A 71,407-nucleotide genomic window follows, 5' to 3' on the forward strand; every position below is an offset into this window, starting at 1 on the left:
GGAGGAAGGCAGGGGAAATGGGGATGAAAAGAAAACTATTGTAAGGGGTTGTTTAATTTTAAATACATCTTTATCAAGTAGAACGAGTTTTTGCATACCATAAAACTAACAAGTGATGATGGTATTACAAACGCAATTGGCCATAAATGTTTGGTGACATTTATTTCTTTTAAAACTATCTTCAAAGTAATAAATTCAATAGGTTTTTGAATACGTTTTATTTAAGCTTTAGGTTTAAAAATAAAATATCTTGAACCCTTTTTGCTGCTGATAAGTTTAAACTGACGTTATTTTTCGACTAAAACGGTATAGATTATTTATTTATATTGAGTTTTCACTAAAATAAATAAGCTGAATAAGCTTATATATTTAAACATTTTAAGTACATTGTACATTTAAAATTTATATTATTTTGAGACGAAGCGATTTCGTTTTCAGTCGCATTTCGCCAGGGTTACAATATGCCTCCATAAAGGTCACCTAAATGTCTTTAATCTAGAAAGTCTTTTAACGAAATACTGTATTTAGCGCTTTTCACCGAAACAATTGAATTGGCTTCTAGTTGTTCATTATTTACCGATTATTTCAGAGCGTGTTAAAATGTCTTCTTACTTCTAGAACGCATTTAATTTTATGATTATTGATGGTTTTCAAAAGAAACAGACTCCGATGTTTTGTTAACTATACATCGCTATCATGGATTTGTAGACGTTCGTAATTATTATTTAGTAAATTCTTTAAACTAATAAGACAATGAAGTGTTCTGTTATCATTTGAATAAACTATTAATATACTTGACTATACGATTATTGTCTAAACACTATAAAAGTGTACGAAATTTAGAAATGTTAGTGTCTTCGGAACGGAAAAACCCTGAAAGTTTTACATTTCTCCAATTTAATCTCAATCATCACACGTGTTGAAATGAAAACAATCACATACTTATGAAAATATGTTGTAGAACGGTTATTGACATGTTAAAATGACAATAGAACTTAAGAAGGCGCAACGCTAACTAACGTACAACTTCCTCACAACCGAGTAGCCCCCAAAATCATAATTTCATATGTAATTAGATCCGATCTGTAAATCTGTTTTGATATGTGCTTTGGTTTAAAAAATACTTCAAATCTTTTGGTTTAGTACCTAGATAGTTGGAAATGAAACTGTCCAAACATTATATGACTATAGTATGCATGCAAACTTACATGTCATCATTTCATTGGCTTCTAATTCATTTTATAAAAAAAGATTGAGATCATAGTTAAGCTTATATTTTAATTAGGAGCTGTTATATTACTCACGCAATAGTAATAAACTTAAAATACTTATTTATAAGTCACTTTATTTTTGTAAATATTTTCTGCCTTTTCGAATAGGTACATGTGAGTGTCTGCTTTGTCTGTTTGATTGTTGTTTGTGTTTTTCTGACGTTTATCAATGTACATTAAGTTACCTACGGGCATAAATTAAATTTTGATTTTGTTCATATTTAATCGTTTAGTTGTAATACTTTAATTGCTAAAATAATTTATTTTCCGAGAATCGGAACAAGAGCTTCAATCTAAATGATATCAACAAATACGTGCAGTTCTTAAAAAATGCCGTATCTTTAAAATTTATGTTTTTTGATGGTGGTTGGTTGGTGTTTTTTTATAATCAAAGCGCCTAGGTCTAGGCCTCAGATTTCTGTATCTGTTTTATGATCATTTGTCAATCTAATAATCAATAGGTGATCACCTTCTTGCCTGACACGCCGTCTAAGTTTTCGGTCTGAGGCCGGTTTACTCTTTTCCTTCAACGTAGGTGCTCAGCCATGCACCGAACCTACGACCTCAGGAATGAAGCCACTACTCCAACACTGATTAACAATTTGAACTAAAATAAACGACATTATGATCCTGACTGGTCGAATTACAGTATATTTTATTGTATTTATTCCTATATGTATTTATAAATTAAAGTTCTTTTAGAAAACATTTAAATTTATTAGTACGTATAATACGTACTAATTTTATTTATATTAATTTAGCGGCCCATTTATTTTTATCCTAACAGGCCTACTCATCTACTCTCCTATGAATATGGATTTGAAAGTTTTAAAACATCCAACAAATTTTAGGGGAAAAATATAGTAATATATCTATAATAGTTTGTGTATGCTGTGTGACGTAACTACAAACATATATCGATCACCAAGAACCCTTGCCACCCTCGATAGTTGAATCCAACTATTATACCTACTTGTGATTCTGCTACCCCATTGCACCAAACTAGTATCTACGACGTACCCGCGCTCTATTATTTCCCAAACTCCCCTTCACTTCTCTTGTTATCCTAGTATCCTCGTAGCTTTGTGTTACGTCACCGGACGTTTTTATACGTCATCATTGTAGGCTTAGTGCATGCATTAAAATTAACGCTAAAATAGTCTAAATTACAGTGCATGATAAGAATTACGATTAAATTTATGCTTTCTATTAATAACTATTTTTTTATTATATAATAATATATAATCGAAAAAAGTTATATTTCGAAAAAATCAATAGACTTTAAATAGTATAAATTACTACATATTACATTTAAATTTTTAAATAATATTTTTTCATATTGGAAAATAGACAATTCAAACAGGCTACATAGCAATGTAGCCTTCTGCTACGAAATTGTCTACGAGATTGCTGTTATGGCCGGCAGGCTATTGCGCGTAGCACAGTAGCTCTACAGTGGCTCTAAAGTTGTCAAGTTATACTTATGATATGATGAGTGAACTAAAATGTTATATTTTATTTGTTTTGCCCTTGTCAAATTTTCTTGCTCCAAATTGTACTTTTATTCTTATTATTTGTAAATAAGATTTCTTTATATGTATTCATCAATATCGATTAATAATTCTACATATTTTTTCTTAACCAAACTATATTTTTAACTCATGTAGTTGGGGATATATTATGAAATAAAAATAAATTTATTAAAATAATCGTAAATCTGTGAAACTTTTTTCATCACTTTTATTATTTCTAATTAGTCAATTTCAGTAAACTTTATTTTGTATTAAGTATTAAAAAAAATAATAATCATTAAGAATTAAAAATATTATACTATCTATTATAATATCAATAATATACTAAATATATATACTGGCATAAGTTTAAGCAAAGTATAATCCCCTATATTTCATATTACCCTTGTTCTATCAACCTCGAGTTGAACCCAGGAGACAACGTCATTCAGTCTCATCCAATCAGAATTTAGAGAATGACGTCACAATACTGCGCTCCCCTTTACACTTACTGATATCACACAATGCTGGATCAATATTGATGGCTCCACAATCTGGTGAAATCCATACTCACCCTATTACGTCACCAGTATTGATTTTTTTATAACTCCACATTCTCGCGTTTTTGCCGCCCGGGTAGTTAAGTATGCCGAGAAAATTTTCTGCACTTATTTCAAAGGCATTACTGGGGAAAATCTTGGAAATTTCTGAAAGGAAATGCGAATAAAAGTTTAGGACTTTGCGTGCCGAGTTCTAAAAGTTTCTTGAAAGGGATTTAGACGGAATCGAAATTATATGTTGCTTGTGTTTTTCTTTAACAATAACTATTGCAGTTTAAAAAAATTAGCAGACGAGTAGAGGAAGGAGTACCTTGTTAAGTAGGAGCGTTGTTATGTCAATTGAGTGTTTCATTTGGACGCCCGCCCACGGGGGAATCTGTTTCACTCTAAATCCGTTGATTATCTTCAGCCAACTCTCAACGACGTATAGTCGCCTAGTACATCTCTTGTTGTTTATCCGTAAAGATCCGTCTTTATCCGGGTTGTGTTATCCCAATGGAGTTTATTTTGTTATTTACCTTTATAGGGTTAGCTCAGTGTTATGGAAATAATAATAATTATTTCGAGAATCACAAATACTGCGATGATCTGTCACCATATTATGGATATATTGACTTGGACCAAATTTCTGGTATTTGGTATGGTGTCGAAAAAATACCACACGTAAAAGGGGAATATAGGGTCGAACACACAAATGAATGTTTCTACATTGACATAAAGGAGTTATATATTCAGGTAAGAAATTCATATGTTATTGTTATAGAGTAATATTAAATGCTTGATTTACTTTCAAATTTCGTAATTATTTGAAACTAAAATAACGAATTCATTTTAAAAAAAGTATAGTATTGATTAAAAATGACACATGTTGAAAACATTTTCCTATGATATTTAAATTCGTTCGTAAACGTTTTAAATAGGTTTCCAAACATTTTTTATTCAAAATAATGAAGTATTAACTGCAGTCACACAGTAATAAATATAAAACTAAATCTTCTAAAAACAAAATTAAAATTTTCTGGCTAATGTCTAAAATTACATTCCCAAACCACCTCTTTAGTTTTTGGTAAACAAACAGAAGTACAAAACTAGTACTATTACGTTACTATATATATCGTTAATTGGTACATAGAAAACTAATAGCGATTGCGATCTTTTCGTTAAAATCTCTTCCGAAATAAACAATAGCAGATAATAAGAATAAAATTTTCAAATTACGTTAAAGGTATAAATATATGCACGTAAAGTTTTAGAGGATGTGGGGTCGAGGTGCCAATTAGTAGTTAAATCCTGTGGCCATTGCACGGATGACGCTTTGATCCGTGTGACTGGGGCACCTTCAATTAACCACTTGCTGTCTTGTGCCTCACTTAATTGCACATCCATTTCGGTTAATTAAAGTTAATATGCGTTTAATTATATTAACGTTAGTAACGCTCGTGTCCGCTGTGCATAGGCGATTCTGTCCTAACCTGCATCCTGTACATGATTTCGACGAAGAAGCTGTTCTCGGTTTGTGGTATATTCACGAGTATATTTATCACGATTTAAATGAAACTAAGACAGATTATAATCCGTATTGTCCTATTGTACAAATACGAAAGTTTGAAGATTATGTCCATGGTGGACTGATTACTAAAGATCTTGTGAGTACTTAGTGTAGTTTTTTAGCTTTTCTAAAACCGTGGAATGTTTGTTAATTCATTGTTTTTTTATATCGTATTGGTAGTCTCTGGCGAACGCTAGCTAAACATTATTTGAGTAGTTTGTGAGAGTGACTTGTATGTTAGAGACGTAAGTAGTATTGTAACACTAATCAAAACAAAGTTACATTTATCACCCTCTGTAAATATTAAAGGAATGATTAACCTGTTATTTTCAAATGATATATTCTTGTTTACATACCTAATTTTCCGTACAGTTAATTGGATTGAAACGGTATGTTATATAGTCTTTTTCAATAATTTGACTAACCAACACAAATATATTTTTTCAGTTCGATAAGATTTTCTAAGATAAGCGCGTTTAACCAACCAAACTTACAAACTCTTAAGCTTATTTTGTAAAGTAACTTCGTACTTCCACAAACTAATACGGCATATCATACATAAATAGTTCATGTATACTAAAAGAACGCAGTGCGTATCATGATTAATTTTTAATTTTGTCGTCTTAATCTCAATATATAAAATAACGTCGTGTGTCGACTGATGTTAGTTATCTCTTTGGAGGATTCTTCTCCGCTCCGAAAACCAGAATCAGTAATAAAATATCGGATAAGCTATCGAATAACAAGAAATAAATAAATAAATTTTACAAATACAAAAAGCATGTGCTCTCGACAAAACTACACATCATTTTACAGCGAATTGATTAAAAAAGGTCAGTTTAAGAAACTCCGATCTTTTCTAAATTAATTTTAACTAAAGTTAATACGATATTATTAGGCGGCACGAAGTTAGCCGGGTCAGTGAGTCTTATTTAAAATAAACTTATCTGCTGTGCCGTATAAAACATTTTATTTATTCATGCAACGCTGACCTTTAGATGATTGCAGTAGCTTATCACAATTCAAATGTCAGAGTCAAAAGGTTAACGTTTTCGTTTCAGCCCACGCCGCCCACGCCCTACCCGCCCTTGACGAACTCGCCCTACGTAAATAAGGCTTATGGACTCCCTGAACAATACAGGATCAGGCATTTTGTACTTGAGTGGCATGAAGGCCTATGGCAAGATGATTATCACATCAAAGTCAACACTTCACACAAAGGATTCTGGCCCACTGACGTGCCAAACGGATGTATGTATTATATTGTTTATATTATCTTTTTTTTTATATTGTCTTATTAAAATCAATAACATCATATAAATACAGTACAAGGTAAAATACATATGTCTATTGTTAAATACATGACAATTACGGTGCAAAATTTGTACAAAAGATAGTAAAAATATTTCACTTCCAACTACATTCCTTTATTTCCTATTTAAATTAATTATTATTCGCTAAACAATGCGGATTAGGTACCCAATAGGCGCTTAGTAAGATTTTTAGCAAGATGTTTCTAAAATGGGCCAGTCTACTACTGGATATACCAAGTTCTGAATCTATTGTATGCGGACCTTCGATATTTTTGTGGGTTACGATATTTATCAGTATTATATACTCCTTTAATATATTATATACTACTATACTATTCGAAAAAAAAATCATATATACGTTTCGGGATTAAAATATTTACATTTCATTATATATACATATTTATATATAATTATTGCATTTTAATTATTTCATAAATTGATTCGTATTTGTATTATAAGTATTACAATATGAAATAAAAAGCTTAGTTAGTTTTTTTCTTCGTCATGGTTTCTTTGATAGATAAGTGGATGATCAGCCGGTGGTGTCAAACATACGTCGATATTTAAGTCAAAGGCTGATTTCTCGACGATACCGACCTTCTCGATGTTTATACGAAGAAATATCGCTCCATATATATTCGGGGATTGAACTAACGGCCTCAGGGTTGAATGTCTCACCTTGAAGCTCTACAATCAGATTTAGGGCCTGTTCACAATGTATGGATAAAGTACCAAACACATAAATTATACGAAGGATAAAAGTTAAAAATAAGATTCTTCGTGTTTCATGATGAATAGCGATATCTGATAGTCGTAAAACGCAAAAATACTGTTTATCCTACCAATAAGTAATAAATAGCTTATTTAGAATTTATCCGGACATTGTGTAACAGACCCTTATTAAAATTTGTATTTTATTTGGCATAGAGCTGTCAATAAATAAATAAATATATTAAGGATCTATGGAAAATGTCTTGATCATTTTTATATATATTTACAGCTGTGGAGACCATGTACAGATTCTTCGGGGGAGTGATACAAGTACTGAAAGTGTCACACAATCATCTCGTCCTTAACTTTTGCATGAGACTGCCACACTCTCAAATGTACAGTGTTGTTCTTGCCAGAAACGAAAACCAATTAACGCCTGAAGATCTTGCCAGTATACATAATATATTTTCTATGAAAAATCTTTCCACCTCTTCATTAAAACGAGTCTGTGAAAATTCAGCTTCCAACCTGAATTTCTCATTTTATTCTATGATTGCATGTATTTTTATATTTTTGAGATCGCAATAAGATGTATTTATAAAGAATATATATAATAATAAAGATTATTTTTCATGAATTGGAATTTATTTTACACCTAAATTAAACAATGTTGTGTAAGTAATTTAGTTATAATTTTCATTTGCGAAAAAAGATTTTTTCATGTTTATATAAAACACACTTAATATATTTATATACTTATACTTAGGCATACGCCTTATATTTTAAGTGTGGCAATGTTGCATCATTTAATATGACTCCTGTACAAACAATACAAGTAGTGTATAAGTCCTGTGGATAACATCAACACATATTATACAATGTTGGAAAAAATATTCAAAGTCATTCAGGAACAATAAAGCTTTCTATAACATTCTTTAGAACCAGTTAATTCCAGATCTTACTTCAAACAAACTCACAAACATAAACCTCTTTTCTATTATTTAGGCGTTATAAAACTGATATTTTTGGATATATTTAATGTTCGACTAATATTTAACATATATATATTACGCAGATATATATTAATAAGACATGAAAATTAACCATATGATCTGGTAATTTGACAGGACTCTAATGCTGAACGTATTTCTTGTAGCATTAACACAGCCTAGTGGCCTCCAATTGACGATCTAGATATAAGTCAGGCTATTCTATAAACAGAATAGGCAAATACATCATTTGTTGACGTATATTTTACCCATTACACCTCGGCCTACAATCTTTAATGGCAATATTAATTTAATTATTATAAAATCTATTTTGTTTTATTGACGCAGATCTTATTAGATATTAGAGTAATACAGAGTGAAAGAATAGCAAGACTGATGTCCCCAAAACCCAAATAAACCCTCACAACAAATAAATAAAGCAAAACAAGGTCCCTGATAAGCAAAAGTCAGGGGTGGGTTCGCAGCTCCATAAACAAAAAAAAACCCTCACAACAATGACATGACGTGTCTCAAGATTCTACAAGTATGTTGATTATTACAATCAATCCACTGAATCATGATTACGCCATTTCGTATATACCTGCATCAATTTGCTAATTAAGTAATGCGCACAGGACGCCTTGCTCCATATTCCTTGTGACTTCCCACGTGGTACCATGTTCAAAGTGCTGGTTCTATACTTGAGTTTAACCTTTTGTGTCACTATAGTTCATGGAGTCTGTGGTGACAGCATTCGGTGGTCGCACAGAGTAAACATAGATGATATTTATGGAGTCTGGTATGGAGTTGGTTATGCCCAGCACAATCCAGATATGACTAATCGGCCCGATGAAATTGGTTGTGTTAGTTTGTACATTTCAGATGCTGAAAACGAAGTAATCAGTGAGAACTTCTTCGATGCTACAGTAAGTATTTATGTAAATGAAATATTACCGATAATTATATTGTCGGAGCAGTGTTTGTTTGATATTTACATGGACGACCCTGTGGACGTATATTCGAATCACACCTGGTCGCAATACATATCATATTTGATCTAAGACGCTACTGAATTTTTATACATTATCGTTGGCCACAGTGATTTCCTTCATATGGTACATTTGCTAAGTCAGCAAATGACTGAAAAGCGCAAAAGACAACTGGCTTGGCAAACATAATTAAAATGTTGTGTTAACATTTTTTTTAGCTTCCAATCAGAAACTATACAGATCAAAACTGGAGATCAACTAAAAGCAATCCCTGGTCGGGAAATGCATTGGCTGGTTCCTGGTTGGATATTAGACTAAGGAGGCGAGATAAAAGAGATCTATTCGGACAAAAAAGAGTACGTGTGCTATGGGATGAGGATGGTCACACTATGGAGCAAATCTATCTTTATTATCCTGAGGAACCGGGATTTTGGACGGCCGAAACAATGTCAACGTGGGAAAGAGAAATGAAGGCCAAAGGTGTAGGTTAGAATTTTCATACAATACAAGCATGATTGATCCTCAAATGTCAACATACTCTTGCGTTTATTAGTAAAAAGCCAACATGCAATTTTGGCACTTCAAGGTAGCTTGCCCGCCTAGCGACCCGACTACTAAATGTTTTGACTCAAAACGTTTAAGTTTTAAAAGAATGTCTTGAATTTCGAATATCATACTTCACCGCAATTATATAAAACTTTAATCGTAATATACTAGATGTTTACTAGAATTATTCCCGTCGAACCTGTAAAGTTTACCAAAATATTTATTTTAATCAACTTTATTTACTGCTTAATATTTATATCTATAATTTCTTGCTTAAATAATATTCTATTACAATCGTTTGCAGAAATTTGGTATCCCGACGACCCACCTCGACATCCAGACGTGATAAAGCTTTTGAAAGTGACTCCCGATACCCTCATCCTGAACCACTGTTCCGAAATTGGGGATGGTGGTATCTTCTCCTTAATACTGCGGCGATCCCCGTCAAGGGTCGAGAGATGGGAGTGGTATGAGTATAAGCGACAATTCTACACTTTTGACCTACCAAACGTCTATCGCTATAATGCCATATGTGCTGGTTGTAAAAGCACTAATTCCATAATATTATTCTCAGTTTGTTTACTTTTAAGACAATTGTAAGGTTGACCAATATAATATTAAAGCAAATTGATTTTTATTTTTGTGTTCCCATTATAATGACAGAATACATTTACTACAATCATACAACTATATCAAAAAAAATTCAATGAAATTATTGACACTAATAATTTTAACTATATATTATGTATATCAAAACTAAATTCAAGTTTTACAGAATGAATGAATGAAGCCTTTATTAACAAACAAGTTCCTACACCTAATAACTAATCTTATGAATTTACATATATTTAGATTAATGTTGTAATAAATCTACTCAATCTTCCTCGGTGTTTGCTTGACTTTCGATGGCCTATGGGCCTACTCTAGACTTCCAAATATTATTACTTACAATAAAATAACGCGTATTGTGGTGCATAGTCGATTCTTAGCGATAAGTGTATGTGAAGAATGTATGTGATTATTAAATACGGCATTTCGAAATTAAGCGATTCTGATTGACTTTCTGACATTTAGCTAGATCGTGCTATGTTTTGACTCTAACATTTAGTGGTCAACATAATGCAGCCGTATAAGTAGATGCAGGTTCGGTTTACGGTAAAACAATGATGTTTTGTGGACTATTATACATATTACATATAATATTAGATTAATGTATGGTTTGTGGACTCAGTTTCCGCACTAAGACTCTCACAAGGTTATGCGTATCCTTAATTCTATTAATTTAATAATAATTAAATTATGAAATGGATTAAAATATGTATTAATATTTTATCAAACAGTCCCGACGCGGTTCCCAAAAAACAAACTAAGTGGTTTTAAAGTAAATTAAATTAATTGCAAATGCATTAATATAGTAAATGTTGAGTTTTAAACACTAAAATATATTAAGTCCTTCAAGAAAGAGTTTACTAATTTTTAAAATCCCGGCAACACACTCGCGAACCCTGTGGCATTGAGAGTGTCCACGGGCGGCGCTATCACTTAACATAAAATTTCCCTTCCGCTCACCCCTGTTCTATAAAAATGTCAATATTTAATTAATATTTTTCTCTTGTTTAATGAATGTTCTAATAATCAGCTTCTATGAATTAAGTTCCCCTAATCCACTTAATTAATTCTATTGAAAAGGACCTACTCGTGACCTTTGAACTTCCAGACCGAAGATTGTGGCAAACAGGAACCCAGTGGAATTATGGCTTGCATTAATTCGACTAATTACGATCTTTGACCCACCTCGTTATCAATATAGTTCCCAGGCAAATTGGCTGGAAGTAGGAAACGTAAAAAGTATGAGTAAGTGAGTTCAATCTTTAAGATTACAAAGAACGTTTACAGAAAGCAGGTACTGAGTAGCAGCATATTGTATTTTCGTGTATCGTAATTAATATTTCATATAAATAAATATATTGCATCATACTAATTATAAACAGATTAATATCGTTTAATAATATATGTTTACTAGGCATTTTTTTAATTAAAAAATAAAACAATTGAGGTAAAAAATTTGAGCTTCATGAATAAATAATGTCCTAATTCAAACAATATTTGATAAGGTGTGTATGAAACACTAAGTAACTAGTACGGTTTATCGGTGCTCGGGGCTAATTTAAATAATATAAGATTTTTGTTTTACTCTATATTAACCACTCGGGTACAACAATATAATGTAAGCGAAATAATGTAATGTTATTTGCTATGTAACAGTCGAAGACAGTGTCTACGTTTGGCTATATACATACTCTCGGGGCGTGACACAACTTTATAGGAAATCGCTACTTATAAAACTAAGAAAGCCTGAGTGCGCAAAACTACATTTTGGCCTTGGCTCGTACAGTAAGAAAACTATTCTATTTATTTATTATTTATTTATTTATTAACACTTCGTTGCATTACATAAAAGCAAAAAAAATATTAAACATAATTTAATGAAAAGCAACTGGCGGTCTTATCGCTTTGGAGCGATATCTTCCAGAACATATTTATGTAATTACATAATTACAAAAAATAAATTACATATAATCAAATATGTTTTATGCATTAAATTACTAGACGTTAAGGTTCAAAGTCCCATGTCGTGTCATGTGTAAATTCAAACTTTAGTCATAGGGGATATGAGTACTCATAAACCTTCGTTGATTAAAATAGGTGTCAAAGGGGAAGCGGATCCAAATTGCTAGTTACCAAGCTTTGGGTCACAGCCAATTATACACGATTATACTTAATTAGTTTACATCCCACTCTCGTAGTAGTAGGAGCAGACATCATCACGACACACACGCGTCTTTAATTTCTCCAAAAATGTACTACATCTTACTTTTCGTTACCTCTGTATATGGAGCGAGTTTTTACAGTGAAAGTACACGGTATCCAAGCACATCTAGTTATTACAATCAGGATCAGTTTCCGTATAAGACTAATTATGGTAGCGACATAGCTCCCTTCTCTGCTGTAACGAAATATCCCTTTAATACCGGATATTCGACGAGTTATAACTCTCCTGGAACCGGAAATGTTTTTTTACCGAGCTATACGACACCTAGATATGGAAGCGACTATGGTAAAAGCTACGGCCAGTATGGTTATATGGAAAAGAATTATGGACCTATAACGTCTTTTGAAAGGCCATTTTTAGGCCAGTATAATAATGATTACTGTCAAAATAGATCGCCACAGAATGGTATATGGATTGATAGTCTGACGGGAATGTGGTACGGTGTGGAATTCATACATCATTTAGCCGGAGATGCCAGGGTTGACTACGGAAGGACCTGCATTGTTATTCACATTTCTGAACCAAATGATATGGTAATATATTTACTTTTTCTATGTATAAGTTTAGATAGAGCAGTGTTGACCTAGTTGCATCAGCGTGCGACTGTCATGCCTGAGGTCGTAGGTACGATCCCCGGCTGTGTACCATTGGGATTTCTATGAGTGAGAAAAACATTTGGTCGAACCGCGAAGAAAAGCATCGTGAGGAAACCAGCTTCCCTTAGGCCCAAAAAGTCGACACTTATCTTAATAGGCATTTGTCAATCTGATGATTGACAAATGATCATGGATCAGACACAGAAATAAGAGGCCCAGATTCAAGTCTTTAGCGCCAATAATATGTACATATAAGCTTAATATTAAATTCGCTAACTCTCAACTCTTATAGTATTGTCTTTTATTAACATAACTTTTACACATTTAAAGAAAACACTTTGTTAACGGATTGAAGTTATATACTAATTGGACAATTTCGCCTTCTATATCTATCAACAGTTTTTCTGCTTATTTATTTTGTAGATTTTGTTTTGTCAATGTTTCTTTTATGAAACGACTAACAAAACATTACCTTTATTTAATCATTTAAATCTCACCTCAGTGACGATATTTCTAAAGTGTAGGCAATTCCTAGAGGTCTAGGGTTAAATAAGATAACATCAATCCAATGAGTCATTGCGCGCGCGCCGCTCTTCGAATGTCAGTTGCTTTCGATCACTTACTCTGCGATATTTGCCGACGCGGTATCAAATTTGAAAGTTTCAATCGTTTGTTAAACAAAAGTAATATTCAGTATGTGTTTGAGCTAAAATTAGATGTGAGACAATGGAGGTACAAGGTCGGATTATATTAAGATTACCTTGGATAGTGCTTCTGTTTTGCGTTGCTTATGGAGAGTTTAATGTTACGTCAAATTCGACGGATCAAGTGGTCTGTTATAAAGAGCATGAATATGACGATTTGGACGTGAGGCTTGTTTTGGGGAAGTGGAAGGTGGTGGAACTGTACCTTCACCAAAGCGGGGAAGGTGTCTCTATATACACCAGTTGTCCTACTGCGGTAATATGGGAGGTTGATGACTTTCCCAAATCAACGTTTGGGGTAGGTTTTTTTGTTGTACACAAAAAAGATCAATCAATTGCATGTTTAATAGAATTTGTTGTTTAATACTCTTCTTTGACCCATGGTTCTATTACATAAATAAGTTAAACAAATATTAACGAAAAATGAATTAAAAATATCAATTGTTATATTTCATAAAACATAACTCAAACTGTTTTTTGTAATGATATAAATAGTGCCTAATGGTGTTAACAACAACAGAAATTTATCAAAATTTTAAAAATTGTGCGATTTAATTCTATAAATAATTTACGTTTAGGGATAAGGGAACTCCCGCGCAAGCGGAAACCGATTACAATTCGCGCTATCCGGCATGTATGGAATACCTAACCCTCTTTATCGCTTCCTATAAAAAGGTTATAACAAAGTTCCCTCATGCAAATAGGGCATTGGCACATTACGCATCTGTATTTAACATGTCCCTAGACAAGTGGGCTATCTGTGCATGCCACACGTCAAATATTTAGTTGTAAGAGCAAAAAAAAAAAACAAAAAAAAAGAGCAAGTTTTACTTGTTTACACAAAGTTCATCAGTGATGTTAAACGATGCCGCCCATGTGTATTCACGGGCCAGATGGTTGACGTTTCGAATTAATTAAATTAATAAATACTTTAACCTTGTATACATGGATGGGATTTTTATTAAGAACATATGATGTCGATCTAACGTTGATATTGAAACTGGCCAATTGTACATTGACACAATTAGAGTTTGGCTCACACGTAGACTAAGCATAGCCTAAAATAACTCATTTGAAAGGTCAATATGTATGACCTACTTAATCTTTTAGACCTCTGGAATGACATACTAATTTTCGATCTTAATTTTCAGCTGTCATTACTTTGTTACGTAATAATGCACACATTTATAATATATACTTATAAGCAATATTAATATTTAAACAGCACAGCTTATAACATAATGTAAGAATAGTATTAAGCCTTACAGATTTCACAAATTATATTTTTTTTAATGTAGACAATTCAATGACAATAAGTTTATGTCATAAAGAACTAAAATTATACAATTATTTTGCCTAATGACTGTACGCTGAACGATAAATGCTAACGTGTTTTTTTTTTTTTTTTATAGAACAGGGGGGCAAAAATTGTAAATTATTTTTCTTTTATTTTTATTTTCTACTCGTATTTTACGTTTAACATTTTAGCATTATATTATCACCTTAATTGCTGACATTATTAATTGTTCAGCTATATTTATTACCAACGATGTATATGTGTCGATCAAAACTAATGTATCGAAAACAAACATACAAATTGTAAAATGGCATATGACGCACCCGCTCGTCTTTGTCCGCCTTATTTCCGGTCTTTAGATATCTCGTTACCCTTTTAGACTAATCGAAGCTTTCATTTTTCGAAATAATTTTCATTCATCGATTCATTTCCAAAAAAATTAAAACCCACAATAAACAGTTGTAATGGTAACGATAGTTACATGTTTATTAATTTAGTACAAAAGTATGCCCAGGGACTTCAATTGAACCAATAAACTCTGCAACTACACAATCGTAGATTGCGAAATAATTGTGAATGCTTCTTCGTTGCCTCAGTTACGCATTGAATCATATAAACGATGCATTTAGTAAAACACATTACAATTGAAATTTGATATAATCACAAAAATGTTTTAATTTATCCCGCATATTATTTAGCCTCGCTATTCGACCGTTGTCAATAGTGTTCATTGCCTAATACATAATGTAGTTGTATATAATATATTATTATCATGAAAACATACGGCTGATCGAAGCTTATATATCCCCAACAAAAAATTGACTACAGACATGGAGAGAATTTTACAAAAAATTTCCTTTTGTCTGTATACCCAATGATAAATTAATATACAACTAGGAACTAAGTTCAAGGTTTTTCCGTCTACCCGAGCGCCAAAGCATTAGAAGCCCTAGAGTACAGAAACAATGAAAACGTGACAAAATTAATAGATATTGTACTTTTTTAACCATTGATATCGTAGCAGATATGCAATGCATTACTTTTTCACAGTTTATACTTATTTTTGTTTTAATAAAAGATAATTTTAAAGCTAGACTTTAGAATTACTATTCATTTTTAAATTTATGTCTATAATAAAAAACTGTCAACTGTCTTTTACTTAAACCTGTTACAGTTATTAACAGTTATTTTTATTATATGTGCTTTATTATTAAAATTTCACATAAAATATATAACAGCTGACAATGAGTATATAAATTATTGATAGTGGAGGTCTATAGTAGACAGAAGGCAACAATAGCTCGCTGACTAGGACACAAAACGTCGATTTATAAAAACAATGTACTAACGTTTTTATTCGATATTCATTTTTTACGGATTTTTTTTTAATAGAAGCGGGGGCAAACGGGCAGGAGGCTCACCTGATGTTAAGTGATACCGCCACCCATGGACACTCTCAATGCCAGAGGGCTCGCGAGTGCGTTGCCGACCTGTTAAGAATTGGTACGCTCTTTTCTTGAAGGACCCTAATTTTCTTAAATTACTCTTGATTTGCCTTTTACAGCCGTCTACTGAAAGACAGGAGTTACACCACGTGCAGGCCATCAGAGCACAGTTTAGACATGAGTACCGGCATCTTCGGCTTTTGTGGGATGAGGCTGGACAGACCCTTGAATATGCCCTTTACTTCCGAAATGACTCAGCCGGCTATTGGCAGACGTTTGATGTACAGAACGGTAAATATATTATCTAAAACAATACGTAGCAATTGGTGATAAACACCAAAAAAAGAACTCCAAAATTCCAAGAACCTAAATAGTGCTTCATGTTTGTTTATCTGTTTCGTCATAATTTAGTCTAATCGACAATATGATCAGCCTTCTGTCTGTCTTCGATTTTGGATTTGATACATACTGTTTTCATGTACAAGTAAGTGTTAAATGCGCACATAGACAGAATGTTCGTCGGTGCACAGCCGAGGTTCGAACCTTTAGGGATGGGACCACACTCACACTATATCCGTTTCTTTAAAACACTGAGGGCTACCATATAATTAATTATCTCTTCTACTATAAGCATAAGTAAATTAAGATTTTGGAGATATCACATTTATTTTAACCGAAACTTTCTAAAAACCGAAGGAAAATATGACGTACGATTTCTATTAATACACTTGCGTATATGCTTTCAAAATCTGTTTCTAGGTACCCTCGCTGCTCGACCATCATACCATCAGTTCACTGGCACAGTGCAGGTGTTAAAAGCTGTCAACGACCACCTGGTCTTAAACTTCTGTCAGGAAGCCAACGCTAATTCACCTGCGCAGCTGTATTCCGTTCTTTTCTCGAGAGAGCCAGGTCAAATGGCACGGTGGGAAGTAGATGCCGTGCACTCCATGCTCCAGACTAAGAAGCTATCGGTTTCGTCCAGAAGAATGGTCTGTGGTAATGGTACAGCTAGACAAATGTATAGCTTCATGTTATCGATATTGTCGTGTTTATTTGCTTTTGTAACTATGTGATTGAGACTGAAATAAGTCAATTTTTATAGAAGATTAAAACTATACTAATTATCTTTTATTTAATAATTATATATTTTATGCAAATTCATGTCTTTATACAGGTGTTTTTTAACTTTAATCTCATCTTATTTATAGGAAATAGTTAAAAAAGTAAAATTAAGCTAAAGGCAACCTTTTTTTTATGCTGACAGCACTGCTACGTAATAGTCCGATAGTATTATTGATGCTCATATGAAATGTAAAAGTATATAATCTTTGTGAACAAATGAGGCGTAGCATATAATTATATTAGTTCCAATAATCACACCATTTTCCGCACAAAATTTGATGCCAAATTGCATGTATTTCTATATTTACTTTTTATTGATTGCCTTAATATTTTCCGTCCGACATTTTTTATAGTTTTATGTTACCAAAGATATGTAGCGACTAATATAATACTGCAATAAATGTTATAATTTAATGTCGTTAATGTGTTTATTTAAATGATCTAATATATTGGGTGTTTACGTGGACCTACGCACCACAGGTGGGAAATTTGATTGTCAAGGGGGCAAATCGAAAATGGTATGATATTTTTTATTATTTTTTAATTTTCTAGTGATTTCTACCTTTTAAGTTTCTTCAGCAATTCAATTGTATTTTTTCCCTCTCGCATCGCGGGGCATTGCACAATAGAGGTAACACTGGTGTAAAGTATTTTTAAATGATAATATCCCTTATACATTTTTAATGAAACAAATGCCCGAGCAAAGCATACATAAGTTTTGGAAATTATAGAAAAAACCTTTTTATATTCCATTTATATAATTTTTGAATCATTGATGTATATCGAATAGATACTCTACTTTGTAAAACTTATATAAACAAACTAGCGGATCCGACAGACGTTGTCCTGTCTACACGTCTTTAATTTCAAAATTTCAATTTTTAATAAGCCATTTTGATGAAAATTATTATTATTCAAATGTTATGACAATATCTAACGATCCAGCACATGGTCACACACGATATAACACAATGATAACAAAACTTTTTTTAAATTTCGGGACAGACTAAAATTAAAATTCGAATATTATTTAAAATTTGACACTGCGATGGTAGCGCCGTCTGTCGGATCCAATGTAAAACATTCCAAAATCAACAACAACTAATAAATTGAAAATTAATTAAAAAAACATTATCCAGCGGACAAAATTGTGAATCTAAACCATTCCCAGATCCCCTTGAACACACACAAAAAAATTCGTCTAAATCGGTCCAGTCATTTAGGAGGAGTTCAGTCATATACACACGCACATAAGAAATATATATATTAAGATAAGGCTGGAATATAAACAAATCAATGTCAACATAAGATATGTTTGTACTGAAGCCAAAAAACTTAAATCGACTAATAAATTAGACGCAAACTCGTGTTTAGGGCGTAAACGAGATTAGGGGCTTTTTATAGTTCTATTGAAAATGAACCAGTACTTTTCTGGCTTCTTTAGTTGTACCTACAATCCAATTATAGAGTTGAAATTCCTTCCAAGTACTCGGAAATTCATTTGTTAAGCAAAACCTACGTTAAATGTATTTTTAAATTCTATTAGTAAACTGAAGCAATGTTAATAATTTAGTATTTCTATTAAAGGAACCGCCTCCAGGATTTATATTAAAGTACCTATTATGTTTAAGTTAAAGTTTAAATTATGTGTAAAGTACCAGGTATGTTTGTGGATTACGAAATTTTAAACCGAATTTCGTTAACGATAAATACAACCATAAAAATATGGATATTCCTTAGATTATAAAAAACAATATATATATTTTTTTATTTATTTAATTGTTATTATAAATGTTGTTTAATATTTCATATAAGTACAGTCTAAACATTTTCTAAAAATTCACTTAATGTATACTTATACAATACATGTAGTAGGATTTTTGATATGATAAACATCCTACATGCTTTGATAAATGATAAGCAATATGGATAACTTATTTGCATTTTTCTGGCAATAATTTAACAATTTCGTGTGCATCGGAATATATAATATTATCATCAGTGTCAAATGCCAAGCCGAAAATATGTTTGACTCGCGCTATCATGTCCAATGTGTGATCTTTTTTATTGGGTACATAAATTCCATTTTTACTGCAAAAATAAGCTACACCTTTATTATTCACCTCTATCGCACGGAAAACTTTAGGACCCTTATAAAATATCCGATCCTCTGTGCCATTTTTGATTAAAAATAATCCGGTTTCATTTGTTATAAATATATCATCGTTTCCATCAATGACGAATTGATAGATTTTCTCGTGTATATGCTTTTGATGCACCGCTTTCTTTTCATTCAGTTTATACAGGTGTTGCAATGGATAAGTTATGAAATATAAAGAATGTTTAAAAAACATGTCCCATACATTGTGCTCCTTCAACATCTCGTGTATAGTGGCGTTCTTTTCTTTCAAATGCTCTTTGTAGATTCCGTCGCTGCCGCCATAATAGATGACTCCATCTTTATTATCAAGTGCGATTGCGAATCCGTTTTTTACTGAACTCACAACTTTGGGAATCATTTGGTCTTTTTCAATATATGCAATTTCAAAAGCATCTTCTTCGTCACTTCCGACATTGTGGCTAAAGAATAATTTATTGTGATGCTTGTCAAAAGCCAGTTGGTATGGCCGATTTAGACCCATACTTAAAACATGTTTTCTGTGTGGTTTATCGTGCACTGTGACTTCTTCACATTTTTTCTTGTCTTCGTTAGAATACACCGTACAAAAACATATAAATATTATATATAGAAAACGCATTATCATTTTGAATGGAGCACTAACTGCAAATGTATGTCATGGAATGAACGGTATTGACTTGTTAGTAACAACAGTATCATTAAACTAGAACGTGGATGATCAGTTAATCGGGATCGATTGAGTCTGTTAGAGTATTAAATTATATTTACGTACGTAGGTAATGCAGACCACATTGAAATTTGATAGGAACGTCGGCCTTGGCATAAATGATTTGTTTGTATCAACTGTTTGTTTACATTAGTTACTTACGAATATTTTTAATTGCAGTTAGATAATAATTAGCTGGACTCTGTGAATGTTTTTTTTCATCTATTTTTCTTTATTTATAACTATAGTTTCCGATTGTATGCAAAATTAGTGTCATCGAGACAACCCTAACACCCAAACGATTTTCTCACCACACATTGCTAGAGAGGTTACTAGGAGTACATAGTAATAGCAGAGTTATTACATTTGAAGGGGACAACGATATCTAACTGTACTCGCTGTTTGGAGGGTGAGGGGTTGATTCCCCCAACCACTTCTACTCCACCCTTGTTTGCATAGAGATTTACGTTTAAAAATAATAAGAATAAACTGGTTTTAATACTTTTAATAGTCTTACAGAATTTCTACATTAATAATATTACTTAAAAAAAACTTAATTTTTATTAAATTTAATATAGTCGAATGCGGCACTTGGCACTCGGGGGTCGGAAAATTCGAATTTTCTCCACTGATTTCACATCTCAAGCATTTTATAGTACCCTTGTAACAAGACGTCCATTTTTCGTAGCGGCGTAGCGTTTACAGGCGTGACGTAGTTCGTAGCAAGGTACTGAAAATTTCCTTTGAAATGGTTCATTTAAGCAGAATTTTTCATAAAACCCCGACGCTGAAAGCATTTTCAGTAATTTTCAATGGTATCAAAGTTGGCGTGGAAACATCAGGAAACGTCACAGGAGGTCGTTTCGACTAGGGCGCTATGACATTGAAGGAGGCTTTACAAATCTCTGTGAGGAAATCGGCATTAAGACATTGGATATTAAGAAATATTTAACAGTCATTCATCAAAGTCATTTTTAGATTGTGTTATAAATTGTGTAAACGAGATTTGATTGTAAAAATATAAAACTTTAATTATTTGATCATATTCTAATTTATTTTATATCATTCAAAACGTTTATACTACTAAAAAAATATTACAAATTGTGATGTCAAACAATCTTTTGAATCAATGTTGAAAAATATAATATTTTAAAACCATAAGAGATAACTAGGCGGAATAGTGTAGATTTATATTTCTTTATTTATTAAAACAAAGTTCATAAATGAATACACAAACATTTAACTTTTCATTTGCGCGTTTTCTAACTTTAAATTAAAACGCATACTATGTATTACTGAGCGCGGATGGTCCACAGACGAGTGGCATATACGTTATTGGTATACTTTCAAAGTTTGTAAAAGTGAGATAGGTAGGGGATGAATTTCAAGTATACCTATCTCACTCTTCATGCAGGGGAGGATCATGACTCCAAATATTTATAACTCCTTGGTATACCGTGGAATGTTGGAAAATATTTTGCTCGTATCAATCGCCAGGGGAAAATTTTGTACGAAAATCTTTTAACAAAAAAAACTAAATGCATACATTTAGGATCTGTATTATACTTCACAGACTCCTGTTAAAGAAACTGTGACGGTACCTCTCACATAGGTTATATCGTCTTTGCACTCGCAACCATCCTAAAAATAAAAATAAATTAACTAAGTAATTCTTATATTATTTATATCACTAAAATCTTAAATCGAAGCTATATTATAAAGAAATTTTTGCGCCTGCTAAAATTATATTGCAATCGACTCGCTGGCGTTCTGCTAACATTTTCCGCCAATATGCAAATTCAATTAGTGGAACAAGTAATGACAATTTACGATTAATTCCCAGAGTTCTTTGTTTAATGTTTCTTAATGGAAATATTTCCGAAAGGGCAATGATACAAATGGTACAAAAACTAAGATATTTAACCTGCTTTTGAACACTAAAATTATTAAAAATAAACAAATCTGTTAAACTTACGAAAATGTCTTCTGTGGAAGTACATGGACTGTTTTGCTCATAGAAAAGTACTTTTTGCAAATTATGCCTTATGATTTCATTTGTTGATCGTCTCTCGACGTTATTAATTGACTTTGTAACTATACCTGTGTTATTAGGTTTTACTATGACACAATTATTATTTACTGTAGGCCCAAAGATTGCCTTATCTATGAAGTTACAATATTTGTTGTCACAACTGTCATCTTCATTCTCAGTATTGACAAGTTCATCGTTCTTATTATCTGTTTTGTTTTCATCTAAATAGTTTTGATACAGCTCTTCATTCACTGTCCCGTTTCGCTGTCTATTTTTAATCTTCCATATTTTTACATAAATATTTGTTAAGAACTGAAATTTCAGTACATATTCTAACATTTCGGCTACGCTCGCTGACCCACTTTTTCTACTTTTATTATGCAACAGACAAATTTTCTGCGATGTAATTCCATATTTGTGGGGACCTGAAATTATATTCAATTATATTACTCAGACCAAAATTGACAGAGGAAACCGACACTTAGGGGAAGATTAGATCTACATTTTTTTCTTAAAATATCTACAAAAGTTTTTTGATCTTTACCTTAAAGAGATATTCCAATATTTCGCTATGATATTATACAAATTGTTATACATATAATTAAGTATTCCTTTAAACGCCAAACGCTATTGAAATGACATTACAATTCCAAATTCAAACCTACCATTTCCGGTGCAAGCATTGCTTATGAGAGGAGTATGTTCGGTCATTTGACTTGCTGGAGCGCTCTGCGTTCTACAGAAATTACTATTCCATGTAGAATCTGTGTACGGTATGGAATCTGATATGGAGTCATCTATCCATTTTGAAGAATCCCGCAATGAGAAGAACGCCAGGGTAATGATGCCCTGTAATATTTATCAATGCTCTACTTTAAAATTTTGAAATCAAAAAACATCGTTAAAACCAATTTAGTTTTTTGAATTTAGAATGTTTGTCTATGTATGTCTATGTATATTAGATGTATTATTTTTTGCTTTTATTATTCATACTTATTATAATAAACTTTATATTTACGTAATTTCCTAAATAATGTAGTAACAGATTCATTACAAAGTAACCTAAATATAAATAACTATATTACTAAGTAATGTAAATTAAATAAAACACCTAGTACACTACACTTTTCAAATTATAATAGTAACGATATCTTCATATACACACTGCTCATCTGTACTTTCTTGCAAATAGGACGTTTGTGAAAGACAGTCTAAAAATATATCATACTTCAAAAGTTTTTCTCGGGATTCGAACCTAAACCGCTTAAGATTATAAAAAACGATTACCATTATAAAACAGGCAACAGCACAGAGTGTTGCACAGAACGGAAAACCATATTTTTCAGCCAAAGCTCCACCTACAGCTGGTCCCAGGACTTCGCCAAGGGAATAGCAGCAGGACCAGACTCCAGCCACGGCGCTGTAAGTTGCGATCGCTTCTGGGCAGCCACCTTCGTAACTAGATAATTCAATCGTGGGTTAACTTCGTAGTAATCCAATTTCCCAAAACTATATATATTATTTTTAATTTAATTACAACAATTAACTGTATTAAAAAGTGACGAGCATGATGTAATAGTTGCAGGTGCTAACAAATGTTTCGTACAAAATGGCGATTCAAAAGAATGCCGGAGAATTTATTTCCAGTTATTATCCAGTTGAGAACTTAGTATATTTAAAAATACTTTTTAGTGTTTGAACCTATACAATGTGACCTACATGAGTAATATTTTGATTTGATATAATAAAATATAGTAGATAGTTTTATGGACTTTTAGTACACCATACAACAACATTTTTAAAATTGGAGGAAAGAATCAGTGGTCACGACCTACAACCTTCTGAATCTATTTCATGATCATTTTTTAATCTAATAAGCAAGTAGGTGATCAGCCTCCTGTACGTGAGACTTTCGACTAAGATATGTCCGTTTCCTCACCATGTTTTCCTTTAGGGTTCGATCGAATGTTAAATGCGCACATAGAAATAAAGTCTATTGGCACACAGCCGGGGATCGAACCTACGACCTCAGGGATAAAAGTCGCACGCTCAAGCCACTAACAACTTTTACTTATATACATATATAATGCATAAATAAAATTCCGATAATAATGAATGTTGTACTGATGATATAAGCGTATTATATATATTATGTATATATTTAACTTTTACAATAATTATTTTATCTGATTTAGGGCCTGTTCCACAATGTATGGATAAAGTACCAAATAGCTGCAACACATAAATTATTCGAAAGATAAAAGTTCCGAATAAGATACTTCGCATTTCATGACAAATAGCGTTATCTGACAGTCGTGAAACGCAAAAATTATATGGAACTTATCCGGACATTGTGAAACAGACCCTTAATTTAATAATGAAGCCCACGATTATCCAGCGCATTAAGAGGTTGGGAATATTATACAAGACTTTTTGACATTACGGTGCAGCGGTTTAATGAACGCTTGCGGTTAATAAAATGAGTCTTATTTCACACTTACATTGAACTAGTTAATACTCCTTGAAACGTTGGTAATAATGTCAAGGCCACTGACATTCCCAAAATAGACAATGCCACTAGATCTAGCCATAGATCTCTGAAAATAATAGATTTTTAGTAACTCTCGTAAAATAATAAAAAAAAAATTATTACTTAAATTCCATCAACTTAATTTATCATACACACTAGATTTTATTGTTGTTTTTAACCTGTTTTGTTTTTTTATTTTTGTTGTGTGTATGTTTTGGAATAAGGTAATAAATTATAAATAATAATATAATAATCAAAGTTATTAGTTTCTATTTAGTTCCATAAGTAAACTAGCGGTGTTCCTATTATTTCGTAACACAGAGTATATCATCTCCGCAATTTGTTAGTTAATGTAAATTGAAATTTCAGGGTCAATAAACTCTGAATTATTATTTATTAGCCCGCGAAATTTAAATTACAATTATGTGTTTAGAAAGAATTCGTTTTTATTGCTTTTACTAAAACAAAGATTTAATAGACACAATTATAAACTAATTGCTTTAAAGTGCTTTAGATTTTTAAAAATATAGCGAGTAATTAAATGAACCGAGGAGCGTGTTTTCTGATAATTTTAATTGGTACTTGATACAGATAGACCCCTTTGAGATTTTGTACCGCCCGAAACCACGGCATCAGAGCTACAAAGATTAAGAGAGCTGGCATTCAAAAATGTTGGTATCTGTGTCGCGATTGGTAACAGAGTATGGGTGCTGGTAGTTTTAGGTTACTTACTGTGGTAGACCAGGTATGTAGGGACAAGGGCCAAGTAAAAGTAATCCTATAGATGATAAAAAGAGGCCCCATACCATCATGCACCAGTGGTTATGTACGCTAGAAATACAAACATTTAAATTTTAACGCAATAGATTTTTGAAGTTATACCTCTTTTGGCGTGATGGAGAAAAATGATGAGAGTGAATTTTTACGATGCGCGCGCACACCAACACCTAAATTCGACATCGTAAAGTTAGGTTTAGGTGGCATGGAAATCGATAACTATGTTCAAGTTATATATTCTAGTATTTTTATATTTAGAACACGTGTTTCGTAACATTACCTACAATTAAACAGTGGGAATAAATAAATATTATCTTTTATTTAATTTCATATACGATGGTGATTTGATGAAATATTTACAAATAATTGATTTATTTAAATAAAATCTTTTTGATTAATTTTAATATTTATCGTTAATCACTACTGCATTTTAGTTATTTTTTTCCATACGCCAAAGAAATATAACTTCTAACACATGTACACGCATTCGTTTATTATTTTCTTTTTTATTATAGAATATTAAATTCTTCTGCCCACACGTCTGACTTTCGATGGGATGTCATTAGAGACTCAACAGTATTTTGAGACTAGCAATTAAAAATGTTGATTAATTCAGCACCCTTTTTTGCTTAAATTTTACACAATACACTGAACATTTTATTAAAATTTATTGACAAGAATCTTTAACGGGTGAGTTAAAACATTTGTAATCACATGTAATTATAATGTTTTTGTTCACGAATGTATTTTAAATATTTCATAGTCTAATCAAAATTACCAAAAATATTATTACTGAATGTAAATAAATTGTTAGTGTCATAGTCCCCCAATTGACTAAGTAGGCGCAGGTAAATTGTGCCCTGGCGCTGCAGATAAACTCTTCTACTTTTCACCACGATGTAGACGTAGACACCCTAGGCAATTCATGCCATGTGATCAAAAGATCATACTGGATATAATTTACATCTGTGACACGGGTTCTAATATAACATTCAACCCAGCCATATGTAAATATGTATATATAAGTATGTGTTACTCACCGATCAGCAACCCAACCCCAGATAGGACTGAATATCCCATACAAACTCGATAGCAGTAGAAAAATTAGTCCAATTTGCTTAGTAGATAATGAAAACTGTCGCAAATGAGGCTCCAATGTAGGGTCAAGGAATGCCCAAGTATTCGACATAATTACTATCACTAGTCCAGTTATTATAATCGATGGGATTTTGAATAGTTTCCATATTGATGCGGGTTTTGAACCAGTTACATGTTCTGAAAGTGTACATAGAGTAATTAGTTTTATGTAAGCATTATGAGCCTGTGCAATTAAGATGTCAATGTTTTACGAAATGTGAAGTATTCTAGTCTGTGACTAAATTAATTACTATATGAATAAAATAAAAAAATATGAAAATATCATTTACGTTGTTATTGTTAAGCCTCATATATACCTTAAAACACTCATATTTACCAAAAGACACTTCTAATTATATATATAATTTTTTTTTTCTTTTGTAGCTCTTATCATCTTGTTAATTATCCAACTTAATATGTACTTATAAAAAACTGATTCTTATATAAATGTACAAGTTCTCAAAACAAGGGCGAAGAACAGAAGAGAAGAACTGGCAATAATCCGCCATTATTTTAAATCGCCAACATAATTTTGAAATGTTTGATTTGGTTTATATATTGTAGGAACTTACCTTCATAGTCGGGCAGTAGAAACATGTTAATTGGCACAGTCAGTACCATCACGATTCCAAGACTATAAAATGGTAATCCAAAACCGCCGATCTATCTGAAACATCTCTTAATCTGAATATTTTTTATCTATACTTGTGTAAAAAAGTTAACTACTTCCGTCGAAATTTATAATGCCGTGTACCAAGTACATTATGTATATTATATACCGACCCCTTTTTTACACATTCATATAAATGTTTGAATTTTCAACAGTTGCTATTACAATAAGCAAAATCATTGGAAAACCTGGATCTACACATAATTGCCAATAAAAAAAAAACAAATAAACAGATGAAAGTCACCAAGTAAAACAATAAATGGTAACACCATGTAAAGCTAAACAAAAGAATGAAATTGTCTGAGATTTTCACAGAAATTGCAAAAAATGCATACACAAGTAATTCATACCGAATACAGCAATCCTCCAATCGCTGGACCGACGGACATTCCGAGGCCCACAAAAGTCTCCAAAATTCCCAAAACTGAGCCAATCGTGTCCGGAAATACATTTACGACGTAAACATAGCTGGCTGTTGAATAGGCACTCGCCCCTAAAGCCTCCAAGCCCCGAACTACGAAGCATAGTACGAGGAATGTTGTCGTATCTTCTATGAGAGCTAGAGTGCTGTGAATGTATTTGTTTAATGAATTTTATTAGGCTTACTTTTCATTTGAGCAACAAAAAGTATGCCTAGTTTGCTTACGCCTGCAACTTAAGATTTGTATTAATAAAAAGTAGCTGGATGACAGGTATTTATTTTTATAAATTGTGTTTTTTGGATATAATGTAAGTACGAATTACATACTAAGAAAATGATGGAATATGAATATAATTATCGAATATCTTTATTCGATAATAATTATATTCATATTTAAGTGTTTATTTGACTGACATCTTTAAACGAGCAATTCTATGTTTAATTTGATAAAACACGAATAAAATGATATTTTATAGAAATGATTTCTAGCCAGATCGATTTATCGCCCCCGAAACCTCCCGTATACATCTCGGAATCGGCTCCAACGTTTCATGAAAATCGTTGGAGCTGATTCTGAGATTCAAATTATATATATATATATACAAGATGGTCGTTTAAAGATATAAGATAATAGTAAGACATATATGTTATAAATTTGATCTATCTCAAATTAAGACAGTTTGTCCCTTGAGACTTACTATGTTGCCTTGAACGTGCAGGGTTACTATAATAAAGTGTGGTTTGATTCAATATATACAGGGATTCATGTGAAAAATTGTTCACTAATTAAAAGAACCTTACCCAAACAAAACATTACACGCACCAGCAATAAACAAACCAGCGGTGAACATAAATTTTACACCAATTGTTGGCAACTGAAAGAATATGAAACACAATTATAGCATAATATATACAAGTAGATATATAATTTGGTATTGTGTTACAGCTTTCACATTTGAACATGTTATGAAATATTTTGATAATAAATGTAGCATTATATTACTGAAATACTTTTTGGAATAATAATAAAATGTGTTAAAAATACAAAATTTTGCAAAATTCTGCTTTATTGTAATAGTAAAGATATTCTAGAAAAGGCTTCTATATATTATTCTTGTATGGAGAAACAAATCCTAAAAAATAGTTTTCATTCCGGGAAAGGGGTATCAAAATGGGCTGGCAATTCTTGGTATGTAGCTACTAAAAAGGTAGGCATTTAAAAAAATATTAAGGCGAAACATAGTTCGCGATATCTTATGTTATTTTAAGCATCTAATAAAACCTAATCTAACCCCTTACATATAAAAAAGACGTTAATCTTTAGCTGTATTTTCTCGTATTGTAAGGTAATTACTTTCTAATTAATATGAATTATTTTACAGTTCTTATCTAAACGGTGACTACTACTAAAGTGAATGTCAATTCTATATCAATATTAAATTTATGTACACTTTGGTAATGTGTAATAATATAATCTAATTATAGTTTTAGGAAGATTCCATTAAACAATGAACAATGTCAAGCATTTGTTACAAATACTATTAATCACCCAGATTTTTCGAAATATACTCAAAATGGAAAACTTTAACAACCTATGTTATTTGGTGAACTATTTATCCGTTACACACTAAGTTATTAATTAAGATTAATAGATTTTTTATCCATTTGATTATGAGTTTAAATAGGTCGACAGAAAAGTCCCTTTTAATAAGTCCTAATGCCATGAAAGAAGTCGTTTACTAATCTAGCCTCAAATTTCGAACCTGAGTTACTATTGTTTAAAGTTTAAATATAACTATTCAATAGACATAATTTAATTGCTTGCCCTGTATTTGCCTTTAAAACTTTTGCTTTGATTGGTATTTTTACGTAATATATTTAACATTTGTTAGTTGCCCCGACGCGGGGGTCAAAAAATTGATTTCCCAACAATAAAAAAAAGGTTAGTATTTAATTTCCGGTGCGTGAAAATGATTAGGCGTTATTATTCTAAAACTTGCTTAACATTAATTTTTCAACGCAGTGGCGTTAATACGTAAGTACCGGGTGTTGTCGTGTTAATTTAAGATCATAAAACACTTACATATTTCCCGAAAAACGGCGAAGTGAGGAACATGATAACTGCGTAGAAACTGAATACAATTCCGCACATTGTATTCGATAAGCCCTTGACCGTCGCTTCTCTTGGGAAGAACGGTGCCATAATACTCATAGAACAAAAACTCATGAAGTCAACTATTGCTAAAGAGAAAAGTGTAAGCCGTTGAGATCTGGTAAAATTACGAATCGCACCTGGCCTTACTTTTGTTTGGGTGCGCACTAATCTGCAACAAATTGTATCGTGATAAATAAGGTGATGTTATAGTAAAAACACTTTGTTGAATTTTAAGTAAAGTAGTACGTAAGTATATACAATAATTGTTATAGGGATGGTAAATGTTTTACACCAATTTGTTCCGGAATTGTCAAAATTAAACTAGGTTTAATTCAAAGTAGGTTTGTAGCAAATTATATATCACATTATATAAATAATTACAAAATATCCTTCAAGTATTACAGAGTTAAAGGCATTAATATCATGCGGTTTATGGATACAATGACAAGGTTGCTTTGTTTATTCTACACATTGTACAGTAGAACCTCTATAACTTGAACATCTAGAATGACGCCAAAAACTTCAACTTATTGAGGATTTTGACTTAGGCAAATTCTAATTCGACTTATAGAGCTCTAAATTTCTTACTAATTTTGTACTAATATTGTAATATTTAACACATAAAAATTAACTTTGAACTATAGACGTAGGTATGGGGCCAAGACGGCTCACTGAATATTTTGACTAATACAGGGTTTTTAAATTTGGAGGATTTCGACTTATCGAGGTTATACTATATTTATGAATAGAATCTCTTTTGTACATATCCAACTTAGTTGCTTTTAAAAATGCCTTCTACATTAAAAAAACATTAGTATATATATATTATATTAAATCTAACAAGTTTTCGTTAGTTATAATTTGTCAACAGGGGAGTTGAAAAATTTTACCTTAGTAAATAAAGATAAATATTTTTTACACAGTTTAAAAAATCACATGATATTAATGCTTTGGTTACGTTCGAACTATTTTAAATAAACACCTGAATATGACAAATATTTACCAACCTTTCTCTTAAAATCCGTATCTTCGACGCAGAGTCGTCAGGTGGTTCACCAGACCACGAGTGAACTCGTCTTAACCTACTCGTATCAGGCAGGGAACACCTTCCACCCCACGTGGCAGCCAGATCCTCAGCTTGAGTGGATGTTTTCATCAGCTTCTCATCAAAAACTATACTATCATTTGAACCCATATCACCTATCGTAAACTTTGGTCTGGAGACACCGCAATCGTCAGAATCCTCGTCCATTATAAACACTAGAAATAACGCGTACTTGCACTCAACCACGAGTTGCGACTAGCTCGTATCAATATTGATATCTTATCGTGTGTAAATAAAAACTTCCGAAGGGTCTGGCGCAAATGACCTGCATCGAAGATTTTGTTGCACTGTACTTAAACGACCACGTATATACTGCGATATTAACGGCGAGGTGGAAAAAATGTGGGTAGATTTATACTGATAATTGAAGTACCTACGTACGCTTATAATCGGTACAGTTATCAAATACTGTCATATTCTTAGGGCCTGTTTCACAATGTATGGATAAAGTGCCAAATAGCTATGCAACACATAAATTATTCGAAAGATAAAAGATCCAAATAAGATACTTTGAATTTCATGACGTATAGCGCTATCTGACAGTCGTGAAACGCAAAAATACTATTTATCATACCAATATATTTTTTGTATGATAAATATTTGAATTATTCCAAATAGCTTATTTGGAACTTATCCGGACATTGTGAAACAGGCCCTTAATATATCAGGAATTAATCTGTCTGGATAGTAAAAATATCGTTGTGGTAATTGTAGGAGATAGCTTACCAAAAATGGTGTTTGCTTTGCATAGTAATGATCTGTTTCTAGTACATATTAATTTGGATAGTTTATAAATAAATCTTTCTAATAATTTGCAGTGTAGTTTGTTCGTTTTTTTTTTTAAATTTCGGTTTATTTAACTAGTAATGTTATCGTCTGCCTGATAATTGTGCAATTATCAACTGAGGTGATATGTATTATAGTTAAAAATTAGCAAAGAAACAGCTATTGGCTATCATTTATACATAAACATGTATAAATGTATAAAAAAACTTCTTAATTATATAAAAATTCGATCTTTAACCAAGTAATAGGGATTTCATTTAAGATATCACGTTATTTTAGTAAAAGGTTCAAATAAAAACAAACATACATACTTTCCTTTATTTAAACAATATTATATATTTTAATACACAACTAGCATTTACTTAACAGTAAAAAAATATAGATTATGTCAGACTGAGGCAAAAAAATATCTGCGCAAAAATTATTTAAAGTAAACCCAAGTTAAGTAAGGATACATATTTAAATGTAATATATACAGCATGTAGCAAAAACCCAAAACAGTTAGCTGAGAAATTTAGCTTAAAATTGGAATTTGTTAAAATAACTCAAAACAATATGAATTCTATCACTAACAGCTGATAGGTCATCTTGAGTTCATTAACTTTTAGGGTCAATGACCCCATGTTAAAAAACATAAACCGGATGTTTATGTAAACTAGATATATATAGTCGTGTACAATGTATATGACACATATTTATGTCAGATATATAACAAAGGAAACTTGAATGTTTTTACACATACACCTCTTTTTTATTAATTTCAGATAGATTATTTTGTTATGTTTTTGTATATAAATTATCGATTTACAATTTGTTCTATTTTATTATAAATCCTAGTTCACATCCATACTGACTGAGTTTCTGTTACATATACTGTATTACATCATTTAGTACTGAATCATAATTTTAATTGTTCCAATTCTTTTAATAGAGCAGCTTCGTTTTCTATTTTAGCCAACTGATTCAGTTCCAGTGGTTTTCCAGCTGCCTTTTGCTGTTTCAGTTTGTCAATGTCACTTAATTTCTGAAAAAAAAAATAGATTCTCGTTAACATAAACAAGGTTTAAGGTTTTCTATCAATGTCTTTGACCCGCTGACCAAACATATTACACCTTATTACCATATCACATTTAAATCGTGCCAAGGTTGCTGTAAATTGTTACACTTTAAAAAACTTTTTTTTTATTTTGACAAAGGAGTCCATTCTATTGTTTAGCATAAGCAGTAATGCATATACGTATTTAGTACTACGAAAAATCAGGAATTCACATAAATAAAAAATTTAATAAGAAATACCATCGGTGCTGTCGTGCTAGTTTTAAAATATGTAGAAGGGGCAATGTTTAAGGGGCTGTTCAAGTATTACACAAGCAGATTTACGGCAATTAATCCCCCCATTTCCCCCACCGTGTGTCAGCAACAGTAAGCAAAGCTCTCAAAAATAATAGTACATAAACATATTATATGCAGTAATCCTCGAAAATGCATTTCTTAATACTTGTAAAAAAAATTAAATAATTACTGTTGACGTACTGACCATATTAGAAAATTAAAAACCCCTGCCTGCTTAGTCTTAATACTTGAACAGCCCCTAAGATTAAATCCTTCTTAAATACAGATAATCAATATTATTTAATTATTGAACTATCTAAAGTTGTTATTAACATATGTGCTATTATTCAAATCTTAAGACTTATGGTCCTTCGAAACGGATACCTTATTTAAATTCTTGATTTTCTTGTCCTTTTCTGGGTCCCCAGTAGAAATGAAGGCTTGCCGAGGCGCGGAAACAGCAGGTGCCGTATCTCCTTGTTCACCCTTTTCTTCGGCTTTACGAGCTTTGCGGGCTTCGCGTTTTTCCTTTTGTTTTATAGCCTGTTTAGATGGCGCCGCTGTGAAATATAAATAAACTATTACTGAAATACACTCAAAATGTCGGGTATTGTAATATTTGTATCTGCTTAAAAAATATTCTATTATATGGGATGAGGAAAATTTTCATTTATAAAATACTGGCTGACTTTTGATTTAAAGTTTAAACTAACAACTAACTAAACCTTAGTTATTTGTTACTTAGAATAGTAACTTATCATTAAATGTTAAAGTTCGTAAATTATATATCATTATATAATTAATTAAACAGCACTGAAGAGAATCGCTTCAATTTAAATCTACAGCAGTTTAGTCCAACATATTATATTTAAAATATTATTAACAATAATAATATATGTGTATACCTTCAGTATTTTGTCCAGGCTTATGCGGTTTTTCGTGTTCATGTAATGTAAATGTAGATGGTTTGTTTCTCGCTCCGGGAGGCCGATATGCTCCGACAGCTTTAGGAGTGGTATCTTCTATACTCTTGGGTATAGTTTTTGAGAGATCACTCTTTTGATATGTACCGGGACGCCAACATATTGACAGCAGATTCTCTTTGTCCACACAGTTGCGTTTGTGCATAAGAACACCAGTGTAGTGCCAGATTTTATACCTGTAAAATTACAACTGTGTTTGGCATATTCCCTTCAATGGAGAACGTTATATCCTTAACGATGCCAATATATAATTCACAAAATGCAACAAGCTCCGGTGGTTGGGACATGAGCACCGAAATCGAAAATGACAAAACCCAGGTCCTTACTGAACTCAATCTGGTGGCAAGAGTGCACCCGGTAGACCTATGCTACGTTGGTGCAACAGGCGCATGAGGTAAATTTTTACGGAACGTCACGAAGACGTGCAGCGGTTTTGTCGAAGAAAAGGGAGAGAGCGATTGAGACCGATTGAGAGAGAGAGTGATAAAGGGAGATCGAGAAAAAATACACGCATTGGTTGATGTATTCTGTCGCAAAACGTCTTGTTCACGTATACAGTGTCATTATATATACATATATTGTATATATGTATATATAATGACACTGACTATATATATGACAATATACATGGAGTGATCATATACTGGTACACGATCATCTATTGGGGTTTTCACCATAGGAATAATTAATTTACAAAGAAGTTTTACTTCTGACATGTGTACTCTACGCACACACTTTTCTTATCAACTTACCCATTCCCAACTGTAAGTCTTGGATATGTGGTAGCAGTTATGAAGGTCTCTCCACGGGGATCCCATTGCAAATACGTTGTATCAGGCGCACTGCATTCACCCAATTTTTTGCACCCACGGAGGTCCCAGACAGATATATGGCCTGTGGCTATATTACCAAAGCCACCTAAAAGAACTAGTGCTGTGGTGTTAAGGATACTTTTTTAAGTCTGGCAATAATACATTTGTTTTGAGATTGTTAATTGAGACTAGAGTCTAGTCACTAGACTTTTCAACCAATTGCTATTACTACTAAAAAGTAGTTTTATTTTTATTCTAATTTGAAACGAACCAAAAGACAAAAACGAAACGAATAAATAAGATACGATAAATAAAATATCTCTTATTTTTTTTTCTTTGATTATTGTTATTTTGTGGTTATGTGTGTCTATGTTTATAATGTAATGTCTATGTGTCTATATATCTTGATATATATATATTTCTTGTGTGCGTGTGTATGTGACTGAACTCCTAAACGACTGGACCGATTTAGACGAAATTTTTTTGTGTGTGTTCAAGGGGATCTGGGAATGGTTTAGATTCACAATTTTGTCCGCTGGACAATGTTTTTTTAATTAATTTTCAATTTATTAGTTGTTGATTTTGGAATGTTTTACATTGGATCCGACAGACGGCGCTACCATCGCAGTGTCAAATTTTAAATAATAATCGAATTTTAATTTTAGTCTGTCCCGAAATTTAAAAAAAGTTTTGTTATCATTGTGTTATATCGTGTGTGACCATGTGCTGGATCGTTAGATATTGTCATAACATTTGAATAATAATTTTCATCAAAATGGCTTATTAAAAATTGAAATTTTGAAATTAAAGACGTGTAGACAGGACAACGTCTGTCGGATCCGCTAGTTTTATTGTAAAAAGGATATTATTTCCCTCAGGCGGGAAGTAGATAGCATTCCATGCGCCTGTACCGAACTCATACAATGGCTCGCACTTGGCGTTGAAGAGCGTCGCCTTAGCGGGCGCGTGGCCGTAGACCGCGACCCACTCATTCCAATTACCGGGGTTCCATGATATTGCGTGAATTGGGCCTTCCTTACCTGAAATATTTTTTTAAATGGCTAAGTGTGTGCTGAAGGATAACTGCCCTCATGTGATATGTGAAAGTATTTTTTTATTTGCTATAAAAAAATATTATCACATTTAGGGCCTGTGTCACAATGTCCGGATAAGTTCCAAATAAGCTATTTGTTACTTATTTGTAGGATAAACAGTATTTTTGCATTTCACGACTGTCAGATAGCGCTATTCGTCGTGAAATGCCAAGTATCTTATTCGGAACTTTTATCTTTCGAATAATTTATGTGTTGCATAGCTATTTGGCACTTTATCCATACATTGTGAAACAGGCCCTTAATAACGCATAATGCAATCCCCGCCCTCGTAATCATATCGACTTAGCCCTCCTCTTCCCCCAAGTTCGTTACGTAATAATTGAACGCAATTGCCACGCTTAAATCTTTGCTAGATTAGACAATAATTCTAAAAAATTTATTTCTGAAAGATTTCTTTGTAATAAATTAGCGGTTAAATAATAACAAGAGAAAACAACAAGGCTATAAATATATAATCATTACGAATACTTGTGATTAATTAAAATAATTTGTAATTTTTTTACTTACACATTTTTTTATAAGGATATCTGTCGGATAAAAATACTCACTGAATGTCATATTCCCACCATTGCCTTTGATATCTCCATATGACAATGCTTGTTTCCCATAGTACGAACCACCAGTTTTGTCCACCTATAATTAAGATTAATAAGTGACGGTTAAAATTTTTTGAAAAAACATTTTGTTGAAAAAACCTCTGCTATTCGAGAGTGATGAAGAGTTTATTGCCAGTTTTGGTCAGTAATTGCAGAATCGAGCATACCTTTTTTAACTGACGTATATGTATTATAAAAAAAATCTTTAAAAAATACTCATATCATATTTTGCTGCACAAACACACTTGCCAAGTTCTATTAAAATAAGCTTGAAGTTATTTCAAAAAGTTGAATGTTACTTATTAATCTTTCCTCACTCTTCACTGAGCCAACCTTATACCATAGAATCTAAGGAAATACTAATAAATTCTAGCCTAATTCACCATTAAGAATATTTAGCATTTAATAGCAACCAATACTAAATGTCTCTATTAAGGGGATGACACTATTGTGATCTGTTTAGCATTTTTTTGTTTTTAGTAGCAGCTAAGTCGTTGTCACTAATTAAGGCTTATTGTAAGTATAAGATGAAAGAGCAATAACAATTTCTATAAAAAAGTATACACTTGGATACACAGACTATTATGAATATACAACCGATCAATCAACTGCTTTGTGTGCATTTGATTCAATCAATGGCAAAACAAATAGCAGAAGCCTTCTCAGTTAACAAAGTTAGTATTGTTCGACATTTACAAAAAAAAAAATTTTTTAAGTATCCTATAGCACAGTTTTTAATCAACAAATAAGTATCACAATACAATGAGAAAATGCTGCCAGCATCGAAGGTACACTGTCACAGGGAATAAACTTATTGTAAGTAAAATAAGTCTTTCTATACAAAATATTAATTGTATATAAGAAATGTATACACATGTATGCCTAGTATAGTAGTGTCAAACTTACATCGGTCTGTGTCAAAGTGAAAACATTGCTTCCGCGTCTGTTCCAGTGGAAAGTTGCTTTATCCGCTTGGAAGGATGACCGGCTCACAATCGCATGGGCTATATCAAATTGTGGATACTTTAAAATACGCCAGAATGATGGCTGACCAGATTTACCTGAAAATAATTTATATCATTAAAGTTGAGGTTTAATACTAGCGGCTGTTTAAAATGATTAAATAAAAATTTACATTAAACTAGGCAAAGTATAGAAGTGAAAATGACAAACAATTAGCGGAATTATAAGAAATAAATTACATGTAATTAAAAAAAAAACATTTAGTGTAATTTGTTTCCCATAACCAATGTTCCTGGGTTATCGGAGTGCTTTGAATAAGAGGTTTCTTTTATTCATTTTTTACATTCATATATAAGAGAAATAATGAAATGTTAGTTGCTATCTAACAAATGAATGAATGTACAGTTGACAGCAGTTGAGTGCTAACATCTGGCTATACTTTTGGGGAGTAACTTCTTTAAATTTAAAAATATAGTTATGTGTATTAAGTGTAGCATGAAATGATGACACTGATGTGTCATTGACACTGATATGTCATTGACACTGATTTAAGACATCTTTTAAGATAAATCCTAATTTATCTATATTATATTACCACATAAATTATACATTAAAAAATTATTCTTTTAAATGATATTTGTTTCCAGGTAACCTTTGATACTTTTTATGAGATACAACCCCACAGTTAATTAATAATAAGAAAAGGCTGAATACATAAATAATTATTATAACTAAATTTAATCCCTTCAGTTATCATAAGTCATACTGAATTGCATAATTTTTTATATGAAAATTCAAACAACCATACCTATAGTAAATACAGAGAGATAATACGCTGGTGCTGGGCTTGGTGATATGCTGTAGGCCTGAAGTTTATCAGCTGCAATGTTATGTGTGTATCGATCCAAATTACCATCTTCATATATCAGAATTCTATTATTAGCATGCATTGCAAAAAGCTTTTCATCAGATGACCACTTTGGTTGCCTGTAAATATAATTTAATATATTATTATTTCAATACCAGAAAATGCTAAAATGTATGATATAACATATAATGGAATAACAGAGTAATGTTAAAAATACAGAGGGGTAATGCCAACATTTTCAGGGATTTCCATAGGTGTATCAGTATATTTTAAGATTTATCTATTTATATTGACATCATAAAGGGCAGTAGAAACTTGTATATGTAATACTCACCAACCAATTTGATTTTTTTGAATAAATGAGCCAATGTTTTCTCCACTCTCAGTTTTAAAAACACGAAGATTTGGTTTACCCTTTGAGAATAAAATATATAATAGGTAAGTAATTTAAATGACTAAAGTACAATAATCAGGTTTTACTTAAATTGCATTAGTCAGCATTGGCAAAATTTTCTGAACTGTATAATATACTAACTGTTACTTAGCTTGTATAACTTTTTTTTATTAGTAACTGTTAAAAACAAGTGTATTACAGTATGTATTAGTAATTAAACTTAAATCAATAATAAAAAAAACTACTTAAAGAGTACCTACTACATACTATTCTGTAGAATAAAGTTTGTCAGCGTACAATATACAAATAATAAAAAAATACAAATTTCAATAGTATTTCACCTGTGGGTTATCCTTAGTTGTGAAAAACATCTCCCATGATACAAAGTAAGTGTCTAAAGGAGAAAAGAACATATCCTTTATGTTGCCCTCAATAGTTGCTGTTACTGACCAGTCTTCACATTTTAGGATCTCAACTCTACAACATAAGGTTATATTTAAAGCTTTCATGGTTTTTGCTAATTTAGTAATATGTGTAGCATGCAAAATATGCAAACTCACAAATATAAACTATATTTAGCATACTTTATATCACTCAATGAGTTATTTATCTAAAATTAGGATAGATTTTAATATGTTACAACAATAAAAAAGTTATAAAATAAAGTTAAGTTGAGTTTAGTTAACAAAAACTAGATACAAAATTTTTAATATACAAAAACCACTTTATAGTTTTAAATAGTAACTAAAAAAATGGTAAACTGATTGATTTCTTATTGTTTAGTAAAAAAAACTTTACTTTTTATCAGTTCTATAGGCCAAATAGTTCCCTTTAGGACTGTAAATAATACTTCTAATGTTTGGTGTAGATTCATCTCTTACAGCCTTTTCAGAGTAAGGCTCTTCAAAATCAACCACAAACAAGTTTTTGTTCGTTAATCCTGAAATTTAAACAAATATATTATTTTCTAAGACTATTTAACCATACGGGAGATAAATATAAATAACCAATTTTTTCTTACCGGTAATATTTAACATAGAAGCCATGATTGCTATTTCTAGAACTGAAATTTATTTTCTCTATTATTTGGTACAAAAATGCATTATGAATACAATTAGCCAATAATTACAGTTAGACTATAACCTTAAAATAACTCAAAATGGGGTCCCCATATGCCTAGAAAATCTTATTTTCGTAAATAAAAAAAATCCCCCTCCAAATTCCATGTCCATGTCATGATGTTAAAATGTCAATATGTGTTCTGTAATGTCAATATATATATTGTAGGAGATCGGTTTTTTTGACATAATAACAATGACATTTGACAACAGTGACCTTTTCATTTTTGGTAAAATAAAATAACTATTTGTGTTTTGTTAATTTTCTTTGGAAATCAGCAAATTCCGTAAAAGATATATTAATTGTTAATCAATAGAATAATTTAATCGAAGGAAACTGAATACGTGATATCAAATGTTTACAAGTTTATCATACTTAAAGAAGCATACTCCAGAAAATGGAACTGATCGTGAAAGTTATTTATCAGTATTAGTGGATGAATATTTAAATTCAAATTCTGTTGGTAAATTTTTTATATATCTATCATTTTATATATTATTTATGATTTTGATGAAACGATAATGAATTGGTGCTTTACACTTTCAGATGCTAAATGCCAAGTACTTGCAAATTTAGCTAATTTTGCTTATGACCCGATCAATTTCGTATTTATTCGAAATGTTGGTGTTTATGACATCTTTTTATATGTTATAAAAAATGAAGCTAACTCCCAATTGCTACATTTTGCAGCAGCTGGGATTTGCAATTTATGTTCAGGTTTGTGCCTATTTTTATTTTTATAATTTGTTAGAAGAATCATTTTACCTGTATCATTACACATTTTCATAAATTATTACCTTATTTGCATATAGACTCATAAGAGGGAGCCTGTAATACATATTCTAAATATTTTTTTCTAATAAAAAAAACTTTGTCAGTGAAAACAACTGACATGAATTTCAACTATTAAGGATATAAAAATAGTAAAAAGTTGTTTAAGAATTAAATCTTTTAAATTATTAATTATTTGATTCAGGTTGCATGCAAATCTTTCCCTCCAACATTAATCAGTTATAAAATGAATTGTGAATTAGAGTATAATTTACTAATGTGCTGTGTGTGTTTTCAATGCTTTTTATGAAATTTCAGATCCCCTGAATGTTGAATATTTAATGAAACATGATGGAGTCAAACCTCTGGAAAAATTGTTGACATCCACACAAAGTGAGACTGTTGCAGATGTTATAACTACATTTATACAGATTTATAACAATACATCAATTTGTAATTCTTCTCAAGTTATTCGTCAAATTGAAATATTAAAAACGTCTGAAAATAAAATAATATCCAATCTCGCACATATATTTTTAGAGACCCAGAAAAAGTCATGAATAGGATGCTGTCAAACAGGTTTCCCTACATTGCAGTCAATAATAAAAACTACCAAAAAATATGTAAATTACACACAACATCGTTTAGCCGAGCAGCATTTAAAGCAGGTGACAAAATAAGAATACAAAAAACCTTAACTCAAAAGGACCTTGATACATTCTCGAATCTCACAAGTGATCATAACTATTTACATAAGAATAATGGAAATAAAAGGCCAATAGTGCATGGAGCATTTCTAAATGGTTTGGTTGCTGGTCTCATCGGCACTCATTTGCCAGGACCGGGTACAGTCTTGGTTTCGCAAACAATGAAGTTTCCAAACAAGTGTTTTGTAGGTGAGAAACTTACAATCAGTGTAGAATTGGTTGATGTGCGGAAATTATTAAAAGTAAAATTCTTTTGTGTCGTAGAGGAGGAGAAAAAGGTTGTGTTTGAGGGTGAAGCTAAATTAATGCTTACAAAGGACTTGTGAGATAATAGTTTTATGTAATTTATTTAATTTTTAAAGTGATTGATATTATAGTTGATAAGCCAATTTTTATGTATATACAGTATTTGTCCTATAATAATAAAATGATGGTTGAATTAAAAATAAATTAGGAGCTATTATTATAGCTCCTTCTTATTTTTAGGGATTGAGTTTAAGGAGTTTAGTCAGTGTATGAGTATGTATAAAACTACTTCTTGTCTTGTAATACACCAATGTTGTATTTCACTTTATAAGTGCCAATGAACATAAATCCTAATACTGAGTACAATTTTATTATATGTCTTGTTTTAGTAACTATATTAAGTCAGATTTTTATGAATTCAAGGCATATTTGAAGCATCTACTATTTTATAGTAATTTACATTAAAATTGTGATTATATTAGATATATATTATATCTATAATGAATTAAATATGTATAAATTTGCTTGTTTAACATGTCTATGGATTTTTTAATTCATTCAAACATCCTAATTATAAAACTCAATTTTAATACAAATTTTTGTTGATACAGGATGTACAGTATATCTATGGTATATAGGTTACAATATACACAATAATAAACCTTTCAATAATAATCAGAAATAAGGTATTAAAAATTTATTTAGTTAATATTTAGTATTGGCAGAAAAGTAAGTGCTTTGAAGGAGTCCATTTTGATTATTAATTGTCAATTTAGCTTATTAAATTGCTTGTTAAAAAACTTTGAGATTAATAATAAGGGCTGTCCAAATAAAACTGTCCAATTATAGGTTGAGTATAAAATAAAATATAAATAAAGGTTCGCTTCTAATGTTAAGGCAAAAACTTTATTAATTCTATTTAATATAATTATTTATACTCGGATTTACCTCGTCAAACTACTAAAATAATCGTGTCAGTTATGTTTAGAATACGATAAATTGTATGTATTACAATATAATATTTACTTTAAAGTAAAGTCAATAGAAATAAGAGAGTAGTTGTACCATGAGTTTTATTAATTTATTTAATATTATGCTAAATACGTACAAATATATGAAACCGCTTACAGCGCCCCTAGTGATTATTTACGAAATTAAAAATGTTTAAATATCAGACGCAAATGTCTGCGTTTTCTAATCTGTCAATGTCTTAATTGGATATTCGGTAAAATTTGAATTTGGAACCGATGGTATTCAATGAAAAAAAACCTTGGATTCGCTTTTGTCTCTTGTTTGAGATTTTAATTACTTATGATTTTTTATAAATATTTATTTCTAAGCGGATATTTGTAACTTTTAATTGCTTGTCTAGTTCAAATAACGTTAATGTTTACTTTGTTTCTCCGGTAATCGTATATCTTATGAGTTTGAATCACTTTTTAATGCAATGGCAGTATTATTGAGGGTTGTTATGTTATATGTTGCATTTTTAATACCATGTTATGTTTAAGTACAATGAATTTTGTATTATTAACTGGAATGCTTGAAGTGTTTCGAATAAAATTAATTTATGGAATTTATTCTTTATTTACTTGTTTATACGGATTAATAAACCAAGTAGTTTAGAATATAAGGTAGCCTTTTCAAGAACAAGTTTACCTTTCGCTCGAGTTTTATATCCAATATAAGTCCTAGATTTTTATATAGAAAATACAGCAGGAAGATTTCCCTTTGTAGGAATCACATGTAAAATACAATAGTTCTTATAATACAAATCATATGATTTGATTATAATTCCATACGTCCATGTGAACATAAACAAATACAAAGTGATCGTTTTATTGAAACTATACCAAATGTACGAAAATTCTATACGTTCGAGCTGCATACACTTGATATTGTAGCGACGTAAATGAAAACTTAAAAAATCATGGTAAAATCCGTGTTCTTAAACACTTCAAGACTTGTAAGATAAGGTAATATTGTACCACCTAAGTGTTCAGCTAATGTTAAAATAGGTATTTGATTGCAAAAAAATGAAAAAATTAAGAACTATAACGCCTACATGCAGGCTATTTATTTATTGTGAAAGATATACAAATCGTAGTTTTAAAATTTAAAAAAAAATCAAATACGTAATATCCTTCAGTTCTGTTTTGAAGTCGGTTAAAAAAGACGGAAATGTATCTAGGTTTATAAATGTAGGTTGCTTCGTTGCAATTTATATATGTATAACGGTTAGTTTCATCTACTAGATTATAGATTTGAATGATAAAAACTGAAGAGAAAATTATTTCAAAGAGTAAATAGAACAAGCAATTATGGATTTCCAGACTTAGTGCGTTAACCAGAATGCTCAATCTGGATATAGATGAGATTTGGCTTTTTTTTCCAAAAGGAGGAACAAATGGAATGATTATTTTTAAACAAATATGTACCATGCGACGGGCCCCGGGTATTAGATTTTTTAAAGATTTGGATACGTGTTTTTGAAATAAGAGTTCTTCCTCTATCCTAGTTAAAGATCTATTTATCGATAAAGAACGTAGGTATTTGTGAATACGTTGCGTATCTACATTTAAAAGAGCACGTATTACATTCTGCTGACCCAGCAACAGTGTTATGACCCGTCTTAAATCAATTTAAATAGTCAGCCACCAAGTGTCATCAATCATTAATATGTTATTGTACAAGTGATATAGTTACTGAATACGTAAGTTGAATTCTGTATGTTATATATCGTAATACTCCCAAATGGGGCAGACATATTTCTGCATAATGTTTAATTAGATAATGAGCCTTCTGTTCAAAATTAGGTAAATTTTTATACTATCTATGAGCTATATATCCATCTATTTTATTTGTCTTCTTTCTGTATTCGGGTCACATGTTCTTGTATGGCCAGTTAGTAATATTTATTGATTATGAATATTATGTTACATTTAGATTACGATGGGCGGAATCCAGTGGTTTGTTATATTGGTGGCTTGCTTGTGGTTTGTATCTGTAGATGCCAGGCGGAAACTGAAGCGAGACCACCAGGAAATTATTAATAGTTATGATGACGTGTCCACAGGAGATGATGACTATGAGGTAATGCATTTTGGTAATTTAAAAGTAATCTTCTTTTTTTTTTCTTTCTTCGATTATTTTTGTATATTTTTAATATGTATACTAAAAATTTTACCAAACCTTTTTATAGCATATCGCATTATTAATTTAGTTCCATTACAACATTAGGGGAGGAGTCGGCTCGTTGCGCTAAGTAATACTCCCCTTTGTCAAATCCAATATGTTTTTAACTATGTATTACCAGTGAATATTTACCAGTCCTGGTAAATTTTCTGTTTCTAGTTGGAGCCGTGCCAGTGCGGTGTGTTTATGTCCCAACAAATGGGCTTCAAGGACGGTCGTCGCACGAAACCCAAAGGTCCACCCACGGGAGAACCCGTTGTTACATACGACACAGATGGCCCTAGCTTACCCTGTGGATCTATCGGCTTCAAACACTGCATCAGCACTTGTCTCGATGTGGTGAGTAACAATGCAGATTCAATAACAGTTCATTATTACATATGTTCTTTTATAGAACTTGCTAAAAGCTTTTAATAATATAATAACTGATACGCCAAAAGTAAAAGGATCGAGGTGATGAGGCTGTAAAACGGTAGACACAATTTTACCTGTGTTTACAATTAGAAAAGGACGTAATATGTGTCAATGAAATGCCCACGCACATATGAAATACACCATTGTTTCTTATTATAAATATATAGGTAACATATTAAAATAGGCCTACTGATAATAAACAAGCAAATTCTAAGGAAGTTAAGAATAATTATTGCCCTCCGAGATCGATATATTGTGCTGTTTTTCGGTTACTTACGCATTCTACAGGCAAGTTTGTAATAATTTTCCGAACCGAAAAATGCCTATTTTTTTATTTAAACAAGTGTATGGTTTTGTTAATGTTCTATTACCAGGATACACATACTTCGATGCGTACAGTAATAACCTATTCATCGTTAGTTTATTTGTTTAGAAAGTGACAGACAATAAAACGTCGTAAACATTGCATTTCCTTCGAAGATTTCCATTTCAATTAGTCTTGATGTTGCAATTACAGCTAGATACCGCTTTCCTATTGAAGTTCAGGATGCGTTATTTGTGTCAATTCCCAAGTATAGTAGTAGCAATTGGTAATTTATAATATAACGTTACAAACCGACTGTTAAGTTATTGTTAAAACAATAAAATATTATCATGATGTTACGCTGCTTAAGTGTTTACATTGATTCTTTGACGATGTAAATAGATATTATAGTTCTTAATATTACTTTTAATAGATATTGAAGTACCTACCGCGCGCTGGACCAGTGATTTGCGGCGCCGTGGAGCGTGACGTTCACCGCGAGAAGGCGTTCCTCTTCGTCAGAAATTGTGGCAGCGAATGGAATCCAACAAATTTCTCTGCCGGCAAGGAGTTTTGTTGCACGGATGGGCAACATCATAAGTGCTAACACTAGTTTTTCTTCTCTATGTCTATCATAGGGTAGAAAAACATGTTCTTATTTCAAAACAAATTTGAAATATTAAATTGTCGATTTTAAAAAGAGAATTACCTTGTTCTACAACCGTTTTTCGAGAATTCCATTTTTAAAATTGATAAATGATTTTTCTTTTTCATTTTAGCAACCTAAAAAGAAACAGACAAATTTACATTTTGTAATAAGAAATTTGTATTATATTAGTTATGATCAGCATCACACTAGGTACTCTTTCATTCTAATTCTTTAGTTTAAGTTAGTAAATTAAGTTTAATTATCTCGTGGTTTCGTTGTTCAGTAAGTAGATTAGATATAAGTTATATTATGTACATAAGACTGGTTAAATAAAATTTTACATATAATGTGATTTAATTTTTATTTATCCCAATAACACAATACGTTCAATAGTTTCAGAGTAAATATATACAAAATATATTCAAATTTTAATAAAAAATATATCGTACGAGACTAATTAGTATGTAAATTTTAATGTATGGCTATAGCCAGACGTATTTTTTTATTCAAGTCACGTCATCCCTTGGTTATGTCATAGGGGTTACAATTCGTTGACAGACAGCGCATATTCCAACCAATATGGAATCTCATGACATCGGGATTGTTCCCTAGCAGGAAGATAAAACAGTGGGACGAAAATGTATTTAGTCTCGCTTTATAGCTATTGCTTTTATCTTGGCATTACTAATTCTTATATTTAGGCTACGCAGAAACTGATAACTCTGCAGGACCCCTTAAAATTAATCCTTATCTTAGCATCACTATCACTTTGATACTACGTGTTTGCGTGTCCATGATGCATGCACCTATTTTACTGCGCCTTACGTGAAACGTTTGGTGTTCTTATTTATTTAATATTTCAATTCGTACCACCTTGATGTCCGTCGATCCACAACTAAGCGATTCTTAAGGCAATTTCTGCTGCACACCAACACGATGTGGAACCAGCTGCCCACTGAAGTATTTCCGAACCATTTCGACTTAGGGTCCTTCAAGAAAACAGCGTAACGATTCTTAAAAGGCCAGCAGCGCGCTTACGAGCAGTGCGAGTGTCCATGGGCGGCGGTGTCACTTAACATCAGATGAGCCTCCTGCCCGTCTGCCTCCTAAAAATATTATAATAATTAACTGCTCTAACATGAGTATGAATGCAGTTGCTTACAAACAGTTTGTATAAAGGAGATAAGCGATTAAGGAGTTTCCAAGTTTATTGCCAGTTCTGGTCCGTTCTATGGCCTTGATTAGAGAACTGGCAGTAAATGTAAATTTCGTAACATGAATTGTTTTATTGACGTTAATAACTGTGTACATAATAAACTACAAAAATTAATATTTTTTATTAGAGTTTTGGTAGTGCCAATTTATGAAGAGTCAAATATATTCGATTGGGCAACTATGTTTGAATGCAATAAGTGTTTTGTTTAATATAACTTTTGTACTTGTATTTTTGTTATTATTAAATTGAATGACACGGTAATAGTTTTTTAAATTGTTGTTTCGTCTTCGTGAGTTGGACTTTGGCCATTACGTACCATGAAACATTAATAACAAGGATCCTGTGATACAAATAGCCTGCATTGTTCTCGCCAAACAGGGCTGTCGTAAATAGAAAAATAAGTCAATCAATTTGGCCTAGTTTCGGCTGCGGTTGCTATGCGGGTGTGCGCATCCCCATTAAAATTGTATCACACAACTGCCACATAGTTAATGATCGACATTTATGTTTATGGAATCCTGGAAAAACTTCATATATTTTAAACTCATTCGTATGAAACGGCGTCATTCAGAAATTTTTGATAGTGTAGTTTAACAACGTGCTAACGTATATATAAAACTGTACTGTATAAACTGTACAAAATTTTCTAAGACAAATCATGTTATTAATTATTATTCATATCCTGATCAATCGTGACCTGTGTAATTCTTGTATCTCCTGTTCGTTTTGTAATTCTCTATATGTAAGATTAGCTTTTTAGTTTTAGTTAGTTTTTATAATATATATAGTTATTAATAGATTAAGGTTCTATATATTAATATAAATTTATTTTGTTTTTTATATAACTTATGCACTTCTAGCACCCATAAATTTTTTTTATTTCATTTCTTACTAGGGTTGCCTGGAAGAGATCGCTTGTTAGCGATAAGGCCGCCCGTTGCATCCCTTGTAATTTATATATATTGTGTTATTTGTATTTCTTTAGCAACGAAGTGTAAATAAATAAATAAATAATTATTAAATTTGCCTGTTCAATGGTGGTTAGGTTGTGGTCCTAATTCGACTTTGATTTTGGTATGATTAGTGAGTGACTAAGAAATATCTTTAATGGTTAAAGATATAAAATAAAATACACTGCCACATCCCTGTTTAAATTTTAATTTTCTTTATATTAATTTTTAATTATTTTTATTTCTATGTAGGTTAAGGTTTAAATCCTGCATATTTGATTGTTAAGGTTCTATTTAAATTAATATTTCTTTATTTCTACATAACAATCGATTTTAATACCTCTTACACTTGCTTGAAGTGTCTTTTAAAAGAGGGGTTTTTAACAATTGTATAGTAATTGAATTTTTGCGTATGATAGGTACAATGGTATAAAATCGGGCATTGTCATTTGTGTGGTAGTAAATCAGTAAAATAGAACAGAAACGGGTACTGAGCAGATAAAAAAATAGCTTTGATTTACATTGGTCGTATAAGAAGTGCCGCCTCTTTTACTAGCATTTTTAACACGAATCATTCTTATCTTTAGGAAAGTACTAAGGCAATGATGGAAGCACTGATCCCGAGATAAAAAGGGGAATTGTAAGATTTTATAACACATTTAGGAAGAGGAGAGGAATTGATATCAAAACCAACTTCTATCTTGTTCTATGAGAACGGCAAAGGGTTGACAACTTCGGGATATGTTGCTGGAGGCGGAAGTTAAGAATACCGCAGACCGCTGAACGCACCCATCGATCCCAGCTCGATATTGAATGAAGTTTTTCAACTGTATGCCGACATCGCATCATTTCGTACTTTGGTCACAGAATACGTAGGGACGACGAAAACCTAGCGAAGCTCATCGAGATTGACAACACCGATGGTAAAAGATCGCGTGGTTGTTCGCCAACAAGTTGGACTGATCATAGTCAGACACTAGTCGTCCTAAAAATTATACACCTTTCTAAGAAGCGCAGTACTGTAATTCTAATAACTGAACACGATACTCGGATTACAAATATGAGTTTCGACCCAGATAAAGTACATGTAAATAAAGCTTTATCATTATATATTTATTTCAAGTTTCGAGTGCAAAATCAAAAATTGAAAACATCAAGCGTTGTGCGTGAAGTGACACGCAGAAAAATGACAATAATTTAATTGAAATATTAGCGCCATCTCTTGCCGTGAAATTGGTATTAATTTGCTAGATTTTTAATAAATTACAAAGTTTATCGTCTTGTTCGATATTATTTGTTTGAATCCGTCTCCAAGTTGTCATCTATGAAGTATGTCTAATCCCGGCTTCATACTTGCCTACATATTCCTTATTTATCTTTTCTGTGGTTACTTCTCGTCATTACCTTCATTACCTACATAGTTACCATCTTAACACTATTATTTACTATGTATATAGGAAGTCGTAAGAATAAACAAATAATAATGGTCGGTGTTATTAGTTGTTCACCATGGCTATAGATGGCGTGGTAGAAGCGGTTACAAAATACTTTGATTTTGAGAAAATAACGAAATTAAAAATAAATTCAATAAACTCAAATAATTACTTACACAATGAATAGTTTAATATATTATATATCGGTAGAACATATTTGGTAATAAAGATTTAATTATTATCTATTGAAATTTTATTTAAATGAAATATTTGAAAACTGATACCAAAGAACCGTTTGTAAATCTATATTTCCATTAATAGTCGAAAACACTTAGGATAATTTAAAGTAGGACAAAATCACTCTGCACTTTTACATAGATACACTTGTACATACCGAATAAGACGACATCATACCGTTAGTACCAAAACCTAGTATTCCCAACCTAGTGTTCATTACTAACAAAACCTGTCATCGTACTTATCACTCGTTCCATATTGCAAGGAACGCCTTATCCGTTGATGGTGTCAATGGAGTTCCTTATCAAGGGCCGGCTAGAGGGGGGAGGGGCGACGCGTGACCCCGATCGCGTAGGGTGAACAACCCCGCCACGTGCCACTTTCTAAAAAGAAACGAACGTCGTTTGCGCATCCTTGCATGGATCTCCGATCTATGAACATAGATTAATTGGTATGGAAAATTGTGACTTGTGTGATGAAGATCTTAAAGATCGTAGTTTGGTAGTTTGCAGTTGCTTTACGTGTATAGATATACTTGTTAGGTCATAGGATATTTCTCTATTCTAGGAATTAGTAACCCGGAATGTTTAAAGGCCTTGTTTATAATATGTACATAATTAGCAATACATAGATTCGTATTTTTTATAGCAGAGGGGACAAACGGGCAGGAGGCTCATGCCGCTGCCCACGTACACTCGCAATGCGGGCTCGCGAGTGCGTTGCCGGCCTATTAAACGCTTTAAATATTAATCGATACACTTGATACATTAAAGTCAAATTTTAAGCCTACTGTTAGGGGTTTTGAGACCGGTTAAAAAGTTTATAAGTTAATAAAATAGTTTAAAAGTAAATAATAATTAGTACATAGATGAAAGATCATCTTTCTAAAACAATATTCAAAACCGCTAAACTATAATCGTAAACGGCATACATATGTGATTCTCTTTTTATAAAACTAAGTCACACTTCGCCATTCTTTTAACCGAAGAACGATTAGCAAATCATTCATTGTACCTGACAATGCTTTCATATTTCCTCGAACTCAGTACTCGGTAGGCGCATGACCCCTGCGCATGCGCTGCCAAGGCACGTAGTGTTATTGTGATGCGTTGCGCAACCTACCCCGCCCGAGCACTGCCCTCAAAGAACTGTGGTCCCTTGTCAGCTATTTCGTAATTTTTTGTAAGCAGAAGACAAAATGCTTAACTATGAATTATTGAGGCGTGTTTTGCTTTGAAATACATATTTATATTTCTTATAAAGTATTTTTGTTATCAAAATTCTTCTAATATAATTTTAAAGTTTACCACGTCATATACGTATATACTACATCTACAGTATATGTTACAAGTTATATTTTCTAAAATATATGACAACTATGGTAAGCATAAATGTTACAAAAAGTAATTTTAAATGTAATTTTATGTCAATTTTTGATTTTACTACTTAACAATAAAAAAAATGTTGTAGCAAACAGCGGATTAGTCACTTAGCAACGTTTTTTTCTTTTTCTTAATCAAAAAAGAAAAACTCACTTTATCGCAGTATTAGAAAGCGATTTAATAAATATATTTTTTTGAAATTTGGGTTATATTACTGGTTATTTATTTTTGAATTAAACCAAATACTTTTAAAAACATACCAGTAATTCTATTCTTAAGTCAACAATTGTGTTTGCAATATAATTATCTACGTAAATAATAATTTTACTAAACATAAGACATTGTACAAAATAAATATACACAAACCATAATCGTAGGCCTACAGTTAACCTCATTGAACATTGTGACTTCGTAGGAAAACTATAAAATGTTTTCCAAGCGCAGGCAGGGGAGCGGGGCGAAGGGCTAGTCGACACACTTTCTGAAGGGCCCTAAAAGTCGGGCTTTTGTGACCACCTTTACGATCTATTCGTGGACCTTTGATTTATTACTAACAGTTAAAATGTTGGTAAAGAACAAAGGTTTTAAGTATTGTTGAAATTAAATCATTATTTCCGTCATTTACGCAACATTTTTCGATAAACCAGTAATGTTTTAATATCACTTTAAACGTATTTATTCGTAAAAATTACTATCGCCCAATAGCTGTATCTTTCTTGTCTAATGGAAAGCAATAGTAACTGAAGTATCTAGAGATCCACCAACTGCAGCTAAGTTTTATCATCGGATGTCAATGCAGAATACAAAATACCATCCTTATCACCTTGACCTGTTTCTTAAGTTTTTAATGCACCACGGCAGTGCAGTGGATACTCGCATTGTTAAATAAAATAAAATACGTTTATTTTGGAACATAAGATATCAGTTATTCCACGTCATTAAATTCGAAACTGTTGGCATCCCTACTCATCGGCAAAAAAGACAGAGGGTGTTGGCCGAGAGAAAAAGCCGGCGTAAAAAACTCTCGGTACTCTTTTTTAAAAAAAGCAAATCATCAAACAATTCTACAATATTTAAAACAAATATAGGAAATTAATTAGAAGTAGCCTGCACAGCAACGCTGTGATGCGCCAGTATCTCTTAACATCAGTTGCCCATTTGCCTCCTCTAACATAAACAAAAAAAAGTTAATGAACACACTTAAAGGCCGGCAATGTTCTTGCGAGCAATCTGACAGTGGGAGTATATAAGCGGTGGGTACCAAAAAAACTTTTAGCTCGAATTTACTGAATTCGTTTCTCAAAGAACGGCCATCTTTCTTAGCTGTAATGAAGCTTGGTCTTCAGCCGCAATTGCATTTTTCATAATGGCGCCGATGTGACTGGTGTTGCCTACAAAAACATGTGGTGATACAACTCGTAACAATTACGGTTAGTGTTATTGAAACCAAACGTAAGTATTTCATAACAGATAACGGCAGACCAGACAGCCTAAAGAAGCATTTCCGTGTCTATTTCATTGATTTTATTAAAACAGTTATTCACTCTGTTTTTCAACATATTATATATAAAAAGTACATAAGGATAGTGGAAATGTAACGGTTCTAGCGATGCGGTTCTCAATGTTATAAACCGTTCCTCGTTCATACAATGTGTCGTTAAAATCATAACTTGCATTCATGATCCGTACAGAATCTATACACATGTGCCGGCGACTTCGCCAATATATTTAGAAATAATTTCTTCTAGTGCCTTAGCTCGATACTTGGATAATTAAAAGCTTCAGAATTTTCATTTCAGTTATGTACGTAGAGGTCTTAAAAATGAATTAATTAAATTATTTATATGACCTTTCCAATACTCTCCACACTGATACATTGGTTCAAGAAATATAGATTATAGAAATTTTACAAGCGCTTATAGGCTTATATATAATAAATATACATTACATATATTTATAATCTATTTAAAAAAAAACTAAATGAAAATTGATTTCAAAGGTTATCAACTATGTATGATAAATAAATTTATACCCTCTCCCCTATTCATAAAGATACAGTACTCTTTCATCTCTTTCTCACAAATTGTGTTTACGCTGTAATAAAAAGAGACAGATAACTTCTTTAATTCCAATTAATATTTTTAATTACGAACGGGGTTAAGCTTTGAAAGTCAGAGCTTTTATTTTGACGTATAAAACAAGAGATATGTACTAAGAAATGAGTTATCATACTTTAATATAGTTTAATTGTATGATTCCCTTGTAAATAAATAGGTGATCTTTGTCTGGTACAGATATCACCACGCCATAGTATAACGTTCACAAGTTTTTGCGATTGGAAACTGCAGTGGGGTGAATTGAGGCCAATACCTGCCGTTTCAAAGAAACATCAATTAGTTATTACAATGTTTTCTCCTCTGAGGCTGTGGAAAATCACTGGTTTTTCGAGGAACCAAAATTTAGGGTTATCACAAAAATGTATTTGCTGGATATATCGAAAGTCTCACAGCTACACGCTAAATTAGTTAAAATGAGTGATCTCTCGATGACTCATCAGTCGATGCTGTTTCTTAAGAATCCGTAAACATACATACATCTTTGAGTCTAATTACGATGTTCTTAAACAAAATAGATATAAGTCAATATGAAAAATCTTATTAATTATACTGTCTGTATAAACCCAAGCCGTCTAATGAAATTCCTAGTTTCTTTTTTTTATCTTTTGATCAGCTAAGTAACTATTAGTATTCGAAATACAATTAAAACAATCCAATTTGGAAGAATATTGTTATGAATTTTTTTGTTATACTAACCTGTAATATTACGTGCAAATAACATTCCTTTTGAATTAATTTAAAATATTGGCTACTGTTGTTGTATTATTGAAATATCTAGAAATATATGACTCATCTGTTATTAACGATATTTATAAAAAAAGGAACTAATCAACGGGCGTAATTAAGATCGACGCTAAGATTGAAATCATAATGAAGCTATAAATGGTATTCATAATAGGTCTTTCTTTGAAACTTCATTAAAGCTATTCGTAAATATATAACAAATATTTTTGTCAATGGTAGTTGTCGACATGACATAAATGTTGCTCTTTGTGGCTGTGACAATTATCTATTATTTAAATAAACTTATAAAATTTATTTATGATTAATCAAAAATTTTATTTACAGTACAAAGTCTAAACATTCGATTTCGCTTACAAACAAAAAACACACCTTTAATAGTAATTTTTACACATAAACGTATTCTTGGAGATTTGTTGCTGAGTTGATGAGAAAAATGGTAAATAGAAAACAGCTTATGATTAGCGACTATAGAACAAAGTGAACGGAACACGAAACCTCAAAATAGATACAGTTTCGTTATTGAACTTGACTCTCGTATGATAATAGGCAAAACACGTTTACTTCCTCAGTCATGGGAGTACTGGCCACGGAATGCACGGTTGCGCAATCGACGCGTTAGGGGGACATAAAAAGAGATATTTTATTGAGTCACAGATAACAGTGTGGGCGAAAGCACCAATCCTGTTAAGCAATACCATCTTTGTGACATAGCTGTATAGAAACAAATTATAACTATCAATGCTCAATGAGTTTTGGAAGAGAATTCGGTTGGTTGAACGCGCTTGTCACGCGAATAAAAACTGGCTTGAATAAAAACATATTTTGTCAAATATCAGACTAAGGGCCTGTTTCACAATGTCCGGATAAGTTCCAAATAAGCTATTTATTACTTATTGGTAGGATAAACAGTATTTTTGCGTTTCACGACTGTCAGTAACGCGAAATTTCTTCGAAACTTTTATCTTCCGGATAATTTATGTGTTGCATAGCTATTTGGTACTTTATCCATACATATGTTGACGATATATAATAGGTCTACGTGACTGCATATGGAATATGGATGTTCCACTGTGGTGTCAAAAACATTTGTTTTAAAACTGTAAAAAAATTGGATTTTAGACTTCCTTGAAGTTGTCAACATTGCTTTAAAAAGCCCCGATAAAATAAACGAAATATATATCAGAAAGGAAACATTAAGTATTCTTGTTAAATAATATATTTTCTGTCAACATTTTACAAACAATAATTGATACATTAGGATAACATTTATTTCGTAGACAGCTAACATAAATTATATATAACAAGAAGCAATTACACTAAAAATAAAGCCATTGACCAAATGCATGTAAATGTAAACATTTAATAATTAAAAGGAAAATAATGACTAAATATGATTAATTTCATTTAACTTTGTTATGCTAGTACTAGTACTATGTTGTGTTATACAAGCTAGTATTATGTGAGGGTGTGTATGTGGGGTGTGGTCACTACATATGTATGTATGAGATTTTTGCATAGTTGGTGTTTATGTGAGGAAAGTAAAATAAAACGCATTGACATTTATAAGTGTGCATTACATTATCTACATGAATAAATGTTTGTTTTACTCAAAATCAAAGCACGATTACAAGTCTAGTAGGCAGACATGCTAGCTGCAGCATGCATGTGAGCTGCTATTAATATATGTATTGCTAAGTTGTTTATAAAAATAATACTGTAAAAATTACCGCAACGAATACACTTGTCTGATATTAATACGAATTATATTATAAGTGTTTATACAAACAACTGGTTTATAGACACTGTAGATACATAGAGTTCAAGTAAAACCATACTTAAAGAAAAACACTTTTTTAACGGATTAAAGTAAACTTATAATTATTAAATCATAATTTTAAATAATTATAAGTTTACAATAATACATAACTTTAATCCGTTAAAAAAGTGTTTTTCTTATATGTGTATAAGTTATGTTAATAAAAGACAATACTATAAAACCATACTGCTAAAGTATGCCATGCCTAATTCACGAGATAATTACAATTGTATAGAATCCTTACTTCCTAGAACGTTCAATTTCGGCCGAGCGCGGTAAAGCCAAGTGGAGCAAAATAACTTTTTATCTACGATGAAAATTAATCTCACGGTTGTGATTGTAAAGAAAGCGTGCAACTATTGTACAAGTACCGTCACGTAAGTTAAAAATAGATTTCGCTATTAACGTTTTATTTTACATCCGGGTCCATAATAATAATTAAAATTACCGTTCTAATAATGACTGCTAGCGCGGTCCTATTCAACCAGTGTCGGCCGTGGGTTGAGTGGTTCTCAACCTGGAGGCATGCGTTCGAATCATGGCTGTGCACTATTCTTTATACGTGCGCTGTTAACACTCAATTCTACGGCGAAGTAAACATAGAGAGGACACCGAAAACACAACAGCGTGGCCAGGCCTTAACTTACTACAAACCAAAAGTGCTTAAAGACCCCACTACCCGACAGCGTGTGTCAGACACATAGGTCTGATCGGCTACTGGACTATAAGGAAAAGAGAGAAAGAGAAGAGAGATAAATTTGTGAAACACCACACAAGGGTATTTATTTTATACGCGAGCTTAATACAAACAACAAACACAAATACAAATGGTATTTTAAATAAAAAAACACCATTCGTAATTGTAATTATTGACTAACTTGACAGCTGTTTTCAGACTACCTGTTACACTCAATCACTACCGAACGCAATTCTACTGTTATCATCAATATAATTAAGATGAGGAAGGTTTAGGTATATAATTATTGAATCAAGCAAATTGAACTGTTACTGATGAAGAGGTCGCATAAAATCTAAATCAAAATACCAATTACGAGTCAGATTTATTCAAATTTGCAAAAATAACAAAATGGCGAATCTGGATTGTACATAAGGGTTATTTTATTGTCTATATAGTACCACAGATCTACAATATTTACGATGACAAGAACCAGTTGCAATAGGCGTCATCCTTGCATTCCGCGTCATCTTAGGTAACTCTATTATCTAACCAAGGTCTTCAATACAAATATGTATTTAATTAAATTCTCACTTTAAATTTTTATAAACTTTTTTTATAGCAAAAAATAAGGTGGCCAGTATTTGTTGATGGAAAATGAGGTTTGTTGGTTTAGAAACAGATTTTCCTTAATACTAGGATGTTAGAAGCTTCTGATTGAAAAAAATTGTATAATAAGTTATGCGTATGTATTAAGCGTAAGATGCTCAAATCGGTGGTTAAAACAAATTAAATTCAAACGTCTTCGATATATATCTTGATTCAATATTCAGACATATTATAAAAACTGTAATTTCAGACCCTAATATTTGAACTTGCAGTACACAGAAATTTGTGCAACTAAAGATTTATCGAAATATGTATCTCTTATCTTAATAATTGCTTTAAATTTTAGACTTTTATATAAAAACAAAAATTTTTCTAATCTGAAGTCCAAAGTGTATGTTTTATATAATGTTGTAAATACAGTATTAACAAATTACACGCTAAGCAAAAATAATAACTGGTAAAGCTGTGCAAGCTAAAAATGTATTTAATGTAAAAAGCAACAAAATTCGATTTGGGTCATCCGCATACTCAGCGAACTTGTTAAAACAACCTACTTTACAAATTGTGAATCACGTTGACAGCCGATACGAAATCAATATCATCAATACTGTTTTTATCTATAGGTAAGCTTAATATTTAACATTTTGTTTATGGTATTTTACTAGTAATGCAAAACATATAAAACCTCTTTTAGAGTAACTTTAAAAAAATTGTGTCTAGAATGATGACACAATTTCCTCGCTGTTTAGCAATGCCTATACGCTGTGCACTGGCTGATCACCAGTACTGTCTTCCTGGCGCCTGCTTCAATTAGCTCTCGTACTTGTACGGCACGAGTGTCTGAATGGAAAATAATAGTTTGAAATTAATTAAAGAAATTCCTTTTTATTTCGCTTATTTGTTATCATTTTTTGACGGACTACCAACCTGCATCTGTAGTATCATTTGGTATCTTTGTAAATACGTTAAAACTATAGATACACAAAATGTAATAGATACTATCTTCCTATTACAAGAAAAGATGCCCTTAAATACCAACATTTTAACTCATTTAGGACAACGCTAGAATCTAATTAAATATTAAGGCGTGTATGAAATATAATTTATAGGTTTGATAATGATGAAACAGTTATAAGTAGCGTATTCAAAGCTAATGCGATTTGCTTCCAAATTAAGCTATCGGAGGCTACGCGTGGATATGTTCTTGAGATAAATGCCTAACAGTAATTTATACAGTGCCTTTTAAAAATATTTGAACTTTATTTGTGAAAATCATGCATCGTGAAACCAGTAAACGCTTTTTATAAAGTCCATTAACTGCGATACAAAGATATTATAAAGGTAAAACATTATTGAAAAATAAAGCAGCTATGTGTGTTCAAAATACACAAATGCCACAAAGTTAAACATGTACTTGCCTAATATGTAAATGACGTAGGAGGAGCAATAGAGCAAGACAATGTGCCGTTTGGAGTGCGTCCTAGAACGACTAATTGTCGTTTTAACAAGACGATGTCCTCAATAACTTGGACTCGCGCCACCCCTAAGGATGCTCATTTCCTTGTAGCTGATTACGGCTCTCGCACTAAAAAAGTACAATCATAGTGCTCTCCAAAAGAAGAGGGATTCTCGCGCGCGAGAACGGGAGGGCGCTATGCTCGAGGAGGACGGAGGACTATAAGGGCATTCACCCCGTACCCCGTGGGTAGCGAAGCTACAAATGATGTACAAGCATAGATGCCTTTCTCTATTTAGGTGCGCACGAGTTTCGAAATAGTGGCCGTGGAACTTTTTGTTGGGAGGTGGATCCTGTTTTGGTTGCGTCACCGCATAAGTTCGGCTATTGCCGTCTTAAGAGCGTACAGGTGTGTGTTTGGTGCCTTTCAAAATGACCACCTCACTGACTTTATGGTACCTTACGACCATCGACCCTAAAGTTGAAGTATTCCGTTAATTAAAGCGCATAGACGCTGTTTCATAAAAACCTCTGTATGAGCTTTTTGCCGCGACATTATAACGAAAAGTTTCCATTTTTTTTAATAAATATGATTTATTACAATTTTTAAAGACGTTATTTAAAGTGTCGAAATCTATAAACATATCAAAAGATATGTTAATAACGGCGTTTTATAATAGGATTATTAAGTTGTTCAGTGTATTGCGGTTAATATACACTTTATAATATAAACAGACGCAATGCGCTTAACCGCAAACATATTTTTAAGGGAAGACACGTAAATGTAATTTGTTTGAACAACAGGAAATCATCACCTCATAACTTGTCACGTTTATTATAAACTAGATGACCTTGACTATAGCGCCCTTATATATTCTATACCTCTAACAATAAATCTTTCATAACAAGACTGATAATGATTTCCCCATATCCTAGATAACTGCGTCTTGTTGACCTAAGGTTAGACCTAATTCTTACATAGATTGTATAACAGTCAGTACTCGATAGTGACATGCAAAGGATGACAATTGTCAATATTTAGTTACATTACTTAATAAGAGCTATTTTTAACTATTAAACGAGTGGGATTGTAATAAATTAAATATATTATATGTATGACAGTTGCACAGAACTTAAATTGGTTTTAACATATATGTACTATACATCGTATATCTTAGTAAAGAAAGACCACTGAAGTAAAATTGTTTAACTATTAAATTTAGCTATGTCTTTATTTTAACGTCGTATTATGGATACTTTGTTTCTATTTTAAGAATAAAACAAAAGATGTACATTGAAAGACCTTGGCTAATTTAAGTCTTGTCTACCAATAAATGTTCTATATTTGTTTAACGCCGTTCATCAAAGGGTTTAAGGCACAATTCTGAGTTCTATTTGGTATGTTTTAGTGCTAATTTGTATGTAATTTGTGTAGTAGAAGCGTGCTGAGCCCATAACTTCAACATTAGTATTCAATTAGATGTAATACATAATTAAAACGATTATTGTCTTTTAGTAATTGTATTAATTACATAATAAAATAATTAAATATGTTAAGCATTAACTTCAATTATTCGGATCCTCTCAATTACTCAGCTTTCAAGAATAGACAGCACAAATATATTGTCATAAACAAACTATAGAACAGATAATACATAACCTTAACTTATAAAGCTATTCTTCTGTAGATAGACTGTATACAGTAGCAGCATACTGATGACCACCAAAGCAAGATCTATGCAAAACCATTTTTATATAGTAAATTACAGAAAACTATAATATTATAATAGACATACGGAAACTACTGCAACTAAACTTTACATAGCCCATACAACATAACAACACATGTATGTAAGTATTTTCCGCATCGGGGTGACCCGTTGGTCAAATAAATAACCACATAGGCCGTTAATAAATTGTCCTAAATGATACAAGTAAGGCGGAACAATTTTCCCTTTTATAAGTCTGTTACACGAATATAATGTACTGTGAAAATGTATCTCATAAGTAGTTTTACCAGAAAATCGATACTGGACCTGCATATCTTTTGTAGGCAAGCCATTATCGCTATAAAAGTGAGTCGACAATATAATAACAGTTTTTGAAATAGAATAGGCTACTCCAATTCTCGCGACAAAGCGAGCAGATGGTTTTATAATAATGCTATTAGGAGTTAATATTTGATTGACATTTTAAGAAACTGTTTTAATAAATTTTAAAAGTATATTACACGTTTATTTATTTATTTTTATTTTTTATAGAACATAGGGCAAACGGTCAGGAGGCTCACCTGATGTTAAGTGATACCGCCGCCCATGGACACTCTCAATGCCAGAGGGCTCGCGAGTGCGTTGCCGGCTTTTCAAGAATTGGTACGCTCTTTTCTTGAAGGACCCTAAGTCGAATTGTTTATGTACATAGACCGCAATCATCGTACATATTGACATTTAGTTTGCGTATCCGATAATATGATACATTTCCCCACCCCCGATAAATTGCCAACAATATGCGGGTGTTATCGATGTACGGGGGAATCACCCCCAGGACTCACCCGTTATAAATTTATCTGCGATCAATATTGAGGAAAACTACCAACATGAAAATAGAACCCGTATCAAATGTGAAAATGTTTCGTTGTTTTAATCAATTGTAATGTATCGTTATGATACGGTAAATATGTATTATTTAACATGAATACTATTATATCATTATTAATCCCTGTATAGTAAAATTTAAATGACAAACGTAATTTAACACATAAAGCAACTGATAACAGCCGCCATTTTGTCTTTCAAAAAGTTCCAAGATTATTAAGCCTTTTTCGATGCTAGATTCGAATTTCAAAAAGTTGAGAGGTGTTTATGGGTATAATAAAAAATATTATTATATAGTTTTAATAAGTATATTAATCATTCGAAATAAAACAGTTCGGCTTAGATTCAAGACATACATTCCATGAAAAAAAACGAACCCCCGTTAAAAAAAACAAAACCGCTCCCGACGGTGAACCCTTTCGGATTCAACTCGTCGGAGATTTGAAATGTTTTTTGTTCCCAGGTCGGGAAACAAAGAATCTATATGATACGAATGTTTCAAGTAGAGATACACTTAAATATATCGATTGATCGTTTTTAAATATTTTGTGGCATTTTACAAGTACTTTCCAAAGCTTTTAAAATCTTATTTTTAAATCTTATTTATTAAAAATTATAAATAAAAATAAAAAAATCAATGTATCTGTTTCATGATTATTTCTCAATCTAATAGGTAAGTAGGTGATCAGCCTCCTGTGCCTGACACACGCCGTCGGCTTTTTGGGTCTAAGGCAAGCCAGTTTTCTCGCGATGTTTTCTTTCACCGTTCCAGCGAATGTTAAATGCGCACAAGGAACTCCACTGGTGCACAGCCAAGAACCACAAAGATGAGTAGCACGCTTAAATCTTAATTTTTAAGCTTAATTTTACATATTTGTATGCCATTTTAATTTCTAAGCGCGATGAAAAAAAGTCCATTAATGCAAATCAAGGATTCCGGGGTGGGTCGTTAAAGGTCGAATAAAAATCATACACGATATAATAATTCATAATTCTAAATTTAAACAAGGGAAGATATTATCAAGTAATAAACAAACATGAAACATATTTTGCCATTCTCTGTGGGCATCAGACCGGCAAAATTATGAATGAGAGCGCTCCCCATGTCGCCATGACTTGTGAATCCGTTCGTGACGTCATTTTGCCACTGATGTTAGTTACTGGATCTGCCTAGTAAAAAATATTATAAAAAAACCTATGAGCAGACTTTCTTCTATTAATTTTATAGATTTTAATTAAACTTTTATTATGATTTAAACGCTAATTACAGTTTCTTTATATATATGTATTTGTTTATTTTAATAATATATATTTGTCATGGTCGATGAAGATCTGTTTTCAATATTCCGACGGATCATGTTCTTATAGATATATTGATAATATAAAAATAAAGAGAGGTCAGTTAAAATTTTCATTATGAAGTATTTTATAAATATATTTAAAGAAAAACACTTTTTTAACGGATTGAAGTTATGTCTTTTTGTAAATATATTTTTAAACAAACTCCACTTGACGCTTAGTTGACAACATCATTTGAGTCTTATTGCACGTTTATTTTAAATAAATAACCGTTGGTAATTTGCCGTGAAACGATCGACCATAACTAATAGAATTCCTGTCTTATCCATGCCTTTAACTCACGCGGAAATCATGAGCACTTGTCGTTTGACACCATGAACCGATAAGCGAGGGGGCGCTTCACTTACAGGTTATTAAACCACCATAGAAACATCAGGAAGATTCCTTTATAAAGAAACACAACCAAAATTTAAAAAAAAATATCGGACTTTAGAAACGACAACGAAATGCTGATGAACAGGAACCAAATTATTTAAATTTGTTTTTATTATTACTATAAAGGTGTTTCCTAGGGCAAAGAAGTGATATAAATAAAATTTACTGAAGTCTTATGAAACATTAAATTCAGTGCCATAAATATTGAATATACTTATTGCTACGCGCTACGGTTGTCTACGAATAATTTAATTGCATAGTCTTTTGAGTGAACTCTAAAATAGTAAAATATATTTCGGTAAAGGAATGAATTTTCTATGTAATGTATATTAATAATAATTCAGTGGCGCTGCAACATTATGCGGGTCCTGGCCTCAGACAGTAATGTTTGACCATTTTACTGGAAATAAATAAATAAATAAATTTTTATTTCATCAAGTCATCAGTCTTTAGTCTGACACGTCATCAATTTTTGTATTTAAGACATGCTGGGTTCCTAACGATGTTCCTACTTAATTGTAGGAGCGAGTCTTTTACTTCTTCAGGTGCCAGGTCAGGTTTGTTAATACAGGGCTGTTAACAACTTGAATTACCAGGCATCATGTGCTAGTCGGGCCTAGTACGTTCCGCAACCATGATTTCCTATCAGTACGTCTCTTGCATTGAATTATGCCCATCATTATAAGCTACATTAAGTATCGACGATTTTTTTACAGTCAGCATTTACTTGTGTCGTCCCGGTTCCTTGAAAGACTCTTTCGTTCATTTTCGATCAACCTGATGAGTGACCATGCATCGGTAACTCTACATATCAAAAGCTTCGAAGCGCCTTTTTGTTTCTTACTTAATAGTCCATGCTTCACAGTAATTTCAGTTGCGCACAGAGGACAATGGACTCTCCATAGGTCCAAATATACGACCTCACAGAGGACAGACGCACGCTGAAGGCTTTTGTATGTAATGTGTCCTTTATAACATTCTTTCAGGAGTATTATGTTCGAACCTGTTAACAAAAGATACTTATACCACAAGCTTCACCTGTCCGTGAAATCCTGTTACCTTCATTATGAAGTTAATATTGTCGAACTGTCTGGATTTTCGTAATGTATTCGAATAAAGAAAACATATATTTATTTAATTTATCCTTTATTATACAGAAACATACACATAAAAAAAAATCAGTTTACAAAAGATATAAGGCAAAGGACGGCCTTATCGCTTACAAGCGATTTCTTCCAGGCAACCCTAATGAGAAACAACGATAAAGAAACACCAACAGAGGGTAGAGTACAAAAAATGCAAAATAATTAACAAAAAAACTCAAAACAAACGTTACTATAACGAATATATAATAAAATAAAATCAAAGAAAAAATAGCAACAATAATAAATAAAAATATAATTCATTCTAACGCTCCTAAAAGAAGTCCATTATCGCATCTTGATTAAATTCTAAAAACCTTTCACTATTGTAAACTTAAATTGCATCCGTGAAATGTAATTGCAGTTTATTGAGCCTTGTATACTTTTATTTTTATGAATTCAAAGACCTGACACAAAAGCTTGAAAACTCGTATCGTAATAATAAAAGTACTAACGTCAAATGTGCGAGGTAATCATTGAAGACATCATTGCTCCAATGAAAAATATTATGTTTATGTTTAAAAAAACTTTATTTCTCATTACAAAAAAATATATTTTATTACATACAACTTAACATTAATATGTATATGAACGAGCGAGATACACGTCGCCATTAGCCGTCTTAATTTTAGTCAACTGTGTTCATTCTAACATGCATCTTTAATCCTTTTTTGAATTTGTCAAACATTACAATATTTGAGATGGTAATTGATTTAATAATACACACCCTCATACGTAATAGATTTCTTCAAATAATTTGTACGCGGCTCTGGCAAGATAAACAAACTCGCTATTATTATAACACTTTTATGTATTTTATTTCTAAAACGTACACACATGTGCTATGTAATATATATGTTTGTAATGGACTGGTAATTTATATAACAATTAGATTCTGTATAACAATTTACTACACGATAGGACCATGAGCTACTTAGGAAATTTAAAATCATGTCACTATACGATTTTTAGCCGGTGTTCTTATACAAATAAAAAAAACAGAAAATTATTAATTATCGTCCCTTATAGTTACGTTCCCAATTATCAAAATCAGCAGAATTTCCAAACTCCGACAGTTAAAACCAACCTAAAATATAACAGACTACTATAAATATAACACTACTTATCCAGAGCTTGATATATTCGTTAGTGGGCTGATGAATTTAAAAAATTTATTCTCAAGCGCCTATCTGATTCCTATTCCGCATTGTAAAGCAAAATAATAACTAGTTAAATATCAATCGGAACGTTTAATATTTTTATAAAATTTATATTCAACATAATTGTCATGTATTTTAGAACAGATCTAAATATAGAAAAAGCATTATATAATATGATGTAGAGTAGTTAAATAACAATGGATACAGAAGTTGAGTTCTATTCTTAATATGCATGTAAATTGTCAATTGCCTTTAATTATTATTAAATCAGGGAAATCCTGCAACTAATTACGCCACAGATTCTATAAACGGATATATTATTGACAGATGACAAAATTAACAGAATATAGATAATAATACGTATATAGTAACGTTTCTAACGTCTTTTGTAGCTAATAATACTTACTAATTAAATACGTTGGAACGTTACGATCCATGAGAACCTTACTTATCAAGAAGGAAGTGTAAAAAACATTTAAGTAAGGGATGTTTGTCCCCTTAAAATAACTCGACTATGAAATGAAATATACCGCGAAAGTAACGGAAGGAATAAATATGAAAACTATTTAATGGCTAATCTATTTATGGTCGATTGTGGTTAAAGTGTTCTCAAACAATTTCCTATATTACTTCCGTGAATAGAGAATTTTTTTTTGACAACAACTGATTAGATATTTTCTATGAGAAAATCTGTTTCACTGTCGTTAAAGTCTTTATTAGGCTTAAGTAGGCAGTGTTAGGTTTTTTTTATTCAATGCTACCGATACTATCTTTAACAGTGAGATTCAGAAATGGGACCATGACAGTCCTGTGTATCAAATAAAATTTAAGAGCTAATGTGAAAGTTAACCTATAAGTAATGTGAGCATTTATTCTTTGACTCAAACGGGACATTAGATTAATTTAGGTCAAGTAATAAGTAGTCAATGAAAAAAAGCACTTTTTTAAAGTTATTTTTTTAGAAAAAGTTACGGATCACAAAATATAGGTAGATACCATTAAAATACAATAAACATGAAAAATGTTTAGTTCTCTATATCAGAAGAACAAATTTGTTTTAATATAGTTGGTGACGATTACAACTCGACTCTTGGCATGTTTTGTTTAAATTCTATTGCTCAAATTTTTGGCTCAGTTTCTAAAACGGGACAATCTTCCCAGAGTCCATTTCGGGGACACCGGGACCCGTAATTGGAAAAAGGTACAGTCCCGTTTAAAATGGGAGTCTAGTCACGTTACCTATATTATGTCACTAATCTAAAACATATTATTCAATTAAGACAGAACTAAACAGACTGACAATTGGAAGCTGAGATCAATTAGTATGTTTCCTTAAAAACGCAAACTAAAAAGGACGCAAACAACAAACAACGAACAAAGTTCTTCTTCCTTTTTATTTATCTGAAATTCGGATTGTGTTAATTTTGAACAGTGTTAGCCGATGTATTGAAATCTGATTACTCTGAGAGCTGGGAATCTTAGCCTCGTGCACACAATTGACAGTTACTCATACGGTAACACGTAAGTAAACATATATGTTGTAAAACAAAAGAAGTATAGTTACGTGTAATAATAATACCATCTCTTGTGTATCTGCTAAAATTTTGTTCCGGATTGGGTCATGCCAATAAAACAGGACAATTCCGTGCCCCTATTGACAGGTATTAAAAGATTAACATTTAAAACTATTTGTCTTTGTAAAAAAGCAATTGATTAAATTAAACTACCCCCATATTTGTTACCCTCAAGTGTTTTAAATAAAGGGCCACTTCCCTTCTTGTATCGCACGTGACATAAGGTTTAAAATGCATTTTGAAATAAATTCAGTTCAATGTACAATTAGATACGATTGAGCTGCTTTACCGGTATGCGGGTGGGGTGAATCCTATTTTGTTTTTTGACTGGGAAAGGGTGCCTTTTTCGATAGCGTAAAGTATTAATTATAGGTCATTTGATTGTGATAATCTCATCTCTCTAAATTGTTACGTAATGGCTGCATACATTAGGATTTGCTCCCATACAATATTACTAAACGAAAGCAACATTTAATTCTAATTATTTATATTATATAGAGTAATTGATTTTTCTGTAGTGGACTTGTTGTTGCGGCTATAAATAATTAAATAATCTTAATCTAAATATAATAACTTTTATACCTTAATCTACTGTGTGTTAGACCTTTGCATGCGAGTTAGATAGTTTAGTCTAGACTCTAGATAATAATTAACTCTAATTAGCCACATCAGGTATTGAAAATCTTTGCAAGAGGTGCTTATAATAGGACTATGGTCCTGAGGTGACCTTCCTTTGCGGATATAAAACATACAAATATAATCAAAAATCAAAAATAATTTATTCATGTAGGTAACACAATGTACGCTTATGAACGTCAAAAAAGAAATATTCATTGAATGCTTCTATTTTTACAATTACTGCCAGTTCTCAAATCAAGGGCGTAGAACAGAAAAGAAGAACTGTCAATAAACCCTCCGCTACTCTTTTTTTTCGCCAATTTTTTTCCTTTTACACAACGTATATAAGGAGTTGCAACCTATACTAGTCATTACAATAATTAAACTAAAGTAGACTGCTTTATTTAAGAGATTTTCAGTCATAATGCGGAATCTCTTGTTACATAGACTTAACTTATGATGATCTAATCTATATCTAATCTTATAATGATATCATCTATAATTGATTACGATTTTTTTTATTATATGTGTTTTAATTTATTTCGGACAGCGCAACAAAGCCAGCTTTCTTATCAAGACTTTTTGATAAAAGTAAATAAAATGTTACGAATATTCAGTACTTGTTTGTTATTGGTACTGGTACTTAATCTTACATGTTCTTCTTATCCGGTACACGGATAAGAAGTACACGGAGAAGATATCTTGACAGAGCGGTCCGCGATTAGTAAATAGTACCTAGTAGTATTAGAAGGGGCAGATGTGATGCGCTTCTTGACATTTCGTCATCGATGGAGGTCATCCTGATGAGCTCATTTAGTGAACCATATTCAGCGTCCGGCAAATAAGTAAGCAATGATGCGTTAAAGTTCTAGTTATGTTTCTTCCTAGAGCGAACATGTCTGATGATATTTGCTCTACGACCCGAAATGTAGCTAATTTACGTGGTTATGTTAACAGTTGCTTGCTAAAATCCAACTAACGAAGAACTTTACATATTTCATCCACTTATCATCAAGGTATATAATGTTTAGAAAAAGTTTTTTTGCCAGCAATAAAAGTACACAGGAGGATCAACCTTTATAAATTTGTTTTATTTATTTATTTTTATAATTTTTGTAAATACTATATATTTATTTTGGAAATGAATACAATGAATGAGATATCATAAAATCCTTAAAAACTATCACCAATTTCATCAGTATATAGAAAGTTGCGAAGACATTCTAACAAAGCTTTTTCTCACAAAACTGGAACTAAAACGTCTCAGAATTGAAAAAAAAAAACAATATTCAGTTTTTGTTCGGCCCCTCGACTTAGAAGGCATTTCAAAACAAAGAAATGAACCTTGTCCCCACTAGCCCTCACAAAGGGCTGTGATTGTGAGGGACGGGGACCGGCGCGGGGGGAGGGGAGGTTGAATGACCTTCAGCCGGGGTGGCCGCCCCCTGCGTCTGCGCACGCTTGGGCGACGGTCTGTAACGTCCCTCAGTATATTTATAATCTTAATTTCCCCAGTAAATCGCATGTGTAAAGGAATCTCATTTTATAACATTGTAGCTTTTTAAATAGCTATGATTCCTGAATTACTATACTATAAATATAATTACTATACATTCATCCTGGTTAAAATTATTTTAACCAGGATGAATGTATATGAATGAATGAAATGTATTGACTTCATTTTCACTGTCAACAAATTAAATTCTGTTTTTCTGTTTATTGTTATTGTTTTGTTTAACACTCAAATTTTTTGAAATGTTTAGGTTCTTCTTGTTATATATATTTATATAAAATGAACTATTTGTGAAGATTTATAATTGGCCCATGTTGTTATGTATATATTCATCTATTTTTGTATTGTGCTGTGAATCTTCTTATGAATAAATAAATAAATAAAAGTGCCAATTTATTATCAGTATATAAATTAAAGAATTTATGCAAAGGTTTTAGTATTTATTTTGGTACTTCTACTGACTGAAGATGGACTACACATACAAAGAGGCTGTATCATTTACGAAAGGAAAAATCAATAAAGATGTTATATACATTTGTCTAAGTAATACCTTATGAAAGTGAGGGTACATTCTGGTAGAAAATAGACAACATTTTTAACTTTGTTCATTTCTGAAACAAACCTACCATCTTGCACTGTCCTTACAAACATTGTGTAAAAAAAAACTTGGCGATTAAAAAGAGTGGCGGAGAGTTTATTGCCAGTTCTTCTCTTCCGTTCTACGCCCTTGATTTGAGAACTGGCAGTAAATGTAAAATTAAATTCATTTAATATTTCTTTTTTTGACGTTCATAAGTGTACATTGTTACCTACATGAATAAATAAATTTTGAATTTTGAATTTGGATTTTGTACAAGTCGTGAATCGAAGGAGAACTAAAACATAGTTTTATCGTATTTTTTTTTATTTAAGATAGTAAAAAGGTTTTATAGCACCAAGCAGCTTAGAGCCTGGGCGTACTACTATGGGTTCGTGAGTTCATATTTCGGCTTAATACCAAAGAAATCGTCCCTCAATATTTAAATATTTACCATCAATAAATGTTAGTGCATGAGTTTATCATATAATTCAGCTCTATAAATGGACACTTATTTAAAATAAATCGTCTCTTGTTCATTAAAATGTGAATTTATTTTCCGAAAAGAATTCATACAATTAAATGAAATCACAGACACGTTACAAATGATTCCTAAGCAATAATTACGGATCACCCCAAGTCTATTTTAAATCAAATTCACCCCTCACCTGTTAAACAGGAAACAGGATATTAACATGGTAATCACATAAATTGAATTATTTTCACGTAGTATGGGAATGTAAGTTTATAATCTACATTTTAATACGTATTTCTTTTAGTATTTTTTAAAAGGCCGGGAACGCGCTTGCGAGCCCTCTGGCAATGTCTTTCTATTGGCGATGGTTAAAATCTTATCACTTAAAATCAGGTAAAAAACGGCAATGTCAGATTTCCAAAAAAACAAATGATGGTGACCCCGTATGTTCTTTTTCGGCGTTAAATAAGTAAGATGTCGTTATAACCTGTATCATCCTAACAAAATTGTTCCAACAGCTAGGTATAACTTCTCAATCTTAGCCACTGAGGCATTCGGACTTGTCACTGCTTAAACTGGTCTAGATTGACCCTTCCTCCATAACTGTTTGGAAAATATATTAAAACATATTTTGCTCATATAAATAATATTATTATTTATATAATAGCGGGGCAAACGAGCCTGCGGGACGCCCAAAAAGGGCAGTCATCGCTGCCCATAGACACCCATTTTTGCTTGCGTTACCGGCCTTTGAGGGAGGAGTACGCTCGAATTTTGTGAAATAGTTAGAGGTCGTATCTCTCAGAGAAGGGTACAAAGTTCGCAAGTTCGTAAAAATATAATGCCTTGTGAATAGGGGAACTCACTAGACAGTTAGTTAGAAAATAATAAGCATTACAGTTCCACATACTTTTCTTGGCCGATTAGAGCATCACTGTCACCGTTATTATTATAATTATTGATTGAAATGTCATAATAAAACAATGTGTATCTAGAGAATACAGTTCTAGGCTTTAAA

The 71,407-nt window shown here is 31.9% G+C and overlaps 8 protein-coding genes across 11 annotated transcripts; 5 read left to right on the plus strand and 3 right to left on the minus strand.

The window, feature by feature from the left end:
* The first annotated feature begins 3,666 nt into the window (after nt 1-3,666).
* Nucleotides 3,667-7,552, plus strand: LOC110998482. 2 transcript variants are annotated; one of them, XM_045630586.1, is made up of 3 exons: nt 3,667-4,077; nt 5,953-6,142; nt 7,205-7,552. In XM_045630586.1, exons 1-3 carry the CDS (start codon nt 3,838-3,840, stop codon nt 7,501-7,503), a joined length of 729 nt encoding a protein of 242 aa, XP_045486542.1. In that variant the 5' UTR covers nt 3,667-3,837; the 3' UTR covers nt 7,504-7,552. The 2 variants fall into 2 exon arrangements, with proteins under 2 accessions (XP_045486542.1, XP_022122851.2); XM_022267159.2 differs by lacking the exon at nt 3,667-4,077 and adding an exon at nt 4,631-4,988.
* A 991-nt stretch (nt 7,553-8,543) lies between these two features.
* LOC110998509 lies at nt 8,544-10,055 on the plus strand. The gene is made up of 3 exons (XM_022267190.2): nt 8,544-8,830; nt 9,112-9,379; nt 9,744-10,055. Exons 1-3 carry the CDS (start codon nt 8,582-8,584, stop codon nt 10,037-10,039), a joined length of 813 nt encoding a protein of 270 aa, XP_022122882.2. The 5' UTR covers nt 8,544-8,581; the 3' UTR covers nt 10,040-10,055.
* A 2,181-nt stretch (nt 10,056-12,236) lies between these two features.
* Nucleotides 12,237-17,857, plus strand: LOC110998521. Its single transcript, XM_022267209.2, has 3 exons — nt 12,237-12,805; nt 16,434-16,605; nt 17,074-17,857. Exons 1-3 carry the CDS (start codon nt 12,299-12,301, stop codon nt 17,388-17,390), a joined length of 996 nt encoding a protein of 331 aa, XP_022122901.2. The 5' UTR covers nt 12,237-12,298; the 3' UTR covers nt 17,391-17,857.
* A 1,368-nt stretch (nt 17,858-19,225) lies between these two features.
* On the minus strand, nt 19,226-20,422 carry LOC110998500 (ommochrome-binding protein-like). Its single transcript, XM_022267180.2, has one exon. It carries the CDS (start codon nt 20,202-20,204, stop codon nt 19,374-19,376), a length of 831 nt encoding a protein of 276 aa, XP_022122872.2. The 5' UTR covers nt 20,205-20,422; the 3' UTR covers nt 19,226-19,373.
* Nucleotides 20,423-20,774: 352 nt separating this feature from the next.
* On the minus strand, nt 20,775-31,447 carry LOC110998513 (MFS-type transporter SLC18B1). Of its 2 annotated transcripts, none has more exons than XM_045630519.1 (13): nt 31,015-31,447; nt 29,936-30,176; nt 28,654-28,727; nt 27,782-27,998; nt 27,334-27,424; nt 26,665-26,899; nt 25,580-25,678; nt 24,819-24,914; nt 23,605-23,776; nt 22,983-23,166; nt 22,261-22,742; nt 21,832-21,926; nt 20,775-21,015 (listed from the first exon to the last, which is right to left on the minus strand). In XM_045630519.1, the coding sequence occupies exons 1-12, from the start codon at nt 31,257-31,259 to the stop codon at nt 21,846-21,848; spliced, it is 2,217 nt and encodes a 738-aa protein (XP_045486475.1). In that variant the 5' UTR covers nt 31,260-31,447; the 3' UTR covers nt 20,775-21,015; nt 21,832-21,845. The 2 variants fall into 2 exon arrangements, with proteins under 2 accessions (XP_045486475.1, XP_022122887.2); XM_022267195.2 differs by having other exon boundaries at nt 20,775-21,072.
* Nucleotides 31,448-32,666: 1,219 nt separating this feature from the next.
* On the minus strand, nt 32,667-40,186 carry LOC110998499 (eukaryotic translation initiation factor 2A). Its single transcript, XM_045630392.1, has 12 exons — nt 39,983-40,186; nt 39,760-39,901; nt 39,303-39,438; nt 38,902-38,981; nt 38,508-38,686; nt 37,643-37,797; nt 36,689-36,773; nt 35,892-36,065; nt 34,966-35,143; nt 34,136-34,389; nt 33,615-33,790; nt 32,667-32,922 (listed from the first exon to the last, which is right to left on the minus strand). Exons 1-12 carry the CDS (start codon nt 40,005-40,007, stop codon nt 32,797-32,799), a joined length of 1,710 nt encoding a protein of 569 aa, XP_045486348.1. The 5' UTR covers nt 40,008-40,186; the 3' UTR covers nt 32,667-32,796.
* A 101-nt stretch (nt 40,187-40,287) lies between these two features.
* On the plus strand, nt 40,288-41,569 carry LOC110998517 (armadillo repeat-containing protein 7). Of its 2 annotated transcripts, XM_045630393.1 has the most exons (4): nt 40,288-40,543; nt 40,627-40,797; nt 41,170-41,244; nt 41,392-41,569. In XM_045630393.1, the coding sequence occupies exons 1-4, from the start codon at nt 40,435-40,437 to the stop codon at nt 41,409-41,411; spliced, it is 375 nt and encodes a 124-aa protein (XP_045486349.1). In that variant the 5' UTR covers nt 40,288-40,434; the 3' UTR covers nt 41,412-41,569. The 2 variants fall into 2 exon arrangements, with proteins under 2 accessions (XP_045486349.1, XP_022122892.1); XM_022267200.2 differs by having other exon boundaries at nt 40,289-40,543; nt 41,170-41,569.
* Nucleotides 41,570-44,437: 2,868 nt separating this feature from the next.
* LOC110998516 (follicle cell protein 3C-1) lies at nt 44,438-46,718 on the plus strand. The gene is made up of 4 exons (XM_022267199.2): nt 44,438-44,517; nt 44,751-44,897; nt 45,159-45,338; nt 46,151-46,718. Exons 2-4 carry the CDS (start codon nt 44,757-44,759, stop codon nt 46,322-46,324), a joined length of 495 nt encoding a protein of 164 aa, XP_022122891.1. The 5' UTR covers nt 44,438-44,517; nt 44,751-44,756; the 3' UTR covers nt 46,325-46,718.
* Nucleotides 46,719-71,407: the final 24,689 nt, after the last annotated feature.

The sequence above is a fragment of the Pieris rapae genome, chromosome 12 (assembly GCF_905147795.1).
Source record: "Pieris rapae chromosome 12, ilPieRapa1.1, whole genome shotgun sequence".
Lineage (NCBI taxonomy): Eukaryota > Metazoa > Arthropoda > Insecta > Lepidoptera > Pieridae > Pieris > Pieris rapae.

What these genes read in the sequence shown, in the direction of transcription:
- LOC110998499 (XM_045630392.1), bottom strand. Translation starts at nt 40,007, where the DNA reads ATGGCTTCTATGTTAAATATTACCG. An exon ending in CTTCCCGCCTGAGGGAAATA is followed by an intron (nt 35,144 to 35,891) that starts ATATCCTTTTTA and finishes ACACCACAGCAC; the next exon opens with TAGTTCTTTTAGGTGGCTTT. An exon ending in AGACTTACAGTTGGGAATGG is followed by an intron (nt 34,390 to 34,965) that starts GTAAGTTGATAA and finishes GTAATTTTACAG; the next exon opens with GTATAAAATCTGGCACTACA.
- LOC110998509 (XM_022267190.2), top strand. Translation starts at nt 8,582, where the DNA reads ATGTTCAAAGTGCTGGTTCTATACTTGAGTTTAACCTTTTGTGTCACT. An exon ending in AGAACTTCTTCGATGCTACA is followed by an intron (nt 8,831 to 9,111) that starts GTAAGTATTTAT and finishes CATTTTTTTTAG; the next exon opens with CTTCCAATCAGAAACTATAC. An exon ending in AATGAAGGCCAAAGGTGTAG is followed by an intron (nt 9,380 to 9,743) that starts GTTAGAATTTTC and finishes AATCGTTTGCAG; the next exon opens with AAATTTGGTATCCCGACGAC.
- LOC110998513 (XM_045630519.1), bottom strand. Translation starts at nt 31,259, where the DNA reads ATGGACGAGGATTCTGACGATTGCGGTGTCTCCAGACCAAAGTTTACG. An exon ending in TACATACCTGGTCTACCACA is followed by an intron (nt 24,915 to 25,579) that starts GTAAGTAACCTA and finishes TATTATTTTCAG; the next exon opens with AGATCTATGGCTAGATCTAG. An exon ending in CTGTTGCCTGTTTTATAATG is followed by an intron (nt 23,167 to 23,604) that starts GTAATCGTTTTT and finishes TAAATATTACAG; the next exon opens with GGCATCATTACCCTGGCGTT.
- LOC110998500 (XM_022267180.2), bottom strand. Translation starts at nt 20,204, where the DNA reads ATGATAATGCGTTTTCTATATATAATATTTATATGTTTTTGTACGGTG.
- LOC110998517 (XM_022267200.2), top strand. Translation starts at nt 40,435, where the DNA reads ATGTTTACAAGTTTATCATACTTAAAGAAGCATACTCCAGAAAATGGA. An exon ending in TTTAAATTCAAATTCTGTTG is followed by an intron (nt 40,544 to 40,626) that starts GTAAATTTTTTA and finishes TTACACTTTCAG; the next exon opens with ATGCTAAATGCCAAGTACTT. An exon ending in GATTTGCAATTTATGTTCAG is followed by an intron (nt 40,798 to 41,169) that starts GTTTGTGCCTAT and finishes ATGAAATTTCAG; the next exon opens with ATCCCCTGAATGTTGAATAT.
- LOC110998482 (XM_045630586.1), top strand. Translation starts at nt 3,838, where the DNA reads ATGGAGTTTATTTTGTTATTTACCTTTATAGGGTTAGCTCAGTGTTAT. An exon ending in TAAAGGAGTTATATATTCAG is followed by an intron (nt 4,078 to 5,952) that starts GTAAGAAATTCA and finishes TTTTCGTTTCAG; the next exon opens with CCCACGCCGCCCACGCCCTA. An exon ending in CACTGACGTGCCAAACGGAT is followed by an intron (nt 6,143 to 7,204) that starts GTATGTATTATA and finishes ATATATTTACAG; the next exon opens with CTGTGGAGACCATGTACAGA.
- LOC110998521 (XM_022267209.2), top strand. Translation starts at nt 12,299, where the DNA reads ATGTACTACATCTTACTTTTCGTTACCTCTGTATATGGAGCGAGTTTT. An exon ending in TTTCTGAACCAAATGATATG is followed by an intron (nt 12,806 to 16,433) that starts GTAATATATTTA and finishes TGCCTTTTACAG; the next exon opens with CCGTCTACTGAAAGACAGGA. An exon ending in GACGTTTGATGTACAGAACG is followed by an intron (nt 16,606 to 17,073) that starts GTAAATATATTA and finishes ATCTGTTTCTAG; the next exon opens with GTACCCTCGCTGCTCGACCA.
- LOC110998516 (XM_022267199.2), top strand. Translation starts at nt 44,757, where the DNA reads ATGGGCGGAATCCAGTGGTTTGTTATATTGGTGGCTTGCTTGTGGTTT. An exon ending in CAGGAGATGATGACTATGAG is followed by an intron (nt 44,898 to 45,158) that starts GTAATGCATTTT and finishes TTCTGTTTCTAG; the next exon opens with TTGGAGCCGTGCCAGTGCGG. An exon ending in TCAGCACTTGTCTCGATGTG is followed by an intron (nt 45,339 to 46,150) that starts GTGAGTAACAAT and finishes TACTTTTAATAG; the next exon opens with ATATTGAAGTACCTACCGCG.